The sequence below is a fragment of the Saccopteryx bilineata genome, chromosome 6 (genome assembly GCF_036850765.1).
Source record: "Saccopteryx bilineata isolate mSacBil1 chromosome 6, mSacBil1_pri_phased_curated, whole genome shotgun sequence".
NCBI lineage: Eukaryota > Metazoa > Chordata > Mammalia > Chiroptera > Emballonuridae > Saccopteryx > Saccopteryx bilineata.
Window position 1 is genome coordinate 136,825,485 of NC_089495.1, and position 72,089 is coordinate 136,897,573.

Here is a 72,089-nt window from a genome sequence, read left to right on the forward strand (position 1 = left end):
CTCCTTTTATGTGTTGTTTTTTTTTCTTGAAAAGATAGAATGTGAAAATGGACACCACAATGCTAGAAAAGAAATCTCTCTTTTCACAGCCATCCCTTATCAGCCGTCGGCCTCCCGGCCTGAGTGCGGAGAGAATGTGCCCGCGGGTTCAGCTATACTGTTTCCAGGCTGTATCTGCTTTCGTTGGCTGGGTCTCTCCCCTCCACAATGGAGTTGATTCTTTAAGTGTGTCCCCGGGAAGGAGGCCTGATGTCTGCTGTATGGGGATCACTCGCGTGTGCCTTTCACATGTGGGGATGGGCCGGGGCTCACCCACCTGTGTCCCCTCCACTTCCTGACTGACCTCTGTGGAGTGCCATTGTTTGGGTGACCACCGATCCTTCTGATTAAAATGCATTCAGCTCTCCTGGACTCTGTTGTGTCCAAGATTTTCTTCACATCAGGGCTGCTCACAGATGCCTGACGTGCTCCAGCATTGTTGTTTCTTATGTTGTTCCCCTTGTCCTCCGGCAATTCTGAATCCTGGAGAAGTCATGGCCGTGTGGTCCTTCTTCCACAAAATCTCTCCCACTGTGAGACCTTGTCATGCCCCCTCTGTCCTTCTCTTCTTCATCCAGAGAGAAATAATAAAAGATTCCTCTGAACATGTTTCTGAGCATAAAGGTCTATTTGGGGTCTCGATTCTACATTGATGATCAGTCTCCTGTCCTTGAACTTCTTTTCTCTCTTGACTTCCCCAAAGACCTTGCTGAATCTTCTCAGACCTTCCCATCAACTCCTTTCTCTGTCCCTTCCAGTGTCTGTTCCTTCACCACGTGGTTCTCAGAGGCTTTCAGCTTTGATCTTCTGTGTGCACGTAGGCAACGTGCTCTCTAATCCACTACCTGCCCTTCCCGTGGATTCGGATTCTGCCCACTTCCTGCCGACTCTCAGATCTGGAGATGTCACAAGCCCCAACTCAACATTAGTCCACTAGCTCATTTGTTTAGGTAGGCAAATCATAGCTTGGTGAGCTTAAGCTTACAAACAAACCACTTACTCTCCAGTCTTGATTTTGTTTAGCTCATTGAAAGTGATCAAATATCACCGAAGGCAGAAGACTAGAAGTCAATCCCAGTGAAAGGGGAGGTATAAACAGAGAATCAGAGATAGAAGAAAAAGAACAGATGTTCCCATGTTGTGGCAAACATGAGTAGAGAAGAGTGAGTTGATGTTTTTGTCTACATGAATAGCATGTGTGTAAGAAATGTAGGATTAAATTAATGAATGGTCAGAACCAGTGGCAGTTGGAGGGACAACTGAAAACAGCATTCGTTACTAGGCTACAATGTTTGAATTACAATGGCATGATAAAGGGAGTTATGCATACTTTCATTAGGGTAAAAATGTAATCTGATAATGGTGTTAAGAAACGTTTTTCCAATCCATTGCTTGTATCATTTTCCTAAAGAGGCCTTTTGAAGTGTAAAGTTTTATTAATTTTGATGCAGTCTAATGTATTGTTTTTGTTTTTGTTTTTTCTTTTATGGACTATGTTTTTGGTGTAAAGCATCTAAGAAATTTTTGTTGAACCCAACATCTTGAAGATCTCCTGTTTGTTTGTTTTTTCCAAATTTGTATTGTTTTTGCTCTTTCATATAATCATGTGGTTAATTTTGAGTGTATTTTTATTAGTTATTCTATCTGAGGTCAAGAATTGCTCATTTACTATGAAGTCAGCAGCTTAGCAAGAGAGGTATTTCTTCCATCTACCTAAATGTGTGTATACAGTATATGATAAAGAAGGTGCGCGCGCGCGTGTGCACACACACACACATTTCACCCCTTCATGTAGAAGGGTTACCATTATGAACAGATATAATTCTCTGTCTCCAATCCATGTTTAGTCTGTTATTCCTGAAAGGGTGAGCTATTGTGAAATAATGTTGATTTGTTTACCTCCATATTCCTGCATTTCATAAGACATATCCCAACATTCTGCTACTGGCATTATTACAAACTGAATGTTTGTGTTCTTACAAAATTCCTATACTGAAACCTAACCCCAATATGGTTTCATTTGGGGATAGAGCCTTTAAGAAAGTACTTGGGTTAAATGAGATCACAATAAAGGTTGAGGCCTGATCAGATAGAATTAGTGTCCCTATAAAAAATGACATCAGGGTTGGCTTTCTCTTTCTGTATGTGCACAAAAAAGAGGTCATGTGAGCGCACAGAAAAATGGTAGCCACCTACGAGCCCTCAGAAAAGTCCTCAGCAAGAACCTGACATTGTCAGCACCTGGATCTTGACCTTTCAGCTTCCAGAAATATGAGAAATAAATTTCTGTTCTTTAATTCCTGTTTAAGCCCCCCAAGCCTGTGGTGTTTTGTTATGGCACCAGCTGCAGATGAGTACAAGTGTTGAGTCAAAAAACTGAGTTGTCCAAATTCTGATCTCTGTACTTTTCTTTTGATATCCAAAAATGTCCCTTCACAATCAACATCCAAATGCAAAAGCATATCATACACAATAAATAAAATCATTAACATTGGCTTTGCAAATCATTTTAATTATTTTGTGGTGTTTTGGCATTGGCATAAGTTTGGCTGCCAGAGTTACGATTTCTTAGTATCCTTTGCCATGAAACAGCACCAATGTTTATTAACCAAGTGTAGAATTTAATTTTGGTGAAACATTTACAGATATCTTATATAAAATGTCAGCGATCAGAGACAGGCACACAAGAGCCAAACAAGGCTTAACTGAGGGAAATGGGTGTTTGATACATTCAGTAGACTTAAGATAACTGCACAGGTGGAAGGTACGAAGGGAGAAAATCACCTCGAGAATTCACGTTTGAGCCGCTGGGAGGACACACCGTCCCTGCAGAGCGCAGTACTATAGACTGTGTTGTGAGGGGTGGGGTTGGAAAGGAGTCAGGAGCTTGGGAAGAAAGGGTGCCCTCCGTGGGGATTGCCAGGAAATAGAGAGAGAGAGAGATGTGATCTGAACGCTCACTCAAAACTATTAAGCATAGAGGAGGAGTTTGCCAGTAGTAGATCTTATACGGAGCTGTTGTAGAAAAAGAAGAAAAACAACAACAGCAATAAAAAAACAAACAAAAAAGAAACTGAAGAAGCAGAAGCAGGAGCAGAGACATTTGGTGAGATCTAACCCCCAGGGAGAACAGGAACACAGCTCCAAAAAAGGAGTTCATCGGCCCAAACCAAGACCATTGCTTAAAGGAGGTAGGAGGTCCAGGATGCCATCCAATGACAGGATGGGCTAAGAAGAGCCATCTGACTCGAAGAGTCATCCATCCTTAGTGCCCGGAGAATTCTGACACTACCAATCCATGGGTCTGTGAAGCACTGCGCTATGCAAAAAGCAGTGTCGTCCTCCAGAGTCATCCCGGGGGTCACCCTAATGACAATGCTGAAAGTCATATGCCAGAGAATTTGTGATGCAATCACATGTGATTACTCTGTGGACTCTGGTTTGGAGACATTGGTTAAGTTTATTTATTTATTTTTAAGTTGACTAGCTGGAAGCAAGAAGAGAAAATGTCTCTCAGGTTAGAGAGTATAAAACGTTTTAAGTTTTGCAAAAAGAATTGGAAAGTCAGACATTAAATACTTAAAAGAAAAAATGTGTGTGTGGCCTGACCTGTGGTGGCGCAGTGAATAAAATGCCAACCTGGAACACTAAGGTCACTGATTTGAAGCCCTAGGCTTGCCTGGTCAAGGCACCTATGGGAGTTGATGCTTCCTACTCCTCCTCCCTTCTCCCTCTCTCTCTCTTTCTCCTCTCTAAAAATGAATAAATTGAAAAAAAGTGTGTGTAGAGTTCTTAACAGGTTTTGATACAAGGTGAGGTAAGTATATATATGTATATTTTATATTTATAATTTTTCTCTGAAAGTTTCATCTCTTTTCAGTAAGATTTTAGGATCCTTCCAATTCAGTATTTTAAATGCAGGCATTGCTGACACTATGGAACACAGACTTTACCAAATCTCTACAAAGCATCATAGAGAAACACTACACTGGCAGAATGCCCTTTGGACTGAAGTGAGGGTTATTTTTGGACCCAGTTTCTAATTGATAATCAGCATGAACATCAATCACTTGAATGTAAAGCACAACTTTCCTGTTTTCTAAATAATCAGAAATCCTGCAGAATGCAAATGTAGAGTCTCTGGAAGGTTTGTGGCTATCTGTGTGCCAAATGAATCTTGTCTAAACAGATAGGGGGGACATGTATGTGCTGAACAAGGACGACTTTATTAGCTGTCTGAGCCTCCTTGATTTGATCGTGCCTTTATGTCCTTGCCTATAGGACACTAGCACATTGTGTCTTTAATCACGGTGTCAGGGCCTCAAAGATCTAGGTGGCCTTTCCCTTCAGAAGAGAGGAAAGCTCTTCCTGGGAACAGGTACTCCTGGAAGCTAGCTGCGTTTCAAGTCACAACGCAAGGCATTGTCTTCGGGCAGCGCAGATAACAAGCCTCCATTTTCCTTTCTTCTTCGCACTGCAGAGACACAAAGACCTTCTCCTGGGCCATATCACTTTGGCATGAATAAAACTCAATGCATTATTGTCAACACCGAGATGGTCCAATCTTGGTAGCAGGAGGGCTTTGGTGTGGAGGGACAAGCAGATAATAATGGTCAAAGGAGGGGGCCAGCCTTTGTGAATGAAGGGTCCACTGGAGAAGCTAGCCAATGATTGTGTGGGACAGGGACCCTTTGGTGAGACAAAGGGAGAATCACAGGGGTCACCTGTGAGTCACCTCCAGTCTTGAGAGTCAACCGTCACGATCAGCCTCTCTCACTGTGTGATGGGTCCAGCCCGCTTCAGGTCCGGGCAAACTGGAGAGAGCGATGTCTGTAAACTCACTTGTTGAGGCGCAGACATCCCCAAGCTTTGTTTTCCCAGGTCCACTTGCTCTGCTTGGCCACTTCACTTTTGCTCTTTGTTGTCTCCAGCCTCCAGTTCTTACCCTTTTGCGACTTCTTGCTCTTATGGGTCTGTGTGCCCACCCAGTCATGTCCCACCCAGATCCTACAAAGGGAGACATGCGTGCATACCACACAAAGCCACCCTGTCCTTGGCTTCATCCTGTCCACGTTCACTTTGCTTGTTATTCTTCGTCATACCCTTCTCCCCATTCTGTCTCCAACCCTGAATTAGTCAGTCATCTTGACTCTTCGTTTGTTTTCCTTCTGGTGTTACTGAGCTGTAATGGACACACACCGCTGTACAGTTCTGAGGTGCATGGCATGACGTCACAGACAAATATCGCAGAGTGATCACCACAAGGAGTTTAGTGACCACCCATCCCCTCATACAGTTACCAAAACTTTTCTTTCTCATGATGAGAACTTTCAGAATCTACCCTCTTAGCAACATTCAAGTATTCTACTGAGCCATGTTACCTGTAGTCCTCAGGTGGCCATTCCGTGCCCAGGACTTATTTATCTTGCCGCTGGGAGTATTTTTCGACCATCTTCACCCAACCTCCTGAACCCTGCCCCTAGCAACCACCTTCTCTCTGTATTTATGGGTTTGAGTTTTTTTAGATCCACAGAGAGGTGTGATCATGCAGTATCTGCCTCTCTCTGAAGCATTTCCTTATCCTGACTCTCCTCTTAGTATTTTTTTTCTTCTAGGTGAGAAGAGGGGAGATACTAAGGCAGACTACTGCATGTGCCCCAACTAGGATCCCCGGCAACCCCATCATAGGCTGATGCTCGAGTACTGGGCTATTTTTAGCACCTGAAGCTATTGCATTCCAATGGGGCTATCCTCAGCATCTGGGGACAGGCTCAAACCAATCGAGCTACTGGCTATGGGAAGGGAAGAAAGAGAGGAGAGGGAGGGAGGGGGAGAGAGGCAGATGGTTACTTCTTATGTGTGCCTTGACTGGGAATTGAACCCAGGATGTCCACACTCCAGGCTGATGCTCTATCTACTGAGCCACCAGCCAGAGTCTCCCCATAGTATCCATAAGCTTGGCATGTCTCCATCATTTTCAGCTTTGTTGCTCCCTCTAGCCCAGCATCCTTTACTTTCCTGGACCCACCTCTTTCTTTTACAATCTCTTCCATAAGACCACACGTGCCTACACTATGGTATCTTCCATCGATCCCCAAGGTAGATGTGACATGGGCTCCCAGGTTCTGTTCCATAATCTTCCAGAGGGAACTCAGGGAACTTGAAAGTAAGTTGAACTCAATAACCACATTGGGATCTGATTCCGCATCCAGTTAGAATCTCCCTTTCTGCTCACGGAAGTGCTAGATACCAGGTCAGTCCCCTGCCGCCCCACCCTAGACATTCACCATCAATGTGCCCTCTGCAAGGGAAGCCATCTGCAGCCCCACCTGCCTGGTGCCGTACCCATGCAAGGGGCCCTGCACAGGGTTCTGTGTGTATATGGATGTTCATCACTTCTGAAGCAGACTCCGGGATTAAGGAGAAAGAGCCTATGTCTCCCCATGTCACACTCTGGGGATTGGAGTAGCCGCAGGGTCCGTGATGTTAAAAGCTGTGAGACACCGGGAGGTATCCAGAATTTCAGTTAAAACTGCAGAGCTCTATGAAGCCTTCAGCTCAGCCATCAAACAAAACCCTCTCCCTAGTTGCCATGACAACACTGCCATTCTCGCCATGTGAAGTAGACTCTTTTCTTCGCGATGGGAGTGTTTACTTCACGTCTGCTGGGAAGCTATAACATTTTACTGGAATATTTTTCTAGAAAGGCAGGGAATTGGAGGTCTCCGGGCTTTCTCTGAGATGACAGTCTATAAACCCTCGGGAAGGTGAGGAACATCTTTTGTGGGTCCCTTCTCATGGCAGCCAGAGCTTTGTCACAGCTCTCCTTGGAGGTGTGACTTCTTCTTCTAAGAATGTTCACACAGACCTAATCCAAAGTCCAAGGGGTTTAAAATAGTCAGCCTTGTTCTTCATCTTTCCAGGACCCAGCAGTCCAGTTGGGGTCATTAGACTTCCCAGCTTAGTGAAGATCAAATCTCTATGATGCTGGCAAAACAGTCACTGATATATTCATCTGGAAATGGTCCCCTGCTCTTCCTCGATAAACTCTCACCAAGGACCAGATTCCTGTTCCTGACAGAGGGCTCCCTGGGGCGGGCAAACCCACCTGGTGCTGGAACCATGAGCGATGTCCTGAACCCCAGGCTGCCGCCGGAGTGTTTTCTTCCCCACCCCACCCCCCCAACAACACAACAACATGGCACTCTGGCAGGTGCCTGTCCCGGAAAACTCACTTCATTCAAGGCAGATAATCATCAGAAGGATCTTGCCCTGATACCTTTTTTATTATTGAAATGATACTGAAAGAGTGACTGTAACACGATATAGGAATGACCACCAGTCACAAAACAATAAAAAAATGTCTTCCTGTAGCAAATAAAGATTTTATAGCTTTTAATTCATATAGTTGAAAATAAAATACTGGCCTGACCTGTGGTGGCACAGTGGATAAAGCGTCGACCTGGAAATGCTGAGGTCACCGGTTTGAAACCCTGGGCTTCCCTGGTCAAGGCACATATGGGAGTTGATGCTTCCAGCTCCTCCCCCTTCTCTCTCTCTGTCTCTCTCTCCTCTCTCTCCCTCTCTGTCTCTCTCTCTCCCCCTCTCTCTCCTCTCTAAAAATGAATAAATAAAATAAAAATAAATAAATATATTAAAAAAAAAAAGAAAATAAAATACTGAAATCCAAAAAGTCCGATCTGAAGTAAAAACCACACCATTGCATATGATGTTTGCTGTAGGATATTTACATAGAATAATAGGATTTTAAGTACAGTTGTTTCTCACGGTAGCCTTCTGCATTTTAAAAATGTTTTATTTATTTATTATTTATTTACTACTATACCATCTTGACCAGAAATTTTTGCTTCTTTTTTAAAGGTTGCAATTTATGGAATGTTTTTCTCTGCCTTCCCTGAGACCTTTGCGTGATATTTTTTCATCTTTTATTCCACTAATAAATAAACTGTGTTTGACAGTTTATATTTTACAGATTTTTTTTTGGTTCAAGTCTTATTCAGACTGTTTTTAAATTTCCACACTGTATTTTCCTTTGGTGTAAGGCTGAAGAACATTTCTCTGTGTACTTATGTTGAACATTCTATGTCTCTGGGGAGTTCTGATAGAAAATATGTTCCTGGCATGAAAATGCTTCCCTTTCTCCCTCTCTTTCTCTCTCTCTTTCTCTCACTATGTACATACACACACAGAAGCACACACACACACACACACAGACACACACACATATGTATGTTATTAAGGTATAATTATATGCTGCAAGCTAAATACTTTAATTTACTTTTCTTTTTATTGTATCTATATGAGATGATGGATGTTAACTACACCTACTGTGGTTATCATCCCACAATATATATAAATCAAACCTTAGCCTTTAACACCTTAAGCCCTTGCATTGGAAAAATGTAGAGATCACTGATTAATTAGAGAGCAAAATCCGCAAGATGCATTTTTAAACTAAATAGTTAAATGAGTACTGAAAAAGCTATAGATTTCTGTAACCATAACAACAGTCAAGATACATTTTTTACCTCTGGAAGTTCCTTCATGCACCTTTGCCATCACACGGCCTTGCCCTGAAATTCCAGGCCACCGCGAGTCTGCCTTGGGCCACTGTGGGTTGGTTCTGTCTCTTACAGAATGTCACAGTAATAAGACCAGACAGTACACACTTTTTACGTCTGGTCTTCTTCATTTAGCTTGTTGATTTGGAGATATACTCATGTTGTTATTGTATTGATGACGTTTCCATTTTCATTGCTGAGCAGTATTCCATTGCAGGAATGACCATATTTTTAAATCAGTTTAGAATTGACGGGCATTACGATTTTTCCAGTTTTGAGTTACCGTGAATAAGTCTGACATGAGACTTCATGTGTAAATTGCAGCATGGTGTGCAGGCAGAGTTTTCATATCAAATGGGGAATGATATGTGTGTTCCAAAGGCTGGGGTCTCTCCTTTATAACATGGTATACATAATATCAACATCACTTCACTGCTTTGATAAACTATTAAAAGGTATGGGATGCCGGCGTGCCATCTAGTCTCCAAGACCAAGCACTTATTTCCTCCGCTGCTGGGAAACTGCCAGCTCATGCCCTACAGGTGAGCATCTGGTCAGGAACTGCCCTTGTCCAAGGACTCCATCTCCCCCAGCTTACAGCTGCTCTGCAGGAGTAGGCTGTGCTCAGTGACTGGTGCCCCGGTACAAAGGTCTGTTCCCTTTCCTTGGTTCAGGACAACTCTCTAGTGGTCTCAGGTGCAGAGCTCCCAATGTGGTGAGCTGAGGTCTCCATGGCAGGGACATCACAGCTCAATGGCTCCTCCTACCAACTTGTTTCACAAACTCCCTTAATGATACTGTTTGTGAGCACATGCCCCTGAAACCTCTTATATGCAAATCTTTCCCATCAGAGTCAGTTTTCTGGGGAACCAAACATAAGTCAGAAATCTTTAAATATCAAAGTTCCATAATGTATAACGTTTGTATCACCTCCTGAATATCAAATGAGGAGCATCGAACAAGAGCCCTGTCAGAATGGTAAAGACCCATGTCCCTGAGAAAGAATAATCACTTTAAGCTCAAGAATGGAGATATCATTCATAGGGACCTGGAACCTGAATTTCAACCTGAAATAAGATGATAGTCTTGAGAAGTATTGGAAAAAACAAACCCACATTGCATCCACCTCTGAAACTGCAGTTCTAGCTTCCGGTATCAATTCCTTTGGATCTCTGACTTCTTGAAACAAGGCTGAGATCATTCAATGCCCTGGCTGGTTAGCTCAGTTGGTTAGAGTGTTGTCCTATATGTTGAGGTGGGGGTTTGATTCCCCAGTCTGGGCACATACAAGAAATCAAGGAATGCATAAACAAGTGGAACACAAATTAATGTCTCTCTCTCTCATCCTCTGTCTCCCTCTCTCCCTCCCTCCTTCCCTCCTTTCCTCTCTAAAATCAATCAATAAATAAAAGTTATATATTTTTTTTAAAAGACTGAGATTTGTTCAATTCATGTCTTCAAATTTGAACACACCCTTTTGTTTAGAACTGGTAGACCAAGACAAGACTCTATGAATGTTACATTTCGGCAGTCTCAGACCTAGGTTGAACCTCAGATACCACCATTTTTATTTCTAACAAAAATAAACCTATCCAACAAACCAACCAACGTTGGCCAGAAGTTCACCACAACTCTCCTAAGCTGTTTCATGTTTACACAAAATGCGCCTGGGTACAAAATCTGTGGGAGGTGGTGTCAAGTAGAAAGACTAACAGTTTGAGCATCCAGGATTAATGTGCGATCCGCAAACACTTGGCTTCTGCGTGACCAATCTGTTTTTGAATACGGAGTGTTGACGGTATCAATAGAGATAGGCTGTGATGGGAAACATTAGCCGTTATTCAGCAGCATGCTTGAATGTGTAGATTAGAGAGGAGGGAGATGACAAGGGTAACGATGACCATAGTATATGAGCTGCAAAATAGCGGCCAAGTTAATAGAGGTGAACTTAATTAAGGACGGGTCTGAAAGATCTCAGTCACCGTCTTTCTCTTCTTTTTTTCTTCATTTCTTTTTCATTCATACTTTGTTTCAAAACACAGAGAATATTTACAAAGCACAGATACTTTCCCTCAAGGAGCTTCAAGTACCGCAACATGATTCATCTTATGAAATTCCCATTGTTTTAGATAGTTTCTTTAAATGAGTCCTCAAATCTCTTGGTAGGTGATACTCAGACATAATCTTATGGTGTTAAACAGACAAGAGATGAAAAAAATCATAGCAATGCATTCCTAACAAATACCATTGAAGTTGGTGTAAGACTCCGTCACTCATTTAGACACAGTGCCTACAAGCAAAACTTACAGGCAAGAACCCGATTGACGTGGTTGCCAATGGAAAGACAGGAATAGATCATGAGCATAAGAGTGGATAATAATGAAATTCCAAACAAGGGCTTTTGCACACATGAGTGGCCATAGTGAACCATGCACGGAAGAGTGTCATGAGCCCAACCTCTGTACCTGGAAATACCAAGAAATAAAACAAAGTTGAAAGCAGACCATGGAGTCAATGTCAGACACTCTCTTCTCTAGGAATCACATGCTATCGTTCTGTGTCACATAAGTCCACTTCTAAGGGAGGAAGAAAGACCCTCAGGTATGGGCCAAGCAAAGCATGGGCTCCAAGGTAGCCTTAAAGCCCCTGAGGACAAGGAGTGTCGCTTTGTTGAAGAAACACAGGTATTAACATCAGGCCATGGTAACTATCTCTTGGTTCCATTGCTTTTCCTTTGGCTAGACAACTGTCCCTTCACTGTGCATGGACACAGCTTTAAAGCCAGCTTCCCTGACAGGGGTCCATCTGTTCCTCTACTTGGGAGACACTGTGGCCAGTTAGGGGCTGGGGAATATCCTAACCCCAGAATTAATTATCTTTTTTTAAAGTTTTACCATGATAAAATTCACATACCATAAGCCACATCCATTTAAAGCTCAGTGACTTTAAGTATAGTCACAGAGTTGTGCAATGATGACTACAGTATAATTTTAGTATATTTTCATCCCTCAAAAAGAAATCCCCTAGTCATTATGAAGAATAAAACTACTGAGGATTTGCTCTGTAGCAGACATGACCTTAAGCACTTATTACAGATCATTTTTTAAGGTGCCATTTGCTTAATAAGCAAATGACATTAAATTTCCCATTTTACAAATTGAGAAGATATTTATGTATTTTTCTGAAGCTGGAAACAGGGAGAGACAGTCAGACAGACTTCCGCATGCGCCCGACCGGGATCCACCCAGCACGCCCACCAGAGGCGACGCTCTGCCCACCAGGGGGTAATGCTCTGCCCCTCTGGGGCATTGCTCTGCTGCGACCAGAGCCACTCCAGCACCTGGGGCAGAGGCCAAGGAGCCATCCCCAGCGCCCGGGCCATCTTTGCTCCAATGGAGCCTTGGCTGCAGGAGGGGAAGAGAGAGACAGAGAGGAAGGAGGGGGGGGTGGAGAAGCAAATGGGCGGTTCTCCTATGTGCCCTGGCCGCGAATCAAACCCGGGTCCCCCGTACACCAGGCCAACGCTTTACCGCTGAGTCAACCGGCCAGGGCCCAAATTGAGAAGATATTTATGCAATCATCCACTTGGCCCCAGAACATACAACTGGTAAATGAACAGGCTGAGAGGCTGGGCTTATGTTACACTCACCAATGTGTCCAGTCCCTGCCTACAAGGAGCTGAGTTTATGGGAAATGACTTTGTCACTGGGGCGCTCTGACTGGGCTGCACTTCCATCCATCTGGAGGACAGACAGGCTGGGACCACTCCTTTTCACCCTGAGCCGTCGACTCTTCTCCAGTGGTTGAGAATCCAAATCATGAAAGCCAGACAAAGATGACAGACAAACCACCACAATATTGCAAAGCTTTACCAGACTGGATCAACTCCATAAACTCCCCACGGAGAGTGATCACCACAGCCTTCCAGGGATGCCTCAGCGAGATGCAGGGTCTTGGTTCATAAGGAAAAATGGGGTTGGGGGCCGCAGGGTTCTACGGGGCTAGTTTAAGAAAAAGAGCAAAATCATGATGTGTTATGAGTACAGTTGATACATTGTTATGAAAATTCATCAGCACCTCCTCTGCTCTTGTAGAATACACTGAGTAGGCAGATAGAGCACCATAGACATTTCCCAAACTCCAGAAAGCACTAGAGAGGTCTTTAAAAAATATGGAAAGTACTATAATATTACTGTCAGCCTTGCTTGAGCATAGTTTTTAAGCTTCACGATGTTAAGAATATTCAAGGCAGGGATGAGAAGCCAGGAGAGAAGAAGAAGAAAAGGAAGGGAAGATGTTGAGTGGTGACGGCTGGCTGTGGTCCATGCACTGCCTACTTCCTGCCAGCTCAGATCCTCTGCCAGCTGGTGGCACAATTTGTGGGGAGGGCTAGCAGGTAACCCATGTGTCAGGGTGCATCCCAGGCCAGATGGAAGGAAAGCGAAGGAAGAGAAAGGCGTCATGCATGGCTGGTGTTGCACACCCCTCGTCCCATTTGGCATGGAGCAGACAGGGATGGACGGGAGGCTTGCAAATGTGGAGAGCCCCACACATAGCTTTGCAGCCTTCCGTCTCCCGACCGCCATCTGGTCAACCATAGTGAAACACTTGCACTTTGTTCTCTAAGATCTAAGAAATCGGGGGGGGGGGGGTGAGTATTTCTCAGAGAGAAGCTTGTCACAAGGCTGCTGTCCTTGTTTCTTTGGCAGCCGCAGAAGGAACCATTCACATCCACACTGCCTCCGGTTTTAAGATGTCGGTGTTTAAATAATTGTAGCACTGACTTTCATCACATAAACAGCTAGTTTTGAAAGTTATTCTACACACCAGTTAATCACTACCCTTGGATGGCTTCCTTGAAGCTGATAGAGTCTGTTGAATTCTGAATCTCTGTGCGAGAACAATTTTAAAGAAATGGGTCCTTGACACCACAGGGCTTTGACGTGAGACAGAAGACGTTTTCTTGTCTCCGGCTCTGATGGGCCGGTCTGCATGTTGAAACAGCTCGTGAGCATCCTTGGGGGGGGGGTCGATTGCTCTAGAAAAAGGCTTCTGCAACTGTTGTAGTGACAGACTGAAGAGAGGTCTGACCTCTTAACTGCCTCGCGTGTGCGTTCAGCATGGGGAAGCCTCCTCCCACACCACATTGTGATAACACTCCACAGAGCAGGCAGTGCTGCAGGGCCGTTCATGAGGGGGTTTGATGAAATTGCTTCCCTGTGTTGCTAGGAGGGGCTTCCCTCCCCTTCCACCCCGGGCGTGTACTTGTCCTAGGAGCTAAATAGTGGCAGGAAAGTGACCATCACTGTCCTGCAGTCTGGGCTCGCCTGATGGGTTTTAGTCTCATTTATGGGTTTACCAACTGGTGCACATATCTATCTTGTTTCAGGAAAAAAAAAATCCAGTGACTCAGGGACTGAAATGATTGGATTGGAGCTAATACACCTTGGGCATTTTATTTGAAATATTTCACTGATGTTACACTTAGTGGGACTCATAGTTGAATACAGGCCAATATGTGACCCAGAGAAGATAACTTCGAACCTCTAGGACCTATGTTCACATGCTCACAGTTTCACTGTGAGAGACAATGACAGGCTGGTTATAAAAAGACTGTGGTTATAGGTGCCATCTTGGGTTGGGTTCACTGAGCCTGGATCCCTGTTCAGGAAAGCAGATAGTACTCGAAGAAAATCAGCAAAATTCCAGCTTCTCAAAGCACTCATAAATTGTTGAGTTTATGAAGCACTCCCCAAAACATGTCCTACTAGATCTCTGATTCATGATTTTGTCCATCACAATCCTTTGATAGCATAATAGCGATTGCTGAGTCATTCTTTGAAATCTCACACATTTGTATCCACAGACTCTGTGACAGTCTAGAGGTGTGGTCTTGTCCTTGCTTTCATAGTTTATAATAATCAGAATGGGCAGCATCTCTGGATTTTTCCCCTCCCTTCTTTCTCCTCCCTTCTCTGACATTCCTTCCTTTCTCCCTTTGCCTGTCACACCCCCAATTCTTTTCTGACCCCTGCAACCCCTGCCTTGCCTTTTCTGACATCATCAATCTCTTCTTATCCATGCCCCACATTTCTCTCCATGCTGCTCCACTTCATTGTTCCTTTCCTTTCTCCTCCTCTCCCTGAAAAAAAAAAATTGTTTTTGAATAATCGCTGTTGTTTCGTGACTGTCTCATAGCGCCCTCCTGGAAGCCCTAATCTTTGTGGGGTTGGGGCCACTTTTTCTTCTCAGTTCATCTGAATTTCCTCTGATCTCTTCAAGATGCTTAAAAACCCAAGTTTCTTTGTAGCTGCCTCCCTATGAAATCTCGGACCAACAAGGAAACTGAGAAGAGGCAGAAGAAAACTTTTGTGCGGTGTCCCAATCCCCAACAACATGACTTCCTTTCCTCCTGAGGCCTCCTTTCCCCTTTCTTCCTTTTCCCTTTATTTTCTATTTCCTGAGGCTCTGTAAGGTGTTTCAGCATCGCACATGGTCTGAATCATTTGGATGGAGGCTGGGCTGGGAATCAGGGGAGTGTGTCTTCCTGAATCTTGGCTTGATGGTGTGGTGTTCTACAGGTAATTACCATCTATAATAAATATAAGTGGTGATTCCTGAGGACATCCTTTCTTCAGATCCCACTTTTGTGTTTGTTAAACGCCTGGACCCAGTTTGAGCTTCTGCATGAACAGGTGATCGGAAGACACGGAACTTCCTCATCCCTTGTGAGGTCCTTCACCTTTGTCCATGTTTCTGTTTAATTGAATGTCTACTGGATGGGATAAAGTTTGAAGGATTTGGGATATGTATTCCAATAAAGGGCTAGATTCTGTTTGGGTAAGAGACAGCTAAGAATATGTCACATGACCATGATGATCTTGACCCAACCCAGCCGGTGCAGCGTCCAGCATGTTTCTGGGTGCAATTATAGGGTTTTCATCGACAAAACTCCACGCGCTTACAGATCCGGTTACCTGCCTGGTCACTGGGCATGCCTCCCGTTCCCAGGGTCAGCCGGAAAGAGCCTCTTTGGTCTGCAGAAAGGGGTCACAAGGAATATAAAACATGTCCAAGTTTGAATTTTTAAAAGGTTTCTAGGCCCTAGGGTCTAAAATGTTCACATTCATAACAAATGTATGTGCTGTCTAAACCCACAAGTATGATGTGCAATACATAATACGTATAGTTTTTTAAGATATTGATTTAATTCAGACAAAATCAATTGCCTCTTGTCCTCTAAGCATTTTAAAGCTAACTTTGGCTTATCTTAGTGTTCATAAGCTGACATTTGATGAAAGTGTTTTAATTTCTTGTTTGATTTTTTTGTTTGTTTTTGTGTTGCAGGGCAACCTGGGAATTTGATTTTCCAGTTGATAAAAAGGTTATTTAATATTAGTAACATTATAATTGTATGGTACAGGTGAACATGAAGTCGAATGTTAAATCTAAAGGAATTATTGACAGCAAAAAACAAAAATGTGCCTGACCTGTGGTGGCGCAGTGGATAAAGCGTCGACCTGGAAATGCTGAGGTCGCCGGTTTGAAACCCTGGGCTTGCCTGGTCAAGGCACATATGGGAGTTGATGCTTCCTGCTCCTCCCCCTTCTCTCTCTCTGTTTCTCTCTCTCTCTCCTCTCTAAAAAATGAATAAATAAAATTTAAAAAAAAAAAAAACAAAAAAAAAAAAAAAAAACAAAACAAAAATGTATGTCAAGGCCAAAACTCTTTATATAATCACAGCATAAAATTGATACGGTGCTGAGTATGCACACAACTATAACAAGATACATTTCTTAGCATACTTTTTAAATCTTGAACTTGCACATACCTTGAAAAACACAGCAGTACAAATACGTGTGAGAGGTTTATTTCAATTCACAAAGAAACCCCTGTTTCGAAAATGCATTTGAACAGCTGTGGCAAGGACTTGGTTCTCCGCTGTGCCCTAGGACTGTCCCTGGCGAGGTAGCCTGGAAGGGAAGCTCTCCCGCACGTGGGAAGACCCTCACCGCACTTGGCTCCAGCCCGCTCACAGGACGCAGGTGAGCGCCCACGCTCTGTACACAGCACAGAGAGGCCTCGCCACTGAGGACCGGGCAGGGTCCGCAGCTGCCATTGGTTTAGAAGCTTCTGGACGAACACCTCAGGCCCTGAAAGAAGTCAGTATGGTTTTCAGCTCAGAATCTCACAAGCTAAGGACAGACCCTTTCCAAGAGCCTCTGTGCTCAGGAAAACCCCAAGCATGGCATCTTCAGGTATTTATAGTTCATTGATTGTTCCTTCCAGTTCAGCAGCCTCTTCATCCTAAGAAGGGTTGCTTAGTAACATAAGTAGCAATCTTACCTTTGCCAAGTTACCAGGGGAACTGAGCCAGATGGCGCGGCTGACGGTCAGACTGGAACTACAGAGCAAATGCAAGTCTTATGGGGGATGACAAGGCTAAGTACCCCCTTTCCTGTCATGGGACCTGGATCACCTGGCCAGTTAGGGACAGATGGGCATTAGCTCTGAAACTGTAGGCTTCTTATCCTGAACCTGCAGGATAAGAAGGTTTCTTATCCTGGTCTGCGCGCACAGATAGCAAGAGATTCCTCCAAGTGCCTCGGCAGTGCGCGCCTGTGTTATCGCACTGAGGGGCAGAGTCAGGGGCCTTTGTGTGGGCCAAAGCGGAATCTCGGGCCACCCCAGCGCCTTGCAACTTATCAACAATTTCTTATTCTTCATATGAAATGTTAAAATAAGAAGGTGCTATCCAAACACCACCTACACCGAAGCACAGCTCTGTGACCAGACTGTATCTTTCAGGTGTGCTGATGAGCACCTCTTAGAGGCAGAACCCAAGGCTGTGTCCACTCTGAGCTCCATCATCTTCCTCACTGCCCTCAGGCTGGTCTGAGTCATCACTGGGTACATAGAATTATGTTTGCATTTATTAAATGTCTTGCTTGGGCAGATGACATCAGAGTAATGGCGGGGTAGGAAGCGATACCAATATATCTCCCCCAAAACTCAACAAGATCTTCAACCAGAAACAGAAAAACCTATCCTTGGAGCCTCCAGATGTTTCGCAATATACCCGAAGGTATGGTTGAGCGAAAAATTGACTAAATATATAACCAAACCCCGAAGGAATTAGGGAGTAAGAAATGCTCCGCCTTCCTCACTAATCTAAACAGGGCAGCTTTCTCTGGGATCTGTGAATATAGAAACTGAGGCGGGCAAAGGGGGTGAATAAATCCAGGCCACGGCACAAACAGCCGAACCAGGCTGTGGTACGGAGATCCAAGCCAAGGAAAAACTGTTCCTGTGGCAACCCGGGCAATACAAGCTAACACTCGCGCCAAACCCAGACAAAGAAAGACAAGCGGGGCAGCCATTTTACCCGATCTCCTGGTCGGCGCGCGCAGATAGTGGGCGAGAGATTTCTTCCAAAGCCCCGGGAGTGGGTACCCGTGTTACCCCACAGAGAAGCAGAGTCAGAGGCCTTTGTGTGGGCTAGAAGCGGAATCTCTAGGCAGCCCCAGCACCTTGGGAAAGCCGCGCATGGGAGGGAGCGAGAACTAATTCCAACGGTGGAACTTCTTGGTGCTGGTGGGGGTTTCACTCAGAGGGAAACGCAGCCGGTCTGATATCCTGGTCTGCGCGCGCAGATAGCGAGAGATTCCTCCGAGTACCTCGGCAGTGCGCGCCCATGTTATCGCACAGAGGGGCAGAGTCAGAGGCCTTTGTGTGGGCCAAAGCGGAATCTCGGGCCGCCCCAGCGCCTTGCAAAAACCATGCACGGGGATGGAGCGAGAGCCAATTCCAACGCTGGAACTTTTCCATGCGGTTGGGGGTTTCACTCAGAGCGTGAGACTGCCGGATGGATATCCTGGTCTGCGCACGCAGATAGTGAGCAAGAGTTTCCTCCAAGCGCCCCGGGAGTGGGCACCCGCCTGTGTTACCGGACAGAGTGGCAGAGCCAGAGGTCTTTGAGTGGGCAGAAACCCCGCCTGATTATGCTAGCAGCTCTGACTGACTGAGCCTTACCCAGAGCCCTGTGCTGAGTGGAAATAGAGTGGGGAGTTGCCAGCTCTTTGAGCCTCTTACTATCCAGGCAGAGGCAGCAGCAACCCCATAGCTGGATTATCAGGCTACTAATTGAGGAAGGAAAGACTAGGAGAAAGGCTCCAGGAATATGGACTCTCTCACTGTCGGAGCCTATTAATGCTAATGAGCCTCGACTGCCAACGAGACTAAAGCACAATACGTGACATCGCCATAGAGACTTATCAACTGCAAACCTCTACCTGAGCGTGCCAAAGGGGCAGAACCCAGGGTACAGAGTCACCAACCAGGAAGAGGGAGAGAAAAGAAAAAGCAAGAAGATAACCTCTCAAAATCAAGAATAATCTGCAGACTTTATAACCTATCCCATTTTATTATGTTTGTTTGTTTCTCTTATCTTCATTCTTGATATTTTTTTTCCTCCTCCAATTTGGCCGATTAACTCTCTGCCGGTCTTACTCTCTCCTCTCCTTGAACTACACTACCCATAAGTGTTACATCTCCCATTACCTTTTCTTTCCTCTTCCTTTCTCTCTATGAGGGTTGCCCTCCAAAACCCTTAACTCTCTCTCTCTCTCCTCTTTTTTCTTTTAGTAGTTCCCTCTTTTTTTCTCTCTCTCTCTTTCTTTTCTCCCTCTATATTAGTTTCTTCCTTTCTCCTTTACATCTCCTTTCATTCAAACCTCAATAACAAGCAAATTATCTTATCTGGGACTCAAACTTATGTTTGTGGCATCTTGGGGGGGTTTTACTTCACCTTTTTAACTCACTAGCAGTGCTCCCATCCCTGGCTGTCCATTTTATCTAGTTCTTGTTCCACTAAATACAATAGTAATTTTTTAATTTGTCCCCCCATTTTCCTGTTTCCCTCTTATTCCTCTCATCATAACTCTTAGACAACCAACACCTAAAAGCAAATCATTTTATTCTTGACCCAAAATTTTTCCTTATTTGCTTTTTGTGGGTCCATACCCCCTTCTTTTTTCTTTCTTTCTTTATTTCTTTTTTTTTTTTTGCCCCTTTACTACTTTTCCCCAATTCAGGCCCTCCATTACAGGCATTGTTTGTTATGATTCACAGTTCACCACAAGATTTTCTCAAGAAAGAGGGGAGAGGAGAGGAGAGGAAAAAAAGGAGGGGGGGAATAATTTCCTTTTTTTAAAATTTTTATTTTATTTTACTTTTCTTTATTTCATTATTAATTTTTTAAAACAAAACACCAACTCTTTTCGATTTTTTATTTTTTTAACTTTTTATTCTTTATTAAATCTCATTAATACTATCAACAAAACCATCCTCAGATGCCATTAAGGAAGAGAAAATTGAATATCATGGATTCAAAAGAAAGAGAGGTAACACAGCTAGATGAGGAAAAATCTATGGAGAAAAAATTTAATATATTGGAAACCTTGGAGCTAAATGACAGAGAATTCAAGATAAAAATCCTAAAAATCCTCCGAGATATACAAGAAAACACAGAAAGGCAATTTAGGGAGCTCAGAAAACAACTCAATGAACACAAAGAATATATGTCCAAGGAAATTGAAACTATAAAAACAAATCAAACAGAGATGAAAAACTCAATTCATGAGCTGAAAAACGAAGTAACAAGCTTAACTAATAGAACAGGTCAGATAGAAGAGAGGATTAGTGAAATAGAAGACAAGCAACTTGAGGCACAACAGAGAGAAGAAGAAAGAGACTCAAAAATTTTAAAAAATGAGATAGCCCTACAAGAATTATCTGACTCCATCAAAAAGAATAACATAAGAATAATAGGTATATCAGAGGGAGAAGAGAGAGAAAATGGAATGGAGAACATACTCAAACAAATAATAGATGAGAACTTCCCAAGCCTGTGGAAAGAACTAAAGCCTCACGTTCAAGAAGCAAACAGAACTCCGAGTTTTCTTAACCCCAACAAACCTACTTCAAGGCATATCATAATGAAATTGACACAAACCAACAGCAAAGAAAAAATTCTCAAGGCAGCCAGGGAAAAGAAGAATACAACATATAAAGGAAGGCCCATTAGATTATCATCAGATTTCTCAGCAGAAACTCTACAAGCTAGAAGAGAGTGGACCCCAATATTTAAAGTCCTGAAAGAGAGGAATTTTCAGCCACGAATACTATACCCATCAAAGCTATCCTTCAAATATGAAGGAGAAATAAAAACATTCATAGATACAGAAAAGATGAGAGAATTTATCATCAGAAAACCCCCACTCCAGGAATTACTAAAGGGGGTTCTCCAATCAGATACAAAGAACAAAAAACAAAAAACAGAGCCACAAGTAAAAGCTCCAAGAAGAACACAATAAAACCAAATTTAAACTGTGACAACAACAAAAAGAAAGGGGGGGAGAAGATGGAGATTAACAGTAGCAAAGGACAATGGAGTGCAAAAGTACTCACAAAATAGTGCGCTACAATGAACAGGGTAGGAACCCTTTTCATTACTTAAAGGTAACCACTATTGAAAAAACCACCACAAAAGCACATGAAATAAAAAAGATAGCAACAGAGGAAAGATGTATGGAATACAACCAAATAAAAACAAAAGATAGAAAAACGAAAGAGAAGGATCAAATAAGACACAAAACTAATAGAAAGCAAGATAAAAAATGGCAATAGGGAACTCACAAGTGTCAATAATGACACTAAATGTAAACGGATTAAACTCACCAATAAAAAGGCACAGAATGGATTAAAAAAGAAAATCCAACTGTATGCTGCCTACAGGAAACTCATCTAAGTTACAAGGACAAAAACAAATTCAAAGTGAAAGGCTGGAAAACAATACTCCAAGCAAATAACATCCAAAAAAAAGCAGGTGTAGCAATACTCATATCTGATAATGCTGACTGCAAGACAGCAAAAGTACTCAGAGACAAAAATGGCCATTTCATAATGGCTAAGGGGACACTGAATCAAGAAGACATAACAATTCTTAATATATATGCACCAAACCAAGGAGCACCAAAATATATAAGACAGCTACTTATTGACCTTAAAACAAAAACTGACAAAAATACAATCATACTTGGAGACCTCAGTACACCGCTGACGGCTCTAGATCGGTCATCCAAACAGAGAATCAACAAAGACATAGTGGCCTTAAACAAAACACTAGAGCACCTGGATATGATAGACATCTACAGGATATTTCATCCCGAAGTGACTGAGTATACATTTTTCTCCAGTGTACATGGATCATTCTCAAGAATTGACCATATGTTGGGCCACAAAAACAACATTAGCAAATTCAGAAAAATCGAAGTTGTACCAAGCATATTTTCTGATCATAAAGCCTTGAAACTAGAATTCAACTGCAAAAAAGAGGAAAAAAATCCCACAAAAATGTGGAAACTAAACAACATATTTTAAAAAATGAATGGGTCAAAGAAGAAATAAGTGCAGAGATCAAAAGATATATACAGACTAATGAAAATGACAATACGACATATCAGAATCTATGGGATGCAGCAAAAGCAGTGATAAGAGGGAAGTTCATATCACTTCAGGCCTATATGAACAAACAAGAGAGAGCCCAAGTGAACCACTTAACTTCCCACCTTAAGGAACTAGAAAAAGAAGAACAAAAAAAAAAACCCAAAACCAGCCGAAGAAAGGAGATAATAAAAATCAGAGCAGAAATAAATGAATTAGAGAACAGAAAAACTATAGAAAAAATTAATAGAACAAGGAGCTGGTTCTTTGAAAAGATCAACAAAATTGACAAACCCTTGGCAAGACTTACCAAGGAAAAAAGAGAAAGAACTCATATAAACAAAATCCAAAATGAAAGAGGAGAAATCACCACGGACACCGTAGATATACAAAGAATTATTGTAGAATACTATGAAAAACTTTATGCCACTAAATTCAACAACCTAGAAGAAATGGATAAATTCCTAGAACAATCCAACCTTCCTAGACTGAGTCAAGAAGAAGCAGAAAGCCTAAACAGACCTATTAGTAGAGAAGAAATAGAAAAAACCATTAAAAACCTCCCCAAAAATAAAAGTCCAGGCCCTGACGGCTATACCAGCGAATTTTATCAAACATTCAATGAAGACTTGGTTCCTATTCTACACAAAGTCTTCCAAAAAATTGAAGAAGAAGCAATACTTCCAAACACATTTTATGAGGCCAACATAACCCTCATACCAAAACCAGGCAAGGATGGCACAAAAAAAGAAAACTACAGACCAATATCTCTAATGAATACAGATGCTAAAATACTAAACAAAATACTAGCAAATCAAATACAACAACATATTAAAAAAATAATACATCATGATCAAGTGGGATTCATCCCACAATCTCAAGGATGGTTCAACATACGTAAAACGGTTAACGTAATACACCATATCAACAAAACAAAGAACAAAAACCACATGATCTTATCAATAGATGCAGAAAAGGCTTTTGATAAAATACAACACAATTTTATGTTTAAGACTCTCAACAAAATGGGTAGAGAAGGAAAATATCTCAACATGATAAAGGCCATATATGATAAACCATCAGCTAACATCATATTAAATGGCACTAAACTGAAGGCTTTCCCCCTTAAATCAGGAACAAGACAGGGTTGTCCACTCTCTCCACTCTTATTTAATGTGGTACTAGAGGTTCTAGCCAGAGCAATCAGACAAGACAAAGAAATAAAAGGCATCCATATCAGAAAAGAAGAAGTAAAGCTATCACTTTTTGCAGATGATATGATCCTATACATCAAAAACCCCAAAGAATCCACAAAAAGACTACTAGAAACAATAAGCCAATACAGTAAGGTCGCAGGATACAAAATTAACATACAGAAGTCAATAGCCTTTCTATATGCCAACAATGAAACAATTGAGAACAAACTCAAAAGAATAATCCCCTTCACGATTGCAACAAAAAAAATAAAATACATAGGAATAAACATAACAAAGAATGTAAAGGACTTATATAATGAAAACTATAAACCATTGTTAAGGGAAATCGAAAAAGATCTAATGAGATGGAAGAATATACCTTGTTCTTGGTTAGGAAGAATAAATATAATCAAGATGGCTATATTACCCAAAGCAATATACAAATTTAATGCAATTCCCATCAAACTTCCAATGACTTTTCTTTAAAGAAATAGAGCAAAAAATCATCAGATTTATATAGAACTATAAAAAACCCCGAATAGCCAAAGCAATCCTAAAGAAAAAGAATGAAGCTGGGGGCATTACAATACCTGACTTCAAACTCTATTATAGGGCCACGACAATCAAAACAGCATGGTATTGGCAGAAAAATAGACACTCAGACCAATGGAACAGAATAGAAAGTCCAGAAATAAAACCACATATATATAGTCAAATAATTTTTGATAAAGGGGCCAACAACACACAATGGAGAAAAGAAAGCCTCTTCAATAAATGGTGCTGGGAAAACTGAAAGCCACATGCAAAAGAATGAAACTGGACTACAGTTTGTCCCCCTGTACTAAAATTAACTCAAAATGGATCAAAGATCTAAACATAAGACCTGAAACAATTAAGTACATAGAAGAAGACATAGGTACTCAACTCATGGACCTGGGTTTTAAAGAGCATTTTATGAATTTGACTCCACAGGCAAGAGAAGTGAAGGCAAAAATTAATGCATGGGACTACATCAGACTAAGAAGTTTTTGCTCAGCAAGAGAAACTGATAACAAAATAAACAGAAAGCCAACTAAATGGGAAATGATATTTTCAAACAACAGCTCAGATAAGGGCCTAATATCCAAAATATACAAAGAACTCATAAAACTCAACAACAAACAAACAATCCAATAAAAAAATGGGAAGGGGACATGAACAGACACTTCTCTCAGGAAGAAATACAAATGACCAACAGATATATGAAAAGATGCTCATCTTCTTTAGCTATTAGAGAAATGCAAATCAAAACTGCAATGAGATACCACCTCACACCTGTTCGATTAGCTATTATTAACAAGACAGGTAATAGCAAATGTTGGAGAGGCTGTGGAGAAAAAGGAACCCTTATCCACTGTTGGTGGGAATGTAAAGTAGTACAACCATTATGGAAGAAAGTATGGTGGTTCTTCAAAAAACTGAAAATAGAACTAGCTTATGACCCAGCAATCCCTCTACTGGGTATATACCCCCAAAACTCAGAAACATTGATATGTAAAGACACATGCAACCCCATGTTTATTGCAGCATTGTTCACAGTGGCCAGGACATGAAAACAACCAAAAAGCCTGTAAATAGATGACTAGATAAAAAAGACGTGGCACATATACACTATGGAATACTACTCAGCCATAAGAAATGATGACATCGGATCATTTACTGCAAAATGGTGGGATCTTGATAACATTATACGAAGTGAAATAAGTAAATGAGAAAAAACCAGGAACTGCATTATTCCATACGTAGGTAGGACATAAAAGTCAAACTAAGAGACATTGATAAGAGTGTGGTGATTACGGGGGGGAGGAGGGGGGAAAGGGAGAGGGAAAGGGGGAGGGGGAGGAGCACAAAGAAAACTAGATAGAAGGTGACAGAGGACAATCTGACTTTGGGTGATGGGTATGCAACATAATTGAACGACAAGATAACCTGGACTTGTTATCTTTGAATATATGTATCCTGATTTATTGATGTCGCTCCATTAAAAAAATAAAATTATATATATATAAAAAAAATGTCTTGCTTATATGAAGGCATCCTGAGTATCAACAGATATTCACCAGCCTGTACTACGTTACATCCATAGATTTCAAAGTGATTTTTAATCCATTATGAAACAAAAAATATATTATGTATTTCGTTATTGCTATGAACAAAGCCAGATTCCAGGCTGTTTGTAAAGGAAAGCAGATAAACTATAAGTACTGCTTACACAGAGTGTCTAATATTTGGTTCAGTTGAGAAATGAAAACAGAGAGAGGAATTACCTAAGTAAAAGAGAGTACATACAAAGTCCCACCCTAAAGTTCTCTGCTATAGGATAACATCCCTTCCACAGGGTACAACTATGGGGACAGCACCAACAACAAACTCTACAGGATCCGAGAGAGAGAGACAGAGAGAGAGAGATTGTTCTGATTAACATGCATAAGAGAAAGCCCCTCAAGGGGAATGAAAAGCAAAGAGAGACTTAGGTCACAGGTCCGGTTCTATCCCGGAGTCCAGCACAGGCAAAGAGGACAAGGCGCCATTTTACCTCAGATCCCACACATACATGGAGGCAAATATCAAGCCTGAAATCCAGTGTGTTTTCACTACATAATGGAGAATTAGTCAGCTGTCTGGAGGTCAAGGTGGACATGGTGGAGGGACACTAGTTTCCCCTCTGTCCAAACACACTGTGCGAAGGTGAGGTGACACCACAGCTTCCATCCTGACTGAGGTCCCCGTCTTCCTCCCAGTCATCGGTGACACTTGAAATGGCTGTCATTGGGCTTAGCAGATGGGACTACATCAGGCCCATGCTCTTCTCTCCCCATTACCTGTCATGTATTTATCACATGCAAAGTGTTCCGTGCACATTGAACAGGTCAGGAATAACAAGAGTAAAATTCAGGGCGTGGGGCCTCCATCAATACCAACCTAGGGGCCTGACCTGTGTGGCGCAGAGGATAAAGCCTCAACCTGGAACAATGAGGTCACCGGTTCAAAACCCTGCACTTGTCTGGTCAAGGCACATATGGGAGTTGATGCCTCCTGCTCCTCCCCCCTCTTCTGTCTCACTCTCTCCTCTATAAAATGAATGAATAAATAAAAAATACCAACCTAGGGGTCAGGCTTTGTGTCATGCAAAGCTAAGGTTTTTCAAAATGCTAAGGATCAGAGGGGTGATCACACATTCTGGCTTTGTAGGGAAACTTCCAATTCACGGCTGTTTCCCTGCAAAATTAATAGCAGTGTCTCTTTTTACTCTTAAAGTTGTCGAAGTTTAGACGTAAATCAGATTGTCAGTATAGCCCTAAGGCTTATGCCAAGATGAAAAAGCCCCAGGTGTCTTCCCTTATTCTCATATGACGGAGAGATAATGTTTTTAACATTTTAATGTCATTCTTCTCCTTTTAAGAAAATGTATTAGAAATTTAAGGTCAGGCCTGACCTGTGGTGGCACAGTGGATAAAGTGTCGCTGGTTCGAAACCCTGAGCTTGCCTGGTCAAGGCACATATGGGAGTTGATGCTTCCGGCTCCTCCCCCCTTCTCTCTCTCTGTCTCTCTCTCCTCTTTAAAAATGAATAAATAAAATAAAAATTAAAAAAAAAAGAAATTTAAGGTCAGCCCTACGCCAGACAGGATGGTTAGCTGGAGTGTCGTCCAGAAACACAGATGTTGCTGGTTTGATTACCGATCAGGGTACAGGAGCACATACAGGTACAGCTCGAAGTTTCTGTCCTTCTGCCTCACTCTAAGAAAGCAAAAGAAAAATAGGCAGTTCTGGAAAAAAAAGTTAGGGTCTTAGTTTAAATGCAAGTCTTATATTCTCATTTTCTTTTTATGCAAAATATCCTCTTGTTGATGAAAAAATCGAGTACTCCTGGGGCGTACTGCAGATAATCAGCATAGGCTCATGAAAAGCAAATATGGGCACCTATTCCCAATGATGCAGCCACACACATCAAGGTGGTAACTCTAAATAAGCCACAATGGGAATATTTACACCATGGAAATTGGCAAACACTACAGAACAGAATTTGCTGCTTTTTTATTGTTGTTGAGAGTCAGTTGTTAAACAATTACCAGCTAATATTGAGTGCTCATGACAGATAAGTTAAAAAAAAACATTGATGATGAATAAGTACAAAAATGTGGAATTTATCTATTATCCTACTGATTAGGGATTTCCCTGGTCAATATTTCTGTGTTTTCTCTCTCATCTTTGATACACTAACACACAGAGACTCACATCACAATGAACAGTCATTATAAAGAGATCCTAGTTTTGAGCAGATATCACAAAACCTATCCGTGTGAATAGGTGTCATCCTCTGAAATAATAATCTGATGAGTCCGAAAATGTCTTCTAACAGTGCTGCATCTCATGGCTCTAAATACCTTTGGATATCCTCTGTGGTGACCATCAAAGAATCAGTGTAGGAGACCCTCAGTGAAATCACATCTGGTTTTCTTCAAACTAAATTTGAATTCCCAGATATATCGCTTAATTTATACATGAGACTGAACTCTAAGTTAAAAAAAAAAAAAAAGAAATACCAAATAAAACCACACAAAGAAGACTGGGCTGTTCTACACACTGTTTTTTGTACCCTGAAGACAAGTTTGAAGCAGAGAAGGCCTGCGTTGTGTAGGTGGGCAGTAGGGAGAGGTGGGACCCCTGCATTGTGGGAGGGCCTTACAAATGGCTGATTCTAAAATGAATATTCATGGAGATGTAAAATTTCTATGACGCGTCATAAAACTCTACCCCAGCATTTTATAAGTTCATCCTCTGTGGGGATGTATTTAGGTATACACAGTTGTGGCATTTTAAGCGATCCATGTTGCCATGATTTATCCATTTAATGCAACTCTGCTTATGTTTTACACAGTTTTTAAGTTAAGTTTGATAAAAACTCCAATGTATTTTCTTAAGCCTTTTCCTCCATAATTCTTAATCCCATGTGCATTTTGAAGGAAATGAATTCCGTGTGTGCCTTATTCCATGCACTTAACTCGTCAGACCATGTTTTGTAAGGGCCCTTTGATATCCAAGAAGCCCTTTGAGTCTTTTTATGAGACTTTTTTAAGCCTTTCTCCTCCAAAACAGGAAGTCGTGTTTGGCCAGGACCAAAGGAACTTGCATGCCGAAAGGTTTCAGTTCCCTGTGCACAGGCCACGGGGCCGAGGTGGTTGGCTCTTTAGGCAGTCACACGTGGTCTCCAGTCCCAGAGAGGAGGGCCAGCCAGGATTTGATCTGCTCGGAGACGGTGAATGAATGACCTAGACGTACAACACGGTGGAGTTGCTTAGGAATTTTAAGAGATGGCAGGATCACTCTCAAATGGAAGAAAAAAAATAATAATACTCATTCTAACTTCCTGGGATTTAGTTTGCAGGATTTGTATTCGCTTATTTTTGTGTGCTGAGGGAAGGTGACCTGCTGGGCCTTGCACGGGGTCCGTGTGGGACGTCTTCCTCCCACCTGATGGCATTTAGGCAGATGGCATCATTGGGCCTCTCTGATTCTTTCCATCCCCACAAGTGGCTTCCCACATTCTGTTTTCCTGCTATAATCACCATCCCGCAGCTGGTGGGGCAAATTCTTCATCTGGACAGAGACATTGGTGCTCAAATTTTAAAATGCCCTAAGAGGAGTTTGTTGTTGCATAAGAATGCTAGCAGGTTCGGGGAAATCTTAAAGGGATGCACACATATGTGCCCATAAGTTAAGGAACAATACATTCCTTTAAGCTTAAACCACTCTGGGAAATAAGTCACATTTTTTTCCTGCTGGGTGTGGAAACAAAGTACATGCTGACATTCTCAGAGGGTGAGCAATACGTGAGTAAACGTGTGCCCAGTGGGTTTCTACACAGTAAGACAGGGTTAAGAAGTTAAACGGGGCTCGGACGTCACGGAAATGGCGCCGTGAGAAGCGCGTCCGACAGCTCTCCCCTAAATCACAACAAATTTATCAACTAGAAACAGAAGAATTTATCCTCGGAGCATTCCGGAGTTCCACACAAACTGAAAGCAAAAGGACTGTTATCACTTGAATCTGAGAGACGAGGGTGTGGAGGAAGCTACCACAGCGACGCTCATTCAAGCCGCCAGGGAGTGCGCCTGTGGTGAGTCAGCCCATATACTTGGGAACCGCAAGCCGCCGCGAGCGGCCGACCGCGAGCTGCCGCGAACCCCCGCGAACCGCCACCGCGAGCTGCCGCGAACCGCCACGCGAACCCCCGCGAACCCTCGCGAACCGCCACCGCGAGCGGCCGCCACGAGCCCCGCGCGCGCGCGCCCGGTCCGGTTGAGCACTGCTGACGTTCCCAGTGGCCCGCACACTGCGAGTGGGGGTCGCCGGCCACCGGTGCCCGGAGCGCCACATTCGCGCGCGTGCCTTGGGCATTCCACGCGCCCAGGGCGCCCTACTGGCCCGCACACCCAGGGGGCTCCATTATCCTGCGCTTGGTGCGGTCCAGCGGCCAGCGGCGGGGCGAGCGGGAGAGGCTTGGGAGATTCTCTCCATGGGCGGGGCACCTCACTCAGCCATTCAAGCTAACAATCAAGCGTTGGGGGAGGGGCGCGCGCAGGCAACCTAAAACACCTTCAGAAACACAGCTGCGACCCAATCACTGAAATTAGCTTAACCCATAAAATCTGCGCACCCTCGGTTCTAATTGATAAGATCTCTCTCAGTTCAGCAATCCAAGACAAGAGGCGTGATATTTTTTAGTGCCTCTCGCTAAAGGGGCAGGGGCAACTTCTGATTGATAGAGCCTCCATATTCAGGGATAAACGCTAACAAGAAGGACTTGGCAGATAATAAGGTCTATACTACACTAGTCATAAGCAGAGACTAGTGCCTCTTCTTCCCTGCAAAAACAGGCTACAAAGTGTGGAAAGCCTGGGTTGAGGGGTCCAACTAAATGATAGGTGCTGAACAGTCACCTTGACAACAATTGACTCCCACCCCCGCCTGATTACACTGGAGGCCCTGACTCTCAGAGCCTTTCCCAAAGCCTTGCACTGAGTGGGGATAGAGTGGGGATTTCCCAGCTCTTTGAGCCTCTTACTCCCCAGGCAGAAGCAGTTGCAGTCTTATAGCTGGATCATCAGGCTGCTAATTCAGAAAGGGGGGACTAGGAGAGAGAATCCAGGAAAGCAAACTCTCTCATCGTTGGACCCTGCAAACGCCAACAAGCCTTTACTTCCAGCAAGACTAAAGCCAATTATATGACATTGCCATAGAATCCCATCAACTGCAAATCCCTACCTAAGAGTGACACAGGGGCAGAGCCTGGGGTACAGAGTCACCGACTAGGAAGAGGGAGAGAAAAGAAAAAGGAAGAAGTTAACCTCTCAAAATCAAGAAAAACCCACAGACTTTACAACTTGATCCACAAATTTTTTTTGTTGTTGTTGTTGTTGTTGTTGTTTGTTTCTTCTATCTTTTTGCCTTTATTTCCTCCACCTCGGTCCTTCTATTCTCTTCCCATCTTATGCTTCCCCTTTCTTGAACTACACTACCCATGAGTGTTGCATTTTATTTTTCTTCTTCATCCTCACCCTCCTTTAAGGTTATACTCCAAAACACTTAACTCTCACTCTCTCTTCTTTTGTTTTTTTTTTTTTTTGTCTTGCTTTATTTTGTTTTTTTCTCCTCCTATTTTATTTCTTCCTTCGTTTTTTTCTTTTTCTTATTTTTTCCTTTCTATTCGTTTTTTCTTTTCTCATTTTACTTTCCTCCCATATAATCCTCAATCACGAACAAATTAGTTAATTTGGGACTCAAGGCTTTTTTTTGGCTTTATTTCTCTTTTTTGCTTTTGTTTTTATTTTTTTTTCTCTTGTTTGTTTATTTTTGTGACATTTTGGGTCCTCCCAACCCAAGGTCTCCATTGTATTTAGTCTTCGCTCCACTTAATACAACAGATTTTTACTTATTATTTTTATTTTTCTTATTTATTATTCTTTTTTGGTCCTTTTTTCTGATTCCCTCTTATCCCTTTCATTATATCTCTTAGTTGACCATCACTTACAAGCAAATCATCTTATGCTTGTCTAAGATTTTCTTCCTTTTTTTTTTTTTTTTTTTTGCATTTAGTAGGTCCCTACTCCCTTTTTTTTGCCCTTTGAACTCTTCACCCCAAATCAGGCCCTCCATTATAGGCACGATATTTCCCTGAGGAGGGGAGAGGAGGGAAGGAGAAGAGAGAAAAAAAGGGGGAAATAATAAATTATTACTGTTTTTTTTTTGTGGGGTGTTTTACCTTTTTTTTTTTTTTTTTTTTTTTTTTTTCTTTTTACTCTTTATTAATTCTAATTAGTGCTATCAATAAGACTACCCTCAGATGCCGATAAGAAAGAGGAAATCGAATATTATGGATACAAAAGAAAGAGAGGTAACACAAATAGATGTGGAAAAATCTATGGAGAAAAGACTTAACATATTGGAAGCCTTGGAGCTAAATGACAGAGAATTTAAAATAGAAATCTTAAAAATACTCAGAGATATACAAGAAAACACAGAAAGGCAATATAGGGAGATCAGAAAACAACTCAATGAACACAAAGAATATATTACCAAGGAAATTGAAACTATAAAAACAAATCAAACAGAAATGAAAAACTCAATTCACGAGCTGAAAAACGAGGTAACAAGCTTAGCTAACAGAACAGCCCAGATTGAAGATAGGATTAGTGAAATAGAAGACAAACAACTTGAGGCACAACAGAGAGAAGAAGAAAGAGACTCAAAAATAATAAAAAATGAGAAAGCCCTACAGGAATTGTCTGACTCCATCAGAAAGAATAACATAAGAATAATAGGTATATCAGAGGGAGAAGAGAAAGAAAATGGAATGGAGAATATACTCAAACAAATAATAGACGAGAACTTCCCAAGCCTGTGGAAGGAACTAAAACCTCAAATTCAAGAAGCAAACAGAACACCAAGTTTTCTTAACCCCAACAAACCCACTCCAAGGCACATCATAATAAAGATGACACAAACCAATGACAAAGAAAAAATTCTCAAGGCAGCCAGGGAAAAGAAGAGTACAACATATAAAGGAAGGCCTATTAGATTATCATCAGATTTCTCAGCAGAAACTCTACAAGCTAGAAGAGAGTGGACCCCAATATTTAAAGCCCTGAAAGAGAGGAACTTTCAGCCAAGAATACTATACCCATCAAAGCTATCCTTCAAGTATGAAGGAGATATAAAAACATTCACAAATACAGAAAAGATGAGAGAATTTATCAACAGAAAGCCCCCACTCCAGGAAATACTAAGGGGGGTTTTCCAACCAGATTCAAAGAACAAAAGAAAACAACACCACAAGTAACAGCTCCACCAAGAACACAATAAAACCAAACTTAAACTGTGACAACAAAGGAAAAAAAGGGCGGAGAGGATGGAGATTAACAATAGCAAAGGATGATGAAGTGCAGAAATACTTATAAGATAGGGTACTACAATGAATATGGTAGGTACCCTTTTCATTACTTAATGGTAACCACCCTTAAAAAAACCACCACAAAAACACTTGACTTAAAAAAGGTAGCAACAGAGGAAAGAAGTATGGAACACAAACAAACAAAAACAAATGATAGAAAAACAAAAGAGAAGAATCAAACTAGATACAAAACTAACAGAAAGCAATTTATAAAATGGCAGTAGGGAACCCACAAGTATCAATAATTACACTAAATGTAAATGGATTAAACTTACCAATAAAAAGACACAGAGTAGCAGAATGGATTAAAAAAGAAAATCCAACTATATGCTGCCTACAAGAAACACATCTAAGCAACAAGGATAAAAACAAATTCAAAGTGAAAGGCTGGAAAACAATACTCCAAGCAAACAACACCCAAAAAAAAGCAGGTGTAGCAATACTCATATCTAATAATGCTGACTACAAGACAGAAAAAGTACTCAGAGACAAAAATGGTCATTTCATAATGATTAAGGGGAAGTTGAATCAAGAAGACATAACAATCCTTAATATATATGCACCAAACCAAGGAGCACCAAAATATATAAGACAGCTACTTATTGACCTTAAAACAAAAACTAACAAAAATACAATCATACTTGGAGACCTCAATACACCGCTGACAGCTCTAGATCGGTCATCCAAACAGAGAATCAATAAAGATATAGTGGCCTTAAATGAAATACTAGAACACCTGGATATGATAGACATCTACAGGACACTTCATCCCAAAGCAACAGAGTATACATTTTTCTCTAGTGTACATGGAACATTCTCAAGAATTGACCATATGTTGGGCCACAAAGACAATATCAGCAAATTTAGAAAAATTGAAATTGTACCAAGCATATTTTCGGATCATAAAGCCTTGAAACTAGAATTCAACTGCAAAAAAAAGGGGGGAAAACCCACAAAAATGTGGAAACTAAACAACATACTTCTAAAAAATGAATGGGTCAAAGAAGAAATAAGTGCAGAAATCAAAAGATATATACAGACAAATGAAAATGAAAATACGACATATCAGAATCTCTGGGATGCAGCAAAAGCAGTAATAAGAGGAAAGTTCATATCACTTCAGGCCTATATGAACAAACAAGAGAGAGCTGAAGTAAACCACTTAACTTCACACCTTAAGGAACTAGAAAAAGAAGAACAAAGACAACCCAAAACCAGCCGAAGAAAGGAGATAATAAAAATCAGAGCAGAAATAAATGAAATAGAGAACAGAAAAACTATAGAAAAAATCAATAAAACAAGGAGCTGGTTCTTTGAAAAGATCAACAAAATTGACAAACCCTTAGCAAGACTCACCAAGGAAAAAAGACACAGGACTCAAATAAATAAAATCCAAAATGAAAGAGGAGAGATCACCACAGACATCATAGAAATACAAAGAATTATTGTAGAATACTATGAAAAATTATATGCCACCAAATGCAAAAATCTAGAAGAAATGGATAAATTCCTAGAACAATACAACCTTCCTAGACTGAGTCATGAAGAAGCAGAAAGCCTAAACAGACCAATCAGCAGGGAGGAAATAGAAAAAACTATTAAAAACCTCCCCAAAAATAAAAGTCCAGGCCCAGACGGTTATACTAGTGAATTCTATCAAACATTCAAAGAAGACTTGGTTCCTATTCTACTCAAAGTCTTCCAAAAAATTGAAGAAGAAGCAATACTTCCAAACACATTTTATGAGGCCAACATAACCCTCATACCAAAACCTGGCAAGGATGGCACAAAGAAAGAAAACTACAGACCAATATCTCTAATGAATACAGATGCTAAAATACTAAACAAAATACTGGCAAACTGAATACAACAACATATTAAAAAAATAATACATCATGATCAAGTGGGATTCATCCCAGAATCTCAATGATGGTTCAACATACGCAAAACGGTTAAGGTAATACACCATATCAACAAAACAAAGAACAAAAACCACATGATCTTATCAATAGATGCAGAAAAGGCTTTTGATAAAATACAACACAATTTTATGTTTAAGACTCTCAACAAAATGGGTATAGAAGGAAAATATCTCAACATGATAAAGGCCATATATGATAAACCATCAGCCAACATCCTATTAAACGGCATAAAACTGAGGACTTTCTACCTTAAATCAGGAACAAGACAGGGTTGTCCACTCTCTCCACTCTTATTCAACGTGGTGCTATAAGTTCTGGCCAGAGCAATCAGACAAGACAAAGAAATAAAAGGCATCCATATCGGAAAAGAAGAAGTAAAGCTATCACTTTTTGCTGATGATATGATCCTATACATCGAAAACCCGAAGGACTCCACAAAAAGATTATTAGAAACAATAAACCAATACAGTAAGGTCGCAGGATACAAAATTAACATACAAAAGTCCATAGCCTTTCTATATGCCAACAATGAAATATTAGAAAAGGAACTCAAAAAAATAATCCCCTTCACGATTGCAACAAAAAAAATAAAATACCTAGGAATAAACATAACAAAGAACATAAAGGACCTATATAATGAAAATTACAAAGCATTGTTAAGGGAAATCGAAAAAGATACAATGAGATGGAAAAATATTCCTTGTTCCTGGATAGGAAGAATAAATATAATCAAAATGGCCATATTACCCAAAGCAATATACAAATTTAATGCAATTCCCATCAAAATCCCTATGAGATTTTTTAAAGAAATGGAACAAAAAATCATCAGATTTATATGGAACTATAAAAAACCCCAAATAGCCAAAACAATCCTAAGGAAAAAGAATGAAGCTGGGGGCATTACAATACCTGACTTTAAACTATATTATAGGGCCACGATAATCAAAACAGCATGGTATTGGCAAAAAAATAGACACTCAGACCAATGGAACAGAATAGAAAGTCCAGAAATAAAACCACATATATATGGTCAAATAATCTTTGATAAAGGGGCCAACAACACACAATGGAGAAAAGAAAGCCTCTTCAACAAATGGTGTTGGGAAAACTGGAAAGCCACATGCAAAAGAATGAAACTCGACTACAGCCTGTCCCCGTGTACTAAAATTAATTCAAAATGGATCAAAGACCTAAATATAAGACCTGAAACAATAAAGTACATAGAAGAAGACATAGGTACTAAAATCATGGACCTGGGTTTTAAAGAACATTTTATGAACTTGACTCCAATGGCAAGAGAAGTGAAGGCAAAGATAAATGAATGGGACTACATCAGAATTAAAAGTTTTTGCTCAGCAAGAGAAACTGATATCAAAATAAACAGACAGCCAACTATATGGGAACTGATATTTTCAAACGACAGCTCAGATAAGGGCCTAATATCCAAAATTTACAAAGAACTCATAAAACTCAACAACAAACAAACAATCCAATAAAAAAATGGGAAGAGGACATGAACAGACACTTCTCCCAGGAAGAGATACAAATGGCCAACAGATATATGAAAAGATGCTCAGCTTCATTAGTTATTAGAGAAATGCAAATCAAAACTACAATGAGATACCACCTCACTCCTGTTAGACTAGCTATTATCAACAAGACGGGTAATAGCAAATGTTGGAGAGGCTGTGGAGAAAAAGGAACCCTCATTCACTGTTGGTGGGACTGTAAAGTAGTACAACCATTATGGAGGAAAGTATGGTGGTTCCTCAAAAAACTGAAAATAGAACTACCTTATGACCCAGCAATCCCTCTACTGGGTATATACCCCAAAACCTCAGAAACATTGATACGTGAAGACACATGTAGCCCCATGTTCATTGCAGCACTGTTCACAGTGGCCAAGACATGGAAACAACCAAAAAGCCCTTCAATAGAAGACTGGATAAAGAAGATGTGGCACATATACACTATGGAATACTACTCAGCCATAAGAAATGATGACATCAGATCATTTACAGCAAAATGGTGGGATCTTGATAACATTATAAGGAGTGAAATAAGCAAATCAGAAAAAAACAAGAACTACATGATTCCATACATTGGTGGAACATAAAAATGAGACTAAGAGACATGGACAAGAGTGTGGTGGTTACCAAGGGTGGGGGGGAAGGGAGGACATGGGAGGGAGGGAGGGAGAGAGTTAGGGGGAGGGGGAGGGGCACAGAGAACTAGATAGAGGGTGACGGAGGACAATCTGACTTTGGGCGAGGGGTTTGCAACATAATTTGATGACAAAATAACCTAGACATGTTTTCTTTGAATATATGTACCCTGATTTATTAATGTCATCCCATTACCATTAATAAAAATTTATTAAAAAAAAAAAAAAAAAAAAAAAAGAAGTTAAACGGGAGCCTCACCAGTTGGTGGCACAGTGGATAGAGTGTTGGACTGAGACACGGCTAGAACAGTGTTTCCCAACCTTTTTTGTGCCATGCCCCACCTTAACCTTTCTAAAATTTTTATGCCCCCCTATGTAACATACATAATTTTTAACATTAAAAAATTGATTTGTTCACTTAATAAACATAAATGATAGGTTCTAGGAAGAAATCACTATGAAATTGTTAACAAAACACAGTAAGTAAAATTTCAAAACATATAATAAAAACCAGAAATTTAAATTCCAAATAATTTTAATACAGATTTTTCTATATTAATTTATTATTTTAATTTAGTGTGATCCTTGCGCTTGATGCTTGCTGCACAGAGATTTTATATTAGGTTCCAATTTGGTTAGCTTTAGTCTCAAGTCTCCACGTTGTGTTATATCCAGCCGATTTCTTTTTTTTACCAGTAAATCATTTACAGCACTAAATTCACATTCAGCTAAAAATGAAGATGGAAACGGTAGCAATAGTTTTCTTGCACATTTGGTTGAATTTGGGTATTTGATTTCTGTTTCCTCACAAAGCCATGCCATCGCTCCTTTGATATTAAATAAAGCTTTAACTGACTCATCATTTTGCAATTCGGTGAGTTCTTCTTGATACTGCATATTTGATATATCAGACAAATCCACTAACATTGGCTGCATCATCCATGTTGGGAAATCAATTTGTTTTAAATCAGAAAATCTTTCTTTTAAATCAGCCGATAGAATATTCAAATGATTGACAATAACAAGTAAAACAGTATCAGTTACTTCACATTTTTGGAGCCAATGAAACTGTTTAAAGTTTTTGTTGTTAATATGTTTCTGACATAACTCAATATTGGTAATGAAACCAAATATCTTTGCTTTTGTATCAACAAGAGTTTTATTTGTTCCTTGAAGTTGCTTATTTAATATATTTAGTTTTTCAGAGATATCGGCTAAATAACTCACAAATGCTTTACCACCTATTGTTTTACCTGTTCTATCTGTTTTCGAATTGTGCTTTAATCAAGTGCCTTTGAAAACCTGGAAGTATAGATCTTTTCCCACTGGTACTGGTAATGTGATGCTTGATACTAATATGATTCTTTTTTTTTTAATTTTTATTCATTTTAGAGAGGAGAGGGAGAGACAGAGAGAGAGGGGGGGGGGAGGGGAGAGACAGAGAGAGAGAAGGAGGGAGGAGCTGGAAGCATCAACTCCCATATGTGCCTTGACCAGGCAAGCCCAGGGTTTCGAACCGGCGACCTCAGCTTTTCCAGGTCGATGCTTTATCCACTGCGCCACCACAGGTCAGGCCTTACCACCTATTGTTAACAGATATTTCATTTCAGGTTTGTCACTTAAAAAATCACTAAGAGTATCAAACAGTTCCATAAATCTTTTCAAACAGTTTCCTTTAGACAGCCATCTTACTTCAGTATGAAGTAAAAGTCTCACATGGTCTTCATTTTGTTCTTCACAAAATAGCTTGAAAAGATGCTCACATTTGGTACTAGCTTTAATAGCATTAACACACTTTATTACTGTATGTAATACTTCATTCAGAACAGGCGAGATGTTTTTAGCTACCAAGTTTTCCCTATGAATAACACAATGCACAAGAATCATTTCTGGATTCGCATCTTTCATCAATTTTAAGCAGCCATTTTTCTTGCCCATCATATTGGGAGCACCATCTGCAGCACAAGATGTTATATTTTTCATTGGTATATCATTGACATCTAAGTAGTTTTTTAGCTTATTATATATATCTTTGGAGGTAGTGGTGCTTTCTAATCTTTAACAGAACAACATTTCTTCAGCAAAATGTCCTTTATCAATATATCTTATGTAAGTTATCAATACTGCTTCACTGTCTCTCAAAGTTGATTCATCCATTTGCAAGGAGAATTTTCTTGTTTTCAGCTTTTCAATAAGTTGTTTTTCAATATCCTCACTCATTTTGTCTATTCTTCTGCTAACAGAATTGTTACTGAGTGGCATAGCTTTTACATCTTTGTCATCTTTTTCAAGAACCGTTTTAAGAAATGCTGATATTGACGGTTTTATTAAATTCTCTCCTATAGTGTGATTTTCTCCAGTTTTAGGGATGAATAAAGAAATTTGATAACTAGCCTCAAGAACACAATTATTAGTTGAAGTATGAGCAGTAAATAGAGACTTTAATGTTCTTTTTTCAAAATTTTTCTTTAAAATTTTAAAGTAACTCAAATCTGAATTAATATGAGCACTATGTTTTGCCTTCAAATGCGCCTCAAGACAACCTCGTTTCATTGATTCGTTAGTCAAGCATTGCTGGCATAAAAGACAAAAAGGAATCCGCTCATCGTGAACAGTGGGTATGAACCCAAATTTTAAATATTCCTCCAAATATTGATGAGTTTTTTTCTTGCTTGCACCACTCATTTTACTATGGGCTATAATAAAAATAAGATCAATTAATAACTAATATTAAAATATGTGTTAAAATATATTCAATGTGACATAGAGTAAACGTATACTAAAAATTCATATTTATTTAAATGTATATAACACATTTACTACACTACCACCGCAAATCAAAAGGTATCTATATTTTTTCCACTTGACAAAATTTTCTGGAAAGTTATGCTTCTAAAATTAAAATTGTCGTGCATGCACTATTATAGCCCCAATAATATTTATAAAATATTATTGCTTTCTAGCCCCGATGCAAGAAGTACTTAATAAAGAATTTAATATTGATAAAAATAAAATCAAATACTTACCAATTATATCTATACAATATATATGTATATTTATTAAATCAACGAGCTTTTACAACAGTTTTGACTGACACTTATTTCAAATTAACACCAACTGAATGATGTGAAACACTACAGAAGTTGCGATGGGCCAATTAGGTGAGAATAACTGCGTTGTTTAGCGAGTTTTTAAAATGTCCGGGGTTCCCCACGGCAGATGGCATGCTCCGCGGTGAACCCAAGATGAAGTTTACTTGATGACGCCAATCACCCAGTTGATATTTTGGTCTCGTCAAACGAAATTATACTTAATAATTATTTACTGCAATTATTTAAGAATTGCATTTTTTGTTAAAGTTGGCGCCGATATCCAGCATTGCATTTAAATGGCCTGGGGCAAAAGAGTTAAAGTCGTGTTGAGTCCATTTTCAAATTGCCCCCCTTAACTATCGAATTGCCCCCCTGTGGGGCGTGGGCCCCACGTTGGGAAACATCGATCTAGAATCAAAACCCTGAGGTTGCTGGCTTGAGGGCGGGCTCATCAGCTTGAGTACAGGGTTGCTGGCTTGAACATGGGATCATATATATGGGAACATGGGATCATATATATCCCATGTACTTCTTGCATCGGGGCTAGAAAGCAATAATATTTTATAAATATTATTGGGGCTATAATAGTGCATGCATGACAATTTTAATTTTAGAAGCATAACTTTCCAGAAAATTTTGTCAGGTGGAAAAAATATAGATACCTTTTGATTTGCGGTGGTAGTGTAGTAAATGTGTTATATACATTTAAATAAATATGAATTTTTAGTATACGTTTACTCTATGTCACATTGAATATATTTTAACATATATATGATCCCATGGTCGCTGGCTTGAAACCAAGGGTCATTGGTCTGAAGCCCTAGGTCGCTAGTTTGAGCCCAAGGTCATTGGCTTGAGAAGGGGTCACTGATCTGCTACAGCCCCCCCGGTCAAGGCACATATGACAAAGCAATCAGTAAATAACTAAGGAGCCGCAATGAAGAATCGATGCTTCTCATCTCTCTCCCTTCGTGTCTATCTGTCTCTGTCACACACACATACACACACACACAAAAGAACAACACATAAAATGTGTGAAATTTTATAATCAAAGTTGTACACCAAAGCACAAGTCAAAAAAAGGCCATATTGTATGACAGAGAGAAAAGTTCATTTAAAGTTAGGGGAAAATATCTGTGCTTCCTATATGATAATAACTACATTGAAAAGTAAAAAAGTAAAACTAGCAATAGATATCTGACCACCAGTGTAAATCCTGCTGTGTCCAGAGCAGAGCCTCCACGTCCCCCCCCCCCCGTGCTCCCTCTGTGATGGGCTCGAAGCGGCCACAGAACCATTAATCATGGCAGATTACAATTGGATGTTTTCCACATGCTCTCAAAGCCCATTATCTCATTTGGACCTTGTGAAAACCCCGAAGTGTAGATAAAATGGGTATTAATATTACTATGTTGACAAGAAGAAAGAAAATCCGTGACGAAAAAGGTTGGAAATGGCCCTGAAGGTCACACGGCTAACTAACAGTCACAGGAAAAGGTTTTGTGGCTACTGGGACCGTGCTGGGACCTTGTCGTGTTTTCTTCGAAGGGACCCACAGGTCAGGGACTATGGCCCGAGATCAGGAAGCTGGAATTGTGACATTGCAGATTACCTGATCAAGTCTACACAACGAGGAAACAGGTGGCACTGTGGAGGTCCCCGCTGACCTGACTCCAAAGCACACTGGCACATCTCTCTTGCATCTCAGATGAGAGCGCGCTATTCCTAATCTGTGATCCCTGTTCCGGCTCCCTCTCCTCCATGTCTGGGTGACCCCTGTTCCGGCTCACTCTCCTCCATGCCTGGGTCTCCTCCTTCCCAACCACGCGCCGGTGGTCCCCCTGCGAGCTGCTCACAGAGGTTCAGTGTGCACTGAAGCTGACCATGTACCCATACTTGTGGCATCTACTCATAAAATTAGCTCAAACTTTAAGGAGTTAATGCAGAGAGACAATGGCCTTCCACATATGGTACCGTCAGCTTTCCGCACGAAGTGACCAAGAAATACACGTATGGGAAAGTCTAAAAATAGGGCACATCATAAATATTTTCACCAACTATTCAGGACTGCCTGTGTCATAAAAATAGAATAATGGGAAAAAAAAACAAAAAAGCAGGTACTACAAGCTGGGGATGGTGTCACCTGGACCGGCTGTGTGAGGTCCCAAGGAAGCAGGTAAGCCTAAGTCTCAGCACTCACGGAAAGACAGAACACCTATCCCAGAGTGGAGCACAGAACTTCACATTCCACAATCTGCAAAATAAAAATAACTTGAAACATTTGGTAAGACCAGCACATGTTGGTGACAAGACTTAAGTATAGATTATTCTTATTCTAAGGGAAAAAACCCCAAAACTCTTGTTTTTAATGAGTGCAGCATGGAAAGGTTCCTCCCCCCCTGGAAGGCTCACAGAATTGCGTGAAAGAGGAGGGCCGTGTGATCGCACTGAAATGAACGCCCGTCACTCCCCTGCTGTCAGCAGTGCCCAAGTCCCGGCCAGGAGGGAGGTCCTCATCCTGGAGGGGAGGAGGGGTTGTCCACCAATGACTCAGGAATGAAGACCCCTCTCAAGGGGCTCAGGTGAAACGAGACAGAGACACGCTGGTCGCTGACTCAAACACAAAGCAGCGAGGGGCCTAAGACACATCAATTCTAAGTGCCCCGGGGACCTGAAGGAGGGGATGTCTGAGCTGAATCTTGAATAGAGGGCTGGAGCGCTCCTGGGTGAGAAGGCAGGTGGGAGCATCTCCACTGGAGCCATGGCTAAGAAGGAACAGAAGGGAGGGCAAAGCTTAGTGTGGCTTGTTCACAAAGTGGACACTTTTTTTTAATGAGAAACAGGGTACTGGATGAAGGCATGTGTTAAAAAACAATGATTCTGACCCTTATGTAGAGGGTGAAGAAGATTCTATTCAAGACGGTCATCTTTGGACCCAACTCCTAATACAACAGTGGCAACTGGGAACTGACTCACAGCCGCAGATGGAGTCAAAGGTCTTGGATGGAGGGCTACTGAGAGGAGGTGGCAGGCAGGGCTTCTTGTTGCGCACAGGCCCAGGACTCAGGAAGGTGAGGGGGAACAGTTCGATCAGACACCGAGGACGAGAGGCTCCAAAGACAGGAGCAGGGCCAGGGGCCAGGCCACGCCCAGTAGTGGGCCCAGAGGAGCCCACAGAGATGTGGTCAAGGGGAGAGCCTTTCTCTACCAGCAGGTCATGAGCTCTGATGTAGAAGGGGCACAGCTGGCTGGTGACAGGCCTCCAGAATGAAGGATGATGAGATTTGATTTTCTAGGAGAAGGGAAGTCATAGCAATACTTTGGGATTTAGCAAAGTCTTTATAGAAATGCTTTCAGCCTGGACAGGCGGTGGCGCGGTGGATAGAGCATTGGACTGGGATGCGGAGGAACCAGGTTTGAAACTCCAAGGTTCCTGGTTTAAGCACGTGGTATCTGGCTTGAGCATGGGATCATAGACTGACCCCATGGCCACTGACTTGAGCCCAAAGGTCGCTGGCTTGAGCAAGGGGTCACTGGCTCAGCTGTAGCTCCAGTCAAGGCACATATGAGAAAACAATCACTGAACAACTAATGAGCTATAATGAAGAGTTGATGTTTCTCATCTCTCTCTTTTCCTGTCTGTCACTATATGTCCCTCCCTCTTCTCTCTCTCTGTCTCTGTCACACAAAAAAAGTTCCTCATACATTTTAAATTCTTTTCTTCCTAGTGATATGTAGAAAAGGACAAAATTCCCAAACGAAGGTCTGTGTCAGTCACTCACCTGTTGAAACCACTATTTTCCTAAGAAGTAACCAAGCCTTTCCCACATACGTGCCAGGTGCCCCTCCCCACAAATAAGTTGGGAACTGTGTCTTCAAGGAGGTCAAAAAGCCTAGGCCCTACAGTTCTAGAATCCCAAGGAACATAAAACCTACAGCAGTACTCACATGTAAGGGATGTTGGAAGTGGAGGGCTATTTGAAAATGTGGATAAAGTGCAGCCAGCCAGGAAGTTACCCGCTAGAGCCTCAGCCGACCTGACCTGGGACAGTGGGGCTGCTCAATACCTTAGTCCTCCTCCTCCTGCCACTTCTGATGTTAGTAGGCAGACAAGGAGTCCTCGCTGAGCCACAATCCCTTCCCGGCCGGGTCGCCTTGCTGCAGCGTTGACGTTAGGTGCCAGGGTCCCTGGAAACAGGGAGGGAGGTGCCCAGCACACTGGACCCTGTCAACTGTGTGGGCAGCAAAGATACATATGGGGTCTAAATGCATGGAGACCCACCTTTGGTGGCCACACTAAGGCTTATTCAATTGTTAGAAACAAAATATATTGAGCAGCACTAAATAAAAAAACCAAAAAAAGAAAAAGAAATAAAAGCAAATCAGTGGTGTTGACCGTCCCTCAGGTCAACCAACATTCTGCTCTGTGCCGGCCTCAGCTGGGTGACGGGCTGGCGCTTGGGATTTCCAAAGCTCAGTTTCTTTATCTGTAAAATGCAGCTAATCTCGCCCAATGTGTGGTGTGCTGTGATTAAATGAGCTCATCCTAACCCTGGCATCTTGCTGACAGTAGACATTCAACAAATGTTCATCTCTTGGACCTGGAGCTGAATCAGATTTGAAACAATCCCTTCTATTCCTCTTTTCTTTCTAAGAATTGCATTGAAAGACTGAAAACACTCTTTTCACTTTTTTTTTTTCCAGAGGTGCTCGGTGTCCCTGTGTGCCGAGCCCATGGGTCCAGCTCTGAGTCCGGGAGGGAAGAGGCCCCTCCACACAAAACCGTTCTCCTGGCCTTTACCCAGCATATAGCCACCCTGGACAGTGGACAGAAGGTCTCACAACAACTGAAAAGAAAAAAAAAAGGACACAATTAAAGAAAAAATAAGTGTGAGTTTGAAGAGGAAAAAGGTGGTCCAACCTGTGACTGAAGGTATCGAAACTATAATAAACAAATGGCACTAACTGCATGGATATTAAAAATGGGGACCATGCTTTCCACCCATTATATTTGTGAGGTCTCCTCGCCATAGCCCATAAAACCGGGAGCCTGGGCTGCTTTCTCTAGGGGAGCCTTAAACCGCAACAGCTGATCCTGGTAAACCAGGTTATATGGAACCTTAGAAATTACAGCTCAGTTCAGGTACTATTTATTGCCGGGGGAATGCGCAGAAACGGTGAGAAGAATGGGCCCAAGTTTCCATCTGTGCCCAGTGACCATGCCACGCACGAGTGGGAGGCCCTCTGCATCAAACCTGGCAGTGGCCCTACGGAGCCCCCTCCTTTGCTACCCGCCCTGCCACACGTGTGGCAGCCTGAAATGGACAAACGGACAGAGGATGAACATTCATCTCGACATCCTGACAATCAGAACACTCACTTCTCCACCAGACATGCCTTTCAAACAGGGGTGAGCTCAGGTGCTCCCCTACCAGCCCCGGCCCCAACTCAACACACACACACACACACACACACACACACACACACACACACACAAACACTCTCTCTCTCTCTCTCACTCTCTCTGCTTTTCAAGATGACTCACCGTTCATTTTTATTTTCTTTTTATAGGAGCAAAACAGCTGCAGCAAGCACCCTTCCAAAGACATGTCCACCGCGTATGTGTCTCCGCCACGTGAGACGGACTGCAGGCCATGCTGCAACATAAGACAGGAGGATAAAGACAGGGCTCCTGGCCACTGAAGAATTAAGTCTTGGTTTGGCATTCTAAAGCTCTGCCAGGTTCCCAGGGTCTCCGATTCCCTGAACACTCAGCCAGAGCCATAGGAAAGGAACCCTAAGGCCGGCCCCGGGAAAGGTGAGCATCTCGGCAAGGGCAGATGGCCGTCCTTTCTTTCCAGGGATTTGAACAGCTTCTGCTGTGCTGCTGCAGGGTAGGAGCCTGCAGGGTAGGTGGCTCTTTGTGAGCCTTGTTACTCCATCTGGTCCCTCTCAAGGAGTCAAAGTGAACATAAGAGTCAAGTTAGCACAGACAAGCAAACACACACAAGCCAAACAAAAGGAAAACTCGATCTAGTCTAACTTGCTGGAGGAATGGGAACTTGGAGGAGTGAGGGCTACTGCCTACTTCACCCTCCACCTAAATGTCTCAAAAGAAGTTTTTTTTCTTTTGCAAACACAGTGCATATTGAAGACCCAAGATATCCACTTTCCTTTGGTTGAGTTCATCATGATGGTCCCTAAAGGAAGGGAGTAGAACTGAGCTCAGAGATTACCTTCAGTGTTCAGGCACGAAGAGGTTAAATTTACCTAAAGACACGTGGTTGGGAGCATTGGAGTGACTGAGTGTGACAACAACTGTGATTTTAGTCGAAGTTAGTGCCAGCTCTCATTAGCTATGTACTCTGGGGGAAATTGCTGGATTCTCTGAGCTCTGGTTTCCTGAGCCACAATAGTGGAAGGTTATTGTGGGAAGACTCCAACCTCTGGATCTTAATGCTCCATGTTGACTGCAGGTGGGCAGTATCTTCAGGCTGTAGAAAGGATTCTTAAAAACATTCAGCCCTATTGGGAAAAAGATGGCAGCGGAGTAGGCGGACGCCCAGACGCCCAGCTCTCACCACCAAACTGGAATACAAATCAATTTAGGAAAAGTCAGCATGAAAAACCAACTCTGAACTGCAAGAACAGCTCTCAAAAACCAAGGAGCAAAGAAGGAGCCACAACAATCCTGGAAGGGAGCACCTGAATCTCCTTTGCTTACAGGAATGGAGGGGGGTGAGGCTGAGAGCCCAGAGAGGATTTCACATAGGAAAAAGACAGAAACTACTGCTCACAGCCACTTACCTGGTGACCAGGGAGCAAGGTGTGTTGAAAAGACCAGCTTATCTCCCAAATGGAAAGGACAGGGAGAGGGACAGACTGTGAGGGGCTAAGGAATGCAGGAAACAAACTAAAAAAGCTGGCTCATTCATGCTGGAGGCAGCCATAGCTGGGGGAGGGACTGAACCTTTCACAAAATAGAGCTGAAGTGCTTCCAGATCAGAGATCTCCGGACATCTATCCAGCTCCAATCAGTGCAACAAGAAACAGCTGAAGACAAGAAGTGGGGAGGAGGGGCAGTAACTCAGGTCTCCATGGAGATCTGAGATACACCTCCCCCTACTGAAGCTGAGAAAACACCCTGCCCCCAGTGAGATTAGCTGGCTAAAGAGGCCTTCAGAGTCTCAGGTTACACCCATTGCATTCCTGAATACAGTTTGAAGGAAGCCCCCTGCTGAGATCAGTAAACAAGACTATCACATGTTAAGAAAACAAACAAATCAAGACTTCAAAGCTGCCCAAATCTGAAAGTGGATTACAGATGACAGCTGATACCAACCCAAGAAGACCTAGAAATAACACAACTGAAAACTGGAGGCAGACAACACCAAGCCTAGACTCAACCAGCTCTACAAATAAAACACCCAAAAACAGATGATGAGAAGACAAAGAAGTGCAATCCAAATGAAACCACAAGAGAAACCTTCAAGAGATGAACTGAGTGATATGGAAATAATCAAACTTCCAGATGTGGAGTTCAAAATAATGATTGTAAGGATGCTTAGGGATCTTAGAACAACAATGGATGGTCATTATGAACACCTAAATAAAGAAATAGCAAGTATAAAAAAGAATCAGTTGGAGATGACAAATACAATATCAGAAATAAAGACCACAATGGAAGGAATTAAAAACAGGATAGATAGAGCAGAGGATCGAATCAGTGATTTAGAGGACAACTGGAATGAAGGCATGAAAGCAGAGAAGAAAAGACAAAAGAGACTCAAAAAGTCAGAGGAAACTCTTAGAGAGCTCTGTGACAACATGAAGAGAAATAACATCCACATCATAGGGGTTCCTGAAGAAGAAGAAAAAGAACAAGGGATAGAGACTTTGTTCAATCATATCATAGCTGAAAACTTCCCTAAATTAATGCAAGAGAAACTCTCACAAGTCCAAGAAGCACAGAGGACTCCATTAAAGAGAAACCCAAAGAAATCTACACCAAGATACATCATAATTAAAATACCAAAGCTAAGCGATAAAGAGAAAATATTAAAAGCTGCAAGAGAAAAAAAAGTTATCACCTACAAAGGAGCCCCCATAAGGATGACATCCTACTTCTCAACAGAAACACTTGCGGCCAGAGGGCAATGGCAAGAAATATTCAAAGTAATGTAGAACAAGAACCTACAACCAAGACTATTTTATCCAGCAAGGCTATCATTTAAAATCGAAGGAGAAATAAAAAGCTTCCCAGACAAAAAACAACTCAAGAAATTCACTACAACCAAACCAATGCTGCAGGAAATGTTAAGGGGCCTGTTGTAAACAGATCAAAGTGGGAAAAGAATATAGCAAAAAAGGAATACACCTTTAAAGAAGAAAATGGCAATAAACAAACTACATATCAATAGTAACCTTAAATGTAAGTGGATTAAATGATCCAATCAAAAGACATAGGGTAGTTGCGTGGCTAAGAAAACAGGACCTATACATATGTTGTCTACAAGAGACACACCTTAGAACAAAAGACACACATAGATTGAAGGTAAAAGGATGGAAAAAAAACATTTCATGCAAACGAAAATGAAAAAAAAAGCTGGGATAGCAATACTTATATCAGACAAATTGGACTTTAAAACAAAGTATATAGTAAGAGATAAAGAAGGCCACTACATAATGATAAAGGGAATAATCCAACAGGAAGATATAACTATTATAAATATCTATGCACCTAATATAGGAGCACCCAAATATATAAAGCAGACTTTGATGGATTTAAAAGGCGAGATCAACAGCAATACTATAATAGTAGGAGATTTCAATACCCCACTAACATCACTAGATAGATCCTCAAGAAAGGAAATTAACAAAGAAACAGCAGACATATTGGAAACACTAGATCAACTCAATTTAATAGATATCTTCAGAACCTTTCACCCTAAAGCAGCAGAATACACATTCTTTTCAAGTACTCATGGTACATTCTCTAGGATAGACCACATGTTAGGGCACAAAAGTGCTCTCAACAAATTTAAGAACACTGAAATCATATCAAGCACTTTCTTCGATCACAACGGCATGAAACTAGAAATGAATCACAAGAGAAAAGCTCAAAAATTCTCAAACACATGGAAACTAAATAGCAGGGTGTTAAATAATGAATGGATTAAGAATGAGATCAAATAAGAAATAAAAAAAATTACTAGAAACGAATGAAAATGAGCATACAACAACTCAAAATTTATGGGACACAGAGAAAGCAGTGCTGAGAGGGAAGTTCATAGGACTACAGGCACACTTTCAGAAGCTAGAAAAAGCTCAAATAAACAACTTAACCCTGCATCTAAAAGAATTAGAAAAAGAACAGCAAGTAAAGCCCAAATGTAGTAGAAGGAAGGAAATAATAAAGATCAGAGCAGAAATAAATGACATAGAGGCTAAAGAAACAATATAGAGGATCAATGAAACTAGGAGCTGGTTCTTTGAAAAGGTAAACAAGATTGATGAACCTTTAACTAGACTCACCAAGAAAAAGAGAGAGAGGACTCAAATAAATAAAATTAGAAATGAGAGAGGAGAAATAACAACTGACACAACAGAAATACAAAATATTGTAAGAAAATACTATGAAGAACTGTATGCCAAAAAACTAGACAACCTAGATGAAATGGACAAATTTCTTGAAACATACAATCTTCCAAAAATCAATCTGGAAGAATCAGAAAACCTAAACAGACCGATTACAACAAAGGAGATCGAAGCAGTTATCAAAAAATTCCCAACAAAGAAAAGTCCGGGGCCCGATGGCTTCACAACGGAATTCTATCAAATATTCAAAGAAGAACTAACTCCTATCCTTCTCAAACTATTTCAAAAAATTCAAGAGGAAGGAAGACTTCCAAGCTCCTTTTATGAGGCGAGAATAATTCTGATTCCAAAACCAGGCAAAGACAACACAAAGAAAGAAAATTATAGGCCAATATCTCTGATGAATATAGATGCTAAAATATTCAACAAAGTATTAGCAAACCGGATCCAACAATATATGAAAAAAAATCATACACCATGATCAAGTGGGATTTATTCTGGGGAGGCAAGGATGGTACAATATTCGTAAATCAATCAATGTGATTCATCACATAAACAAAAAGAAGGAGAAAAACCATATGATAATTTCAATAGATGCAGAAAAAGCATTTGATAAAATCCAGCACCCATTCATGATCAAAACACTCAGCAAAGTGGGAATACAGGGAACATACCTCAGCATGATAAAAGCCATCTATGAGAAACCCACAGCCAACATCATATTCAATGGGAAAAAATTAAAAGCAATCCCCTTAAGATCAGGAACAAGGCAGCGGTGCACCCTTTCACCACTCTTATTTAACATGGTCCTGGTAGTCCTAGCCACAGCAATCAGACAAGAAGAAGAAATAAAAGGCATTCAAGTTGAAAAAGAAGAAGTAAAACTATCATTATTTGCAGATGATATGATATTGTATATAGAAAACCCTAAAGTCTCAGTCAAAAAGCTACTGGACCTGATAAATGAATTCAGCAAAGTGGCAGGATATAAAATCAATACTCAGAAATCAGAGGCATTTTTATACACCAACAATGAACAGTCAGAAAGAGAAATTAAGGACCCTTCACAATTACAACCAAAAAATAAAGTACCTAGGAATAAACTTAACCAAGGAGACTAAAGACTTGTACTCAGAAAATTACAAAGCATTGATAAAAGAAATCAAGGAAGATACAAACAAGTGGAAGCATATACCGTGCTCATGGTTAGGAAGAATAAACATCATTAAAATGTCTATATTACCCAAAGCAATCTATAAATTCAATGCAATGCCAATTAAAATACCAATGACATACTTCAAAGATATAGATCACATATTCCAAAAATTTATATGGAACCAAAAGAGAACACGAATAGCCTCAGCGATCTTAAAAAAGAAGAATAAAGTGGGAGGTATCACACTTCCTGATATCAAGTTATACTACAAGGCCATTGTACTCAAAAAAGTCTGGTACTGGCATAAGAACAGGCATATAGATCAATGGAACAGAACAGAGAACCCAGAAATAAACCCACAGTTCTATAGACAACTGATATTTGACAAAGGAGGTAAGGAAATACAATGGAGTAAAGACAGCCTCTTTAACAAATGGTGTTGGGAAAATTGGACCACTACCTGCAAAAAAATGAAACTAGATCACCAGCTTACACCACTCACAAAAATAAACTCAAAATGGATAAAAGACTTAAATGTAGGCCGTGAAACCATAAGCATCTTAGAAGAAAACATAGGCAGTAAGCTCTCTGACATCTCTCAGAGTAATATATTTGCTGATTTATCTCCATGGGCAAGTGAAATGAAAGACAGGATAAACAAATGGGACTATATCAAACTAAAAAGCTTTTGCACAGCTAAAGACAATAAGAACAGAATAAAAAGAGAAACTACACAATGGGAGAACATATTTGGCAATACATCTGATAAGGGGTTAATAACCAAAATTTATAAAGAACTTGTAAATATCAACACCAGGAAGACAAACAATCCAATCCAAAAATGGGCAAAAGAGATGAATAGACACTTCTCCAAAGAGGACATACAGATGGCCAATAGGCATATGAAAAAATGCTCAACATCACTAATCATTAGAGAAATGCAAATTGAAACCACAATGAGATATCACCTCACACCAGCCAGAATGGCACTCATCAACAAAACAACACAGAATAAGTGCTGGCGAGGATGTGGAGAAAAGGGAACCCTCCTGCACTGCTGGTGGGAATGCAGACTGGTGTAGCCTCTGTGGAAAACAGTATGGAGATTCCTCAAAAAACTGAAAATCGAACTGCCTTTTGACCCAGCTATCCCACTTTCAGGAATATACCCCAAGGACACCATAGAACGGCTCCAAAGGGAGAAATGCACCCCCATGTTTATGGCAGCATTGTTCACAATAGCGAAGATCTGGAAACAGCCCAAGTGTCCGTCAGGGGATGAATGGATTAAAAAGCTTTGGTACATATATACTATGGAATACTACTCAGCCACAAGAAATGATGACATCGGATCATTTACAATAACATGAATGGACTTTGATAACATTATACAGAGTGAAATAAGTAAATCAGAAAAAAAACTAAGAACTATATGAATCCATACACAGAAGGGACATAAAAATGAGACTCAGAGATATGAACAAGAAGTGATGGCAACAGGGGTGGGGGGGGTGGGGAGAGGGGGGATGGGGTGAAGATGGAGAGAGGGGTTGGGGGAGGGGAGGGGCACAAAGAAAACCAGATAGAAGGTGACAGAAGACAATTTAGCTTTGAGGGAGGGGTATACAGCACAATCAAATGTCAAAATAATCTAGAGATGTTTTCTCTCAACATATGTACCCTGATTTATCAATGTCACTGCATTACATTTAATAAAAAAAAAATACAAAAACAAAAACATTCAGCCCTAGCTGGTTGGCTCAGTGGTAGAGAGGAAGTCCTGGGTTCAATTCCTGATCAGAGCACATAAGAGAAGTGACCATCTGCCTCTCCACCCCCTCCTCTTTCCCTCCTGTAGCATGGTTCAATTGGAGCAAGTTGTCCCTGGGCATTCAGGATGGCTCCATGGCCTCTGCCACAGATGTTAAAGAATTACTCCAGTTGCAATGGAGCAACACCCTAGATGGGCAGAGCACCGCCCCCTAGTGGGCTTGCTGGGTATATCTCAGTTGGGGCACATGTAGGAGTCTGTCTCTGCCTACCATCCTCTCACTGAATAAAACAAAAAACAAACAAACAAACAAAGACATTCCAGGTCGTTCTGCATGTGTGGTTGAGACCCAACGTCACTCTAGAGAGGAGCTCTGCCTTGGTTCTGGGAGGAGTCACTCAGCCGGACTGCAGCCCAACCATGACTCTTTGGTAGCTCCTCACCTTGACCTGGGGTGAGTGGGGTTTCCCAGCCATCCTACCTGTGGGTAGAACTAAGGATAAAGTGGCATGACCAGGAAAATGGAAGCTGGATTTAGCCCGTGAGTTCCCAATGGGGAGAAATCTAGAAGCAGCCAGGTGAACTGTGTCCTGTTTCAGTGACTTTACTCCCTCTGAGAAAGTTGTTCAAGGGAACAGTCCATGTGGTGAAACAATGTGGGAGATAGCTCTTCAGATTGTGGAGGAGAATGTGTCGGGGGGCCGATTAAAGAATGGAGACCAGAAGAGCGTTGAGGATACAGGTGACAAAGACTGAGACCTACACTAAGACACGTAGAATATTTAGAGCTTGATGACCCAATGACTACTCTGGGCTTGTAGAAAAGAATCATCCTGCGGGTCCTAAATAACACTAAATAGTCAAAATACCTGGTGTTTTCCCCAAACATGGATGCTGGCTTTTTAAGGGTTAACCCTCGGTCCAACAAACTCTTCAACTGACCTCTGATTTAAATCCTATTCTTTAGTAGTCTAAGTATCAAAAAACGGGCAGTTTTGTGAGTCCCTGAAGACAATGTTTATGTTGTTTCGGTTAGAATTTGATAATATCTTGAAGAATTGTTTGAGGTGAATTTACACACATCATGCACAATACATAGCATTACATTGGCTTGAGCTCCTGGTCTTTATCCAGTGTTCTTAAATTGTAATGACAATAAACTGAAGACCCACCAACTAATGATTAAAAAGGAACTACAGGGGCCAATGAAATAGTTCTTATGCCGGGAGGCATGGCCCACATTCTAACTCTGTGATGGCGAACCTTTTTATAAAAACCGCCCACTTTTGCAGTGCTGGTCAACCTGATCCCTCCTACCCACTAGTGGGCATTCCAGCTTTCATGGTGGGCCAACCACAGCACCATTTGGTTACTCCAATACCATTCACCATGAAAGCTGGAACGCCCACTAGTGGGCAAGAGGGACCAGGTTGACCAGCACTGCAAAAGTGGGCGGTTTTTATAAAAAGGTTCGCCATCACGGGTCTAACTCATCTCTGTTTTGATCAGTGCAGTTCACAATTTGTTTTCGTAAGTGTCCAGTGGTTTTGGTAGCGCTCGGTTCTTTATTTGACAGACGGAGAAGATCCGAGCTGAGGAAGGTCTCCAACTCCATTGGCTGGTGGTACCTGAGCCAAAGTTCTCACGTCATTTGTGTGTGTGTGTGTGTGTGTGTGTGTGTGTGTGTGTGTGTGTGTGTATTCTCTGAAAGGGGCACTATCTAAGAGTATCCATCAGATACCATCATGGTTTCAACTTGTTCACCGAAAGTTTTATGATTAATCCTTTGTATTAAACATGTTCAGTCCTGTCATCACCAAATGTTTCAAGAAATCACTCCAGGAGACAAAATGCCCATAATGTAAAAATAGATATTTCGGGCCCAGTCAGTTTGCAGGCACCCTGTTAGCCATGCATCAGATTTGTGAAAAATGTTGAATCAATTTTCCTTTGTAGGTTAGAATATGAGGTTTGGGAGTTTCAGTTCTGAAAATCAGATTTGAACCCAGGTCTCTCTGACTCAAAGATTCTTGCTTTTTTCTCTGAACCACTTCTCCTCCTCCTCCTCCTCCCCTTCTTCTTCTTCTTCAAATCTACATTTGTCTCTGTAACTAAGTACAGAAAAATTAAATGTTCCATTTGATTTTCAATCAAGTTCTCTCTTCGATATCCTCTTTTTATTGAAATATATAAGTTTTTGTTTTCTCAACTTGACTGAGTGCATAGTGTCAATATGCCTTAAATGAGTATTAAAGTTCCAGGTTTGTATTATTTCTCAGAACCTTAACATGAGTGTTAGAAGCATATAACCCACCATTGCTGCTGTGCTTGGGGGAGCCTGGAGATGTGGTAGCTGCACAAGGAACATGGGGGCCTTTACTGGGAAATCCCCCGAAGATCCATAAATACCCCAACAAGCACTCATGGATTCGAACCATTGCAGGGTGAGCAGTAAGAGTAATATTGTGGCAGAAAGACTCACACTGTTTTGTTCAATGTCAACATAAGAAAGAATGGCTGCTTGCACCAGGGACCGGCTAAATAATTAATAGGGCCCAATGTCAAATAAAAATGCAAACCCTTGTTCAAAAGTTATTAGGAATTTGAAGCCAGTGAAAGCAGATCATCAAACCAGATCTCTGTGCTTGGGGTTGCGTGTGACAGCACACGTGGCACCCCTTGAAAGCCAGCCCGCCTGCCTTCATGCAGATAGATACCCTCAGCCTGTGATTGGAGTCTGAAACTGGAGTTCTGGGTCGGGGGTGGAGGAACATCTCCTCACTTCATAGCATCATCCCCTCCCTGCCCTTCTCTGAGCCTCGGCGCTCTCGGTGCATTCTGACAATACGCGTATGTCCCTCGTCAGGTTAATTTCAGGCTCAATAAGGCAGTGAATGGTCATTGACCCAGCCGTCCCATCCTCCATAGCTTTTGTCCTTCGTGCATTTTGTATATTTTTCCCTAATGTGAGAGTTAACTAGAGCAACAGGCCCAGAGGCAGGAGCTACCGTCTTAGTCCACTTGACGCCCACTGCAGGACTGGCCGCAGGGCCCGCAGTAGAATGACAGCATGGGCTATTTGCTCATCTTCCCCGTGGTTTGTAGACTCCGTTCGGCATCTCTCTTTCTGTGAAATAAATATAGACCTAAACTTTGAAATTCCACTGCAGCCATCGATTCTTTCAGCCTGTGGCCGACCTTTATAAAGTTGCATTTTCTCCACTTTGCCCGGTGTGCCTTTGGCCATCCTTGCCAACTCCACTTTCTAGCAATTAGTGCAGGTTCATTTGAAAAGAAAGATCAGCAGACATTCAAAATCTCTTCAAGCACCAACCAACAGCATTTTCTTTAAACACTGGTTTTACTGACCAACCCCAGTCTCCATAGACATCAACATCCTCTTTTGTCAAAGGACACCTTGGTTTTTTTTCTTTTTTCCCCTCCTACTTCTGCTCTGAGAAAGCCTGGCGATTTACAATGTCCCCTCAAAATGGTTTGTGCACTGGGAGGGTGGCAGTGGAGGCTGAGGGGACAGATCCTAGGGTCCTCCATTCAGTGACATGTTGTCTGAAATGGGAACGCGGACTTCCAGCCATTGAGCGTCTCAGGCCCTGGACACTGATTATCAGAATGATAGGTGTGCTGGCCATTAGGACTACTATATAACAGAGTACTGTGGGCTGAAGGGTCCAGGCAACAGACCTTGACTCTCTCACAGTTTTGGAGGGTGGATGTACAAGATCAAGGTGTCAACAGCATTGGTTTCATCCGAGGCTGTGGGAGAACCTGACATAGACCGCTCCTGTTGGCTCATGAATGACCATCTTCTCCCTGTGTCTTCACAGGGTCTTCCCTGTACGTGTCCCTGTCTCCAAATTTTCCCTACTGTAGGGATACCAGTCCCATTGGATTAGGGCTCTCCCTAGTGATCACATTATCACATAGTATACCTGCGAAGATCCTATCAGCAAATAGATCATGTTCTGAGTTACTGCAGGTAAAGGATTCAACATGTGAATTGGTGGGGCATCATGATCCAATCCATAACATGTCACAACAAGGTCTCCAGACTAAAAGGAGTCAATGTTGGCACTTAAATTACAAAAGCCTGATTCTGGGTTAGAAGGGGGTTTGGGATGAAAGGACCTTGGGGTAAAGAAAATAATTCAAATGGGAAGAAAAGGAAACACTCAGAAAGCTGAGATTTAAGATTTTCACAGAAAACGCAGAAGGCTGTGTGGTCAGAGAGAAGACTTCTGTCTCCTTGCCTGATACAGCCCCACACACGGGGCAAGACATCCGATAGAGACGGTCATGCCAGTCAGTCCCGAGGAAGCCCTGGGCTTGTCCCGCCATGCATCACACCCCAGGGACTGTCCAGAGTGTCCCCCAAAAGAATTCTTTCTTCCTTTGTCAATGAAATGGTTGGTTCCTACGACCTTTCAACTGGAGAGTGCGTGGTAAGCCCAAATATTCATTGCGTCTTACCGACAGGTAGCCTTGTCTCAGCCTGTAGGAGGGTGATGGCTTTACTTCAGTGCTCCAGTTAGCAAACCGGGCGGGCTGTCATGGACTGAGACCCTCTTTCGACTTCCGTAAGTCTCCACTTCCCTCATCCCCTGAGCCTCTGCTCATCCTGGCATCCCCCGATTCTCTCTTCGAAAACGCCCTGTCAGCTCTGTGCAAATTCAACTGACACTGTGGTCCTGCTGGGTCACTTTCCCACTGCAATAGTGGGAAAGCTCACGGATTAAAGTCTCTCCCGACCACTTGGGCAAGTGTCCAACTCCGCTTACCTTTAGCAGAAGTCAATGCTAAGCAGAGGGCAGTATTCGGATGGGGGCCACCAGGCTCACAGCATCTGACCCTTTTATTTCTGCTCAGTGCCTGGTGACAGCAGGGCCCCGGAAGAGCCCCACCCGCAGCCCTGCCTGTCCGGCTCAGGCACGGTCCCTGGTCACAGGAGCTGCCGCCCCGAAGAAGGCGTCGCCTTTCCTGCAAGAGTCTATGCGTTGATTTTTCTCTGGTTATAAGCTCAAGACTTGAGTGATACTGAGACATGTTTAATGAGTTGGAGATGAATCTTATTATGTCTAGGGGTTTTCATTTCCCCAACATTTCCAATCTCGTTGTTTAATCTTAGTTAAATAAAGTGAGACACAAAACAGATCCAGGGTCATGTTTGCTTCGACTTAAATGGAAGTCAATACAGACTTGTATTTGAAGAAAACGCAATATATATGGAAAGAAGATAGAAAAATATTTCTCTTCTAGCTCCTCAGGCCTAAAAGAAATGTGGATATCACCTCAGAGACATCAGCCCCACACAATTAGAGGCCCTGCCTGTAAGAGGCCTCGCTCGGCCCAGGCAGGGAGCCCAGCACACCGCTCACCACGGCCGCCACGCGGGGAGCGTGCCAGCTCAGAACACCTATCTCTAGCTGTCTTCGGCACACAAACACCCACGGAGGTGAATCACTTGTTTCTCTATAATGAGATCCCTTTAAAACATTGAATTATCATAAAGCTTTGTATCAAATAGAAGCCTGTAAAAAAGAGATTATTCAGTCAGCTCAGTAAAATGCCCCTCCCCAGCCTGGCAACCTAGAGAGGTGGAGCCCAGGGCCAGAGCTGTGCTGTCTGACGGACAACAGGGACAGTGGAGAGAGCCCAGAATAGGAGACAATGAACGTTCCGATTCCATCTCCTGGGTGGTTTCCAAAGTTGCCGTCGTCTCTCAGAACCTGGTCCAACGGTCGGAGCTCTCTGCACCTTGTTTGCCACACTTGGATGTGACCAAAGGAGCAGAGCATCTTTCTGTCCGTGCACGTGGGGAAGTTTCCATTCATGCCACACACGGCCTTCCGGGTGATTCCGCACACTCCGCTCTCTCCCAGCACGGGAGCCGCTGTGAGGAGGAACCTTGTGCCATCATCACCATCGGCTTTCACACCGATGTGTCAGGTTGAGGAGGTGAAAAGACACAGGGCCCATCATGGTACCAGCTTGGTGGCCTTGCTGACCATGAGTGGCCTCCCTGTCCTGACCCACATCCTGTCTGTGCGGCTCCCTCCAGTGTCCTTTTCCAACCCGAGGTGCTCAGCAGGTCCCAGGCAAAAGAGCCCGAGCAAGAGCCCAGGACCATGGTCTGGAATGCTTAACTTGTTGCTTAACCCAAGTAAGAGGCTAGAAAAGAGAGAGAGAGAGAGAGAGAGAGAGAGAGAGAGAGAGAGAATGTCTTGATTAAGATAACTCGATTTACAAAATCCTGGATTTGTAAAGGATCTGAGGAATCACCTCCTTCAGTGTCCTCTGGTCTCGTCTGAGGCTGAACCCCATCCGTAGGGCAGCTCTCCCAAAGAGCCCCCTCCTCTACTTCAATGAAACGTCGGAGGAGGTGGCAGCCCTGGTCCCAAAGAAAATGGATGTGGTCAAGGGTTTGTTACTTTCTGATAATGCCCCAAATTGTCTATTCAAAGAATGCTCCCTGCCTTCTAAACGCTCATTGTCTCACTCACAGAGTGAGGCTTCCTTCGGGACTTTGGGTCACCTCAAAGTTAAAAAGAATGCAGCTTACCCAGGGATGAAATGACAGAGCCCAGTGGGCTGGCTGCACTGATTGGCTGATCACGGAGCTGGGGCGAAGGTCAGAGGGGTGCCACTGCTGAGGATGTAGAGGTTGAAGAGTGAGCTCACCTGACTTCATCACCTGCGAAGAGGGCTCCCGCCATCATAGCAAGGTCACGTCTGCTTCCTTGGTTCTCCCAGAGAACCTTCCAGATTGGAATCCAACCTATCCCTGAGTCAAACATTTGGAAGTGGAGCTAAGTTTGGTATATTTTGGACTAGACTAGAGCTTCGTGTTGCCTCGATTTGCTAACGTCAGGACACTGGCTGTCAGGCTTAGTTTTCTTGGCAGCAGCGGTGACTGCAGACAGGGCCACCGAGCAGATGAGCCTCACCAGAGTCCCCTCCTGCGCTCTTCTTACTGCTCTGTGCTGCTGCTCTCCGCCGTGCACACTCCCCACTCCCCCCCCCCCACCTAGTCTGTCCTTGCTTGTAAGGCATGGCCCTGAGGACTACAGACAGAGCCCACTGTTCAGCAGAGCCATGCGCTGACTCTGAACCCATCACACTCGGTAGGAGAATGCTGCAGGGACGTATGAGCCTCAGGCTCTCCTGAGACCTTCCAGTCCCTCTCACCCCGGGCTGATCAGTATCTCCCAGGGTCTTGTCACAAACCCTGACCTCCTACGGGACTCCTTCTGGAGCACAAGGTCCATGACCTCACCCATCACACAGGGCCACTTAGCTGCTGAAATCAGAGCCAGGCAAGAGCCTACTCTGGCCATTCCTCACATCTCTGGCCACTTTGGAGGACTGAACCCTGATCTTTCTGCACCCCAGGATGCTTCCAGGTCAATGAACAATGCGCACACTGAGTCCTACCCACGGAATACACCTGAGAAACAGCGCTTCTCTCTCGTCCTGCATCCCTGCAGAACGCTCCCCTTCCTTAGAATTCCGTCTGAAGGGCTATGTCACACCTCTGCCAGAAAAAAAGAAAGAAAACAAAAATTGAAACATACCGGTAATTGTCCTCATTTATTTGTTCTACAACACTTTTAATTGCTCCCTGAACGCTCTGATTTCCTGTCTGGACTTCTCCACTTGCTTCTAATTCATTTCCCGAAACCCAACTCCTGATCCTCACCCTCGCTTGCCTCCTCGTCCTCGTTGCCCCAGAACAAGCACGGCCACCACCGCACCCCTCGAGATGGGGGTGTTGTCCTCGGTCATCTCTGGGCATGGATCCCAACATGTCCCCTCCTCATTCGGGTTTCTCAATCCGCTATGAAAATTAAGCACAGAATACATCACCATTCCATACCATGACTTTCTCTCTCTCTCTCTCTCTCTCTCTCTCTCTCTCTCTTTTCCTTTCACAAGGTCCCGGGCAGGTTTTCCCTCTCCCAAACAAAGGAACAATTCAGTCTCGGTCTCGCTTCCTTTCCTGGCCCCAAACTCAAGTTAGGCACCGTATTAACTGCAAACAGCAGGGTCTTAATCACCCTGGGTTGCCAAACAGCCAAGCAAATTACATCTCGCGCTGGCTCTGGGTCCTGCTGGAGGAAAGAAATGCCTATGTTTATGTGGAAAATATGACCATATAATATAATTGGGGGTATTTAAAAAAATGTTTTTCATGAATATATTATTTCAACAATGAGTATGATGGGTATTTGCTTGAGAAGTCTTCAGAAAAAGACAATGAATAACAGATGTATAAGAAATGGTGAGACACTCGTCAGTGACTAGCGGCTGTGGCTTTTATGAGCCACCTCCCCCCAAAACAGAGCAAAATAATCGAGGTATTCATTAGCCTTTGTTCAGGTCGCAGCCACATCCATCTTCCAGTAGAACAGACGGGAGCGACACTCGGTCTGGCGTGGTGGGGGCAGCCTGCCCGTGGGCGGGCACGGCCTCCCCACTGGAGACATATGGGAGAGTCCCACCTTTCCTCAGAGCAGATGGAGATGAAGCATGTCACAGAAATAATGTGTTTTGTCTCCAGAGGGGGGAGGCCGGCCACTTTGTTCAAGGTTGACAGGGTTTGTCGAGCCTTCTACTCAGGTTAGAACCTGTGCACTTGGGGCTTCCACTGACTTTGCTTCCTTCAAAAGGAATTTCCACCCTAGGGATTTAGCAGCAGAAAAACACTTGCTCTACCCAAGATCCAGCCTCTGGGGTCCGTGCACAGACCCTGAATTCTTTCAGGGAAGGGTTGGAGGCAGGAAGCGATGAGCCCTCATAAGGATTGAGAAGCAGAGATATGGAGAAGTTAAACCCACCTGCCTTAGTCCATTCTCACTGCTATTAAAACAAAACCAGAAGAACACCGTACCCCAGGGGCTAATAAACCAAAGATATTTTTGTCCCAATTGTGGAGGCTGGAAGTCCAAGGTCACGATGCCAGCAGATTCAGTGTCTGGCGGGGTTCCACTTCTTCATCGAAGGCCTTTTTCTGGGATCCCCCACCCAGTAGTCACGGGTTTTATTTGCATTATCTTCTATAGTCACTGCCATCACCCATCAAGATATATATTGTCACATACTATACACAAGGAAACACAGTCTCACAGAGATAATACATAGAAGCATTTTGTTTTTGTTTTGTTTGTTTTTTAACAGAAGGAGCTGAAATTTAAACCCTGAGTTACAAGTCTCATGGCCTTTTCCAAACCAAACAATCACAACTTAGACCTCCTTATTTTGTTTTCTCTCATGTTATATCTTTCTAAGGATTAAGCAAGTCTTTCGCTGGAGGGGTTAGTATCTATTCAGGAGATTGTGCAGGTGAAGTATATTATTAAGCATTATCAGATAAGTATCCTTTAACTACAACACCCACACCCACACATACACACAAACCTCCTTACACAAGCTTGCAGTCCAGAGAGTAGATTTCCATATGTGACCAGGAACAGCTACATAAAGGAAAACACATTTGAGCAGCTGCTGGATAGTATTTCTATCTATAGCAGGAACTTGGAACTGGGGAGTATGGAGGTTGTACAGGAGTAAATTTCAAACAGGAGAAATAATGCAGATAATCACACCACTATTTCAATGCAGTTCATGGTCTGCAGATTTAAAGGGGATCTGGGTCAGTGGTGGAGAACCCTGGCACCAGGATCATGATTTCTGAGTCTGGTTAGTCCCCAGGGGTCCTGCAGCTGCCCCGAAGCCTCTTACCAATGCTCTATCCACTTCACTCTCTCCTCCTCACCTCCTGGGCCTGCCCACCCCCCACCACCATCACACGTGCTGGAGTATTTCACACAGTACTGGATAAACATGCCCCTGCATCTGAGACACCCAGACCTTTACTCAACAGCTATTTGTGTTCAACTATGTGAACTAGAAAGTGAGGAGGTGGTACTTTTATAAATCATACCAGGAACTCTGTCTTACTCTAATCCTCCCAACAACCCTGCAGGTAGATTGTAGTATTGTCTTCTATTATATTGTAAAATAGGCTTAAAGATGCTATTTCTTAAAGCTGACAAAGGCACCCCAAATCCTTACCTTTTTTCCAGAAAAGCATATGTCGGAAGCATAAAGCTAAGCACACCAGAATACCACTGTGCCACTATGCACAAAGGGACCAGACGCTGAGCTCTGACCTAAATGCTGGGAGTGTTGATGTTATGTTATAGAAGAGTAGAGAGAGAGGGTGTTTGTTAACCTCTGTTTGTTTGTTTGTTTGTTTGTTTGTTTGTTTGTTTTTAAAACATAGCAAGACTTAAGGGCCCAAAGATTGTTTAAAATGAATGTGCAAACTGTGAGACTATATTTGGGACACTGAATTCTGAACAAAGTCTTCCTGCTTTTTTTGAGAAGAAGACAGACAGTTCAGGGAGAAGCGCTGCTCCCCAGTTTTAGCTGGTCCTGTGACAAGCATGGATGTCTTCGGTGAGGCCTGGGACAGATGGAAAATGAGGCCATTAGGCAGCCTCCTCATTACTCCTTGTCAGTGCGGAGCTCCATTAGGAAAATTAATACATTGACTATTTCTCTTGAGATGAATTCCAAGAAAATGATGCATGCAGAAGGAGGCTTCAGCATGTCGAGTATTTATGATCTATGCGCTGGTAGCTTTGGAATATTCTCTGTCCAGGACTCCAGGAGTCTCAGTAACCTTGACAACGGGTCCTGATGTTCTGGTGTGAACGCCAGCTCTCCTAGTCAGCACGCCCCTAACAAGCAGGGGTGGAGTCCGTCCACCGAGGATACTTTATTATTGCTTAACAGACACCAAAACCTCATTTATCATTTTAATAAACTTTCCAAGGGGGGGGTAGGGATTCCCCAGGACCCTTCTTAACTCAAGTGTGGGCACCTCATAGGTAATCAAGTGTCAATCAGCATCAGGACCAAGCGAACCCTTGTTCAATCCTTGTTGACTTTTTTTTATTAATAATCACACTAAAATCACTGAATCACTGCGCATTTTCCCCCCTTAATAATGGGTTGGTCTGGGGGACAAAATACTGATAAGAAATAAATAACAGTTTAAACCCCAAATTTATATCAAATACACAGAGCAGAAGATGGAGAAAAGCGAAGGGACCAGCTGAAAAGTGTTATCTTAGGAACAGGGGAAGATGGGTGGAGAGACTAAGCCCTTGCTGAGGATCAAGTGGCTCAGATGACCCTCCAGAGCAACTTTATTCCTGTACCACAGGATTGTGGGTGCATGCTAGCATCTGAGGTTTAAGACAAAGAGGTTTGGGCTCAGGGAGCTCCAGGACCCATGGGTTAGAACCAAACATAGTTCTCCTTCTTCAATCTGGGCTTCTTCTGATGTCTTGCTGCGTTTTCAGAAGATGATAAGAAATCAAGTTTTATTTCTCAGTGATGATAAAAAAAAAAATGTTTCCTTTCTGTAGTTCCCTCATCGTTCCTAAGCCCCTGATCTTCCTCAGAGGAGTCCTCCGAGCTCCTGGGAATCCATGGCTGTGAGCAGAGGTGGGTTTCAGGTGGGTACTCTGGGTGTGCCCTGGCCCCAACTTCTGTGGGACCCCGCAAAACCCCAATTTGACACTTTGTTCTATTAACACCAAGTTTGGTTTCACATGTGCCATTTTAACAGGAATAGGACACAATATTTTGTATTTATTTAAAAATATGGTTTACATGTATTTTTATTTTCCCTGTATCTCTCTCTTTTTTTTAAGGGGCCAAATATTTTCTTCTGCGCCCAGGGCCTCAACTGACCTTCATCTGCCTCTGTCTGTTAGACTCCCGGAGTTTTATATGGCTATCTAGACTCACGAACATGCTGAATGTTTTCAGGAAACTGGACTGAAAAAATGCCGAGTATGGTCCCTGAGAATTCAGAGTCAGTTATCTGGAGACGTCCTGGGAGGAAGTCTCTGGTGTCAAAGTGGATGCCTTTGTAAAAGTTAAGGGGGTGGATATTCTGGAAGGTCAACAGCCAGTAGCCCAATTCACTCGTGCTGGCCAATGTCTGGACTATGCCACCGACCACTCAGGTCTCTGAGGGCTGGGGCAGCTCTTGAGAGACCTCCATGTTTGCATCAAACAAAAAGTCATAACCAAATTTAGGATCTTGGTCATTGACTAAAAGTCATTGATCAGGAGCTCGTAAAAAAAACAAAAAAATCAAGCTCAAGAGACATGAGAAATGACAAGAGTCAATGCAGGGGTGATGGAGAAGCAACATGGGTTAAGCTAGTTTTGGCATCACTGGGCCAGGACCGGATGGGTCTGCAGATGTTGGCCAGAGGTGATAAGAGCCAGGCAGTGCCCGGATCCTAGAAGGCCCTCAGTAAAGGGTGACTGGTCAAGAAGGGTTCAGACAGGGAGACACTAACCCCAAGAAAACAAAAAGAATGAGGTTGAAGAGAACAACATGAGAATGAGGGGTAGCTAGGTCATTTTCCCTACAACATGCACACTGCTTGTTGACCTCTGTGTCCCTGGGGAGACTGTCCCGACTTCCTTTTTTCTTTATTTTTCTTTCTTTCTTTCTTTCTTTCTTTCTTTCTTTCTTTCTTTCTTTCTTTCTTCCCCTCTTTCTTTCTTTCTTTCCTTTGTAAATAAAATTCTCACGCTGTGTGAATACCATTGACCATGCCATTGCCTTAGCATCTTACAAACGGGGCCAGGTCTATTATGATGAAGTTACCATGAAATCATGCACACTGTGGTTTCCCAGTTTCCAGTCCCCCCAACTAGGAAGGTTGTGAGCTACTCGGAGCAGATGAGCCATGCCCTGAACACCAGCCCAGGCATGGAGGCAGGTCCTCCACCCCCTTGCGGTCTCCGGGTCTCCGTGGAGCCCTGTGTGCTTGCCCTTGGCATTGAAGAGTCTCCTTTCTCATGTGATAAGTTGGGTGACATCATTGGCCTCTGCCATTGAAAGCCACAGTTCCTGGGGCTTAGAAGAATGAGTTGGTGTAAGAAAGAGTTCCATATTTCCTTGCTGACAATGAATCTTGCACATACAAAGAGAGAAAGAAAGAGAGAGAGAGAGAGAAATAAAATACTGACCCCATTGTCCTGCCAAACAAGAAAAAAATTGCCAGTTTCCAAACAACATTTGTTGCCTTTTAATTAATAAGTACTTCTCATTGGAACCTGGAGCCCTTCCTTAGTTATTCTTCACAGTACCACTCTGATGAGAGTGCCATTATCACTTCCCTCCCCCAGCGGGGAAGTTCCTCTCTCCCCCTGTGTCCTCCAAACAAAAGTAGACACAGGGGCTTCCACTCAGGCTCCCGTTCCGTTCCCCCCGACTTCCCAGACCTCGTCCCTGCCCTCAGCTGTGGGAAGCGTCACCGCTGGGTGGCAAGGGCTCAAAGAGAAAAGGCGGCTGAGGTAGGCCTGCCGATGTGTCCGCCCCTGCTTTCGGAGGGAGACCTACGTGGACACGCAAGGGGAAGAACTTGACCTCAACTTAATCTGGACAGACTTTCTAATGTGAAGCCGCAAAGCCGTGGCTCAGGCGCATGACAGTCATGGGTCCTGACACGTGTCCTTCCTCTCCCGCACCTGTCACCTGTCGGCGGGTGGGGACAGAGGCCAGGCACACTATGGCCATCTTTTGGAAAAGACTATAACCTCCCTAGGGGGTTACCCTCACTATCATCCCGTCCACATTAGAGGGACAGGAGGGACTTCCAAGGCCAGTCGTCCCAGGCTCTGATGCCATCTGCTCTCTAGATACCCATAATAACAGAGCTCCTTCAGCTCAGCCTAACCATCCAGTCCAGTCCCAAGACCAAGGCAGGCAATCAACCTCAATTCCTAGCGTGTGTTGCCGAAACCAAATCTCACCTGGATGTCCTGATCCCAGGTTCATTTTTCCTGACGTCTGCTCTCCACCCAGAGCTCGGTGATGCTAAGCCCCAAGATGACTCTCTGGGTCCCCCCACACCACTGTAACAAAGCACCACAGACTCGGCGGCTTATACGCAGCAGACATTCATGTATTACTCACAGTCCCGGAGGCTGGCTGCACATCTGAGATCAGGGTGCCAACCCGGTGAGAGACTTCTGGGTCATGGGCTTCTGGCTGTGTTCTCACATGGTAGAGGGGCTCGGGGAACGCTCTGGGTTCTCTGTGATCAGGGCACTGACTCCATTCACTAGAGCTCTACCTTCACTATCATACCCCCTCCCGAAGTCCCCACCTCCCAACACCTCGCACACCAGGATGCGAACTTGGGGAGACACCATCATTCTGACTGGAGCAATCACCACTCTCAATTCTGCGCCTAGGACTCCAGCTCTGAATCTCACCAGGAACTTTTGTAAACTTGATGTGGATTTGTGTCTGTTTTACAGCTCAACGGGTGTGTGGTTCGAAGTCACCGAGCCTCACAATGGGCTTTTAAAAATTTTTTTTCCTGCTGCATCATTTCTGAGGTTGGAATAAAAATAACTTCCTGAAGGTATTTCTGAATGGCTTGAGATGTGGGCTAGAAACTTCCTGGCACTAGCAGGTGCTCAGTCACTATGAACAGCTGAACAGGTGTCCTGAAGCTGTTGACCTGCCTAGGTTCTCTACCTATGCTTCTCTGTTTGTCTGTTTCTTTGTTTGTTCACTTATTTATTTTGCAACACTTCAGTCACCTGCTGGAGAGACCAGGGGTATGTTTGATTCCCGAAATCACTTCAAGTGAGCTTCCTCCCCTAGCCTCCCCTCTTTCAGACGGCCGCATTGCCAACCATTGTCTACCTACCTGGCCATTCACAAAAGGAGTGTGAGGTCTCTCCCCGGAACTGTCACAAGCGTGGCAAGGCGGCTGGGTTTTGGTCTGTTCACGTTCTCGTTTTCCCTTCCCCCGATCTCTCTGCATCTGGGTCAAAGACCTCCATCCTGTTCAGATTGGCACACCCGCCACCTCCTCTGTGGCTTTCTGAGAGGAGTTGTGATGTGCTTTCTCAATGTGTGGGGGTCCCTTTCCTTTGGTGGAAGACTGTTTATGATTAGAGTTCTGTTCTGATGATCATGTAGCATTTTGGCACATAAGACTTCCTCTTGATCCCATTCGTGACACGAATTGAACATCTCTCCTCTTCCTGGGTCTGCGTCCTTGGACGTGCAGCTTGAGTGCCTCCCAGGAAAGTGGGATCACTGCCCTACACTTTGATTGAGGGGCTATGCCTCATGCTTCGCTTTGATTGGAAGAACCAGGAGGAAGTGACCATATCAGTTCCAAGCTGGGGCAGTAAGAAGCTTGGTGCGTTCCCATGGGCCCTCTCACACTTCTGCCATCACCGTGGGACGCATACACACCTGGCCGACTCTGCTCATCTCGGGAGGGTGATTTGTAAACACCTGGAGAAGCTCTGCCTCAGTGCAATGCCAGCTGCGCCCGTCCCGGATGGGTCATCCTCCAGCCAGCTGCCACATCGTGGGCACCATCATGATATTTCAGGAGGCGGGTTTAAGCCGGTTAATTTTAGGACAGCTTATTTTATAGCAAAAGGTAAACAATAAAAAGGATATAAATTATTCAGTGCAGTGGGCCAATATGACACGGATTTTGCACACTTTGCCTTTGATATTGTGGATACTCATTCGGAAGGGAAACTCAAATTTTGCAAATACAATGGGGTTTGATCGTCCTGTGGGCAAAGAACTTTGATTCCAATGGTCCTTTTTCAAGAAAAGGATTCTTAAGTAGCAAAGTCTTTCTGTATTTTCTCTCTTTTCATCCCTCTGGTCACATCTTGTTTCACGCACGCATCAATGAACGCCAGCTGGGGCTGCATTTTCAAGGTGGAATGACTTTTTAGAGGGTCCCCTGGAAAACTGACATTTTCCCGAATGTCCGCCTGATTGAAGGGCTGAGGGAGAAACGGACCAGGCGGGGCTCCCTGCCTGTCTCTAAAGAATGGACCGAGATTGCAGGCGGGATAGAGAGGAAAACGGGGAAATCTGCAATACTCTTCAGCACACGATTTTTTCCCCCTGAATTTGCAGGGATCACCCAGGGTTTCCCATGTGACCAGAACATGCAGAGAGAGACATTCAATGTGGATTCTAAAGGACCAAAGGCTACTTGATCAGAACGATTCGATTTATAACCAGATGTACCCCTTCCAAGCCAACTGTATCCCCTTTGTTATCTGGAGGCTGCAGAGCGAGATGTTTCCTGTGGATTGCCACCAGTCCACGGCTGTATGCTCACAGGGCTGCAGTTACTAAGCTCCCGGGTCTGAGACAATTTCCACGAGAACTGCATTTTGATTCTCTCCATGAATGTGTCAACCTCTCAGAATTGGGGTTTCTTTTTTAAATATTAATTAAGTCTATGTACTGAAATTCCCTTTTTCTAAAAAGAAATTATTTATCTCAATGAGAGAGGAAGGGAAGGGGGGGGAGAGAGAGAGAGACAGAGAGACAGAGAAGGACAAGGACATTCAATCTGTTCCTGCATGTGCCCTGATCAGGGATCAAACTGGCAACCTCTCTACTTCGGTATGATGCTCTCACCAACTGAGCTATCCAGCCAGGGCTGAAATTTCATCTTTTGCTCATCTAAATTCAATCTGGATAAATACCTTTGCACAGCCATGGTTAGAATGTGAAACTGGGATGCGGAGGACCCAGGTTCAAAACCCCAAGGTTGCCGCCTTGAGCACGGGCTTATCCGGCTTGAGCACACGGTTGCTGGCTTGAGCATAGGATCATAGATGTGACCCTCTGATTGCTAGCTTGAGCCCAAGGTCGCTGACTTGAGCAAGGGGTCTCTTGCTCTGCTGGAGCAAGGTCCTAAATTAGGTCCTAACTTATTTTGCAGCCGATTTCCATGACATTTCTGAGGTCTGACAGTAAACAAAGCTTGCTCCACACCAGGCAAGCATGCTATGTGTCTCAGCAGGACCGGCAGGGAGGCCCCTGAGGTCACATCACTCCCCTCTCAGCTCTCCACTGACCCCCACCCCCATCCCAGGGCTCTGCTGAAAATCCTAGAATATACAAAGGAGAGAGGACAAAACTTAGAGTTAGACAAAAACCTCTGAACTGACAGGAATCATTTGATTTGATCCTTATAAAGCGGTAGGCAATCCGGTGCAATGTCTATTATGGTATAAACGAAATTCAATGATAGGTGAATCAGGTTAATCCTGGGGCTCCTTGGCCATGTTGCCAGAGAGCCCTATGCCCACTAAACTCATGGTGCTGATGACAATGTCCCAGAATCGGTGTTAGTAGATAGGAGTGTGCATGTTACGCAGCACGGAGCGGGTGGAACAATGTGGTCAGGGAAGACTTTTGCTTTGTCCAGAAAGATGAGTGGAAATTAATCAAGCAGACACATAGGCTGCTGGGAAGTCCTCACACAGAGCCTGCGGCATGGACATCAGTACAGGAGAATGAGGTCAGATGTCCTGGAAATAACTAGTCCTCGTGATAGCTAGACAGGGATTTTCTCCTTTCAACATCCTAATGGTCCTTCCTTCCCTCATCCCCTGGAGGGTTGAGACCAAGAGCAGCCCTCATAATCAATCACTAATGAGGCATTAGGGTGGTAGGAAAAAATGGTATTCTGGAAAATCAAAGCTTTATGTTGTCAGAGCAATATCTGACATACCTGTACCTGCAACATAAATGTCACCCTTTCTGAGAAAAGACAAAATCTATTTTCCTTTTTTACACGGATACACAAGGCAGGAGAGGCAAGAAAGCATCGTGGGAGGATTCTCAAGTTGTCTGTTCTCAATGCCACTTTATACCCTGAAAAGGTTCTTGGGGCGGGCCCCCATGGAGATTTTGTTTATGTTGGTGAAATCAAGATTAATCATGTTCCAAATTAGAACATATTTCAAAATAAAACATTCAAGATGTTAATTTTAAGTAACTTAAAATAACAATAACATAGCCATTACTGGTAAATAAAAATTATATACTTCAACAAAAATTAAATATTTTTGAAATAGAAAACATGGTGCAAAGTTGGACATTGTTGCCTGACCAGGCAGTGGTGTAGTGGTTAGAATGTGAAACTGGGATGCGGAGGACCCAGGTTCAAAACCCCGAGGTTGCCGCCTTGAGCACGGGCTTATCCGGCTTGAGCACACGGTTGCTGGCTTGAGCATAGGATCATAGATGTGACCCTCTGATTGCTAGCTTGAGCCCAAGGTCGCTGACTTGAGCAAGGGGTCACTTGCTCTGCTGGAGCCCCCCAGTCAAGGCACATATGAAAAAATAATCAGTGAACAACTAAAGTGCCGCAACGAAGAATTGATGCTTCTCATCTCTCTCTCTTCCTGTCTGTCTGTCCCTAACTATCCTTCTCTCTGATTCTCTCTCTGTCTCTGTCAAAATATTTTTTTTAAAAAGATGGACATTGTTTTATATGTTTATAAATATCTTTAATAACTGGCTTTAAAGTAGACCATTGAATTATCATAGGTGCATTTATTTTCTTGTGATAGATTGTTTTGGTTCAAGTGCAAAGAAATCCCAGGCTCCTATAAAATGTAGAAAAGAAAGAAAATTTTAGTAATCTTTTTAGATAACTGTGAATGTCCTTCTCTAGAACCACACCTGAATTTGAAAAATATTCGTTTCATTTTTATTTTTTGTAAAATAATAGTTCCTTAAAGGTCAGCTGCAATGTGGTATCTAAAACCATATTAATCACCTTTTGTACTTTGTTACATTAGTATCTACTGGTCTATTTTGCACTTTGAATAGCTCTTTGCTTGTGTTTGCTTTTGTAACATAATTCAGTAGTAATTGAAAAATATTGACTTACCCACAAGAGTTGACACATATCATTATAAAATATCAAAGAACCCAGACATGCATAGTACCATCAATCTCAGTGGGAAAGGCTTCCCAAGATTTACTGGGAATTTATTAAGCTCATGGGGAGAGAGTCAAGATTTACTGAAAAATCCTGATTTTCCCTTTGGAGCCCAAATCCTCATACCTGCAACAAACTCCCTAATTTCTTTTCCTGGAAATGTCAGGTTCACTCCATTCCTTTTTTGAGAAAATGTCTCCCAAATGTTCCAGTTTTAGTTGGTCATATTTTCTTATCATCCATCGTTCTTCCAAGTAAAAGCTGCGTTCCATGTGAAGGTAGATAGTTTAGCTTGCAGCTCAAACAATTGCCTGCATGCTTTTCCTTGACAAAGTGTTGTATTTCTGTACTCAGAAGTGCTTGGGCATACTCTCCATTTCATCACATAGACTATTGAAAGGATATGTCCACAAGGTCAAGATTTCATAAAAGTAATATGATAACTTTTTAAATCAATAATGTTCTCAATAAAACTTTCTTCAATGTGTGAGTGTGAAGGAGACAGTAACCCCTTGAGCGGTTTACAGCTACTGACTGACTTGTCCAAACTGTCCTGCACAGGTCATTTGGTCCAAATTGCCTATCTAGTTTTTTGCACCATCAATGCAAATATCAACTGAGTATAAAAGAGAAATAATTACTTAGTGGGGTTATGAGAACAATTTTGATCTCATGTGTCCCCTGAAGGTGTCTCAGGTTTCCCTGGTGGCCCGTCAACTGC